The sequence below is a fragment of the Poecilia formosa genome, unplaced genomic scaffold (assembly GCF_000485575.1).
Source record: "Poecilia formosa unplaced genomic scaffold, Poecilia_formosa-5.1.2 Scaffold270, whole genome shotgun sequence".
NCBI lineage: Eukaryota > Metazoa > Chordata > Actinopteri > Cyprinodontiformes > Poeciliidae > Poecilia > Poecilia formosa.
Genome location: NW_006800209.1, coordinates 536,083 through 606,006, shown reverse-complemented (window position 1 = coordinate 606,006; position 69,924 = coordinate 536,083). Strand labels below are relative to the sequence as shown.

The following is a 69,924-nucleotide window of genomic DNA, read 5'->3' as shown; positions in this document are numbered from 1 at the left end:
TTACCTCTGGGATTTACTCCCATTTAATCCCATTGAGGATATATTTCATCCTCAAGTAGGATAAAACATATTCTTCTTCTTCTGATGATTATGATTATTAATAACATTTAGAAACGGTGACATTGTTTTCATTTTGTCACCTTCTAAAGTTAGCAGCAGATACTTTGGGGGATCTCTTACCTTGTTTGACAATATCTCTTTTAATTATGCAAAATATAATTAACCACATATTTATTGTTGTAGTTCTTTAATTTGGACGGCCTCTAATAAAATATCATGTACTGAGTTATACTGTTAGTTTGACTCAAGATTTGGCCACAACTGATGACGGTTAAGTTGGTTTAATTTACTAAAGTTAAACCTGTTATTTCCATTTTTTGTGCCAGTGTCATAAGATGGAGTGATGCAGTTTTGGTTGTTTAAAACGGACAATGTATTGTTAATTGTTCATTCTTTCTTACGATCACATGGCAAGGAAACGGGTCATCTCAATCATTCAAACATTTTTTTTCTGCATAAATATTTTACACATCATGGGGATTTTAAACATGTCGTAAAAATAATCTAATTTTAAAAGTTTTTGTAAATAAAGTGATCAATGTGAGCGTTGGGTTCAGGTAACCACAGGGCCTCAGCAGCGACACTCCTCTATAAGTCTGTAACTCTGTGACACATCCAACCTCCACCCAGCATTTCCTTTCAAGAGCAAAAGACACGTCTGCACTGACACGAACTGACACTCAGAGCCTAACCCAAACCAAGGCTCACCTACACTGGATCCCACTGCTGTCAGGCCTCAGATTGTGTCGGCTAAAAACACGGCTCCACCGTGGCAGCCGGCGGCGGCGTGCGTTTCGTTCCTCATCTCCAGCGCCGCTCTGCGCTCCTCGGTCGCACTAGTGTCAGCTCACAGAGCTCAGCAGTCATGCCTCTCTGGCTCGGTCCCTCTGTGCTCACATAATCATCTTATGGCTGACAAAGCTGTTAGTAGTTATTGTATAGGGAGGTTTCTGAATAGTAGCGAAGCTTTTAATTTATAAATTAGAGGCTGGAGGCCTTTCAATTCAGCGTAATGAGAAGCAATAAATAATAATTGCTTCTGTGCTTTGAAAAGCATTTTGTTTGTGAGTAAGCGAGTCATGGGACAGTGTGACCTCATTCATATGTAAGGTTTTCCTGGTATTATGTTAATAAAGAAAATAATAAAATATTAGCTAATTGCTTTAACTCAAAACAAAAGTACACAAGTATTACGATGGCTGCTAAATCAGCTAACATGTTGATTATTTTTGTTATTTCAACTTTTATGTCTTGACTTTAACAACAAAACCCCCTAAACATGTTAATAATTCTCTAGTGCTTATTAAGGAGAATATTATCTTTTAGTTTCCATTCTGCTCTTTAATCAGGAATGCAAGTTTAATTTGTCATGCTGGTTGGAAGACTCTTAGCTTTTAAAAATAGTTTTAAAACAGTTACCCTAAGATGAGTGATGCATTTCCAAGTACTGAAAATGAATTTTTTTTGCGACCAGAAATATTAGCCAGGAGCTGACTTTGTTCTTCTTTTCATAAGCTGGTGCAGGAGCCTGGGGGACATTGGAATAACTTTTTTTTTTACGGCTCCCGATCCTTTATCAGAGCAAACATCCGAGACCCTTTTTCAGACCTACAGTAATTATTTATTTTCTACCTCGTTTCCTGGAAATTTTGCTGATGAGTTTGTTGCTTAGTAGTTAAAAGGAAAATGATTCGTTTTTAATATATTTGCCTTTTTCATTGACGAAGTAAAATAAAATATGGCAGTCGAGTACTTTCAAGTTGCCGATTCTGTTCTGTGGAGCAGACGATTTAGACTCCATGGCACTGCACAGAAAAGTGTTGGGGGCTTTTTGCAACCAGCTGACTTTCAGTTTGCAGCAGCAGGGAGAGAGGCATTGCTGTGTAACTCTATGCTTCAACAGCCGGACACTCAGACATTTCCTCTGACTTCACAAAAAAAAGCTACTTTTAGCTGCATGATGGAAAATCAAAACCATTTGAAACCGAAGTTTAGAGACAATCTTGCCATGCTTTTGTTCTGGTAACCAGTGTGAATAAATCCCTTCTGCTTCCACAGAGAGGAGTGGGTTAATGGTCCAGTCGTCATGGTAGGCTCGTGTGAAACACACGGGTCATAGTACGCCGGACGGTGAACAGTCACCGAGGGGTTTGTGTGTTGTTCAGTTTTCAGACGTTTCAATGTGATTTCTCTGTTGAGTTTATCAATAACATGTGATGAGAGCGACAACGTGGAAAGCCCGTCCTGGTGTTATCAGCGTCTCTGTGTACACTGTAGTGCAATCTGGCAGAAGCGCTGACGACACTTCTCTTTTGAGAGCGAGAACGCTCTGAGTGTATCGTCACTCCTAAGTAGAAGCTGTAGGAAGTCGTCGTCCTCCTCCCGGCTTTGAAGAGGGGATGTTGCTAATTCCACATTTCTCTTAGTTCAGAATCCACACGGATGTTATCATGGCCCTTTGTATTTTGCCCGGCTGTCCTGTGCATTCAGCAACCTCTTCCCTAGTTACCAAGACACTTTCACAGCACCGAAAGCTGTCATTTTAAAATTAACCGTTGACATTTAAATAACTCACAACCTTGATTTAGCCTGTCTGAGGCCTTCGAGTCAGCTCTTTTTGACTTCCCTATGCTATAAAATATGAAATGCTCCACGATTAACTGGCTCTGTATACAGCAAAAGTGAACCATGTTATTGAAATAAGTTCTAACATTAAAGTCAGAAGCGATTATTCACACTCACCAGGGAATAAGGCGGCGGCGGCGCAGCTCCTCCATCCACCCAAATGTGCAGGGCGCTGCAGGGTCACTTCACACAAGGTTCCAGTTGACCACCAGCCTCTTCTCTTTCTCTGTGCCTCCTCTCTCTCTCTCTCTCTCTCTCTCTCTCTCTTTCTGTGTGTGCTTCACCCAGACAGCACAACAAGTCAAGGCATGTTCCAACACGCCACCAGCAGTCGAACCCGGTTCATGAGCCTAGACCACAGAAGGGGAGGAGCGGAGGATCAGAGAAGGGGGAAGCCCAGAAAGGACCCAGCGTGACTCAGCCTCCTCTGTTAGCTTAGCTTTCACTTTGAGACACTTAAGCAGATGATGGGGTTACTGCTCCAGCTGATGACGTGACACGGCTTTAATACGCTGGCCTGGCTTGTCTTATTATATTAATAGAAAGGGGAAAACAACTTGTGTTTGCTTTGTTGAACAGGGCAGCTCTTAAGTTGTTGTTGACAATGTGGATTTTTTTTTTACTGGTTTTAGAAAGTTGTAGTTTCAAAACGGCTCAAATTTCTCGTGCTGTTTCTGGTTTAAAGGGATTTTAATGAGACGGCAAAGGAGTGTTTTACAGTAGAGTGACTCTACACTGCCCTTAACCCCCGTGTGGCTGAGCACTGCTAGTGAGCTGGCTGAAAAAAAAAAGGCTAAAATATGAATCCTCATTTAATTATCTGTGAAACAGTGTGATGCCTGTTGCATCAAGCAGACATGTTTAGGCCTGTCACAATAATGTTGTTTTGAGACCTTTTTCGAATTATATATTGATAATGACATAATAATACATTTTCTCCCTTTCACAGGCCAATAAATTAAAATTTTGTGAAGAACACCTATCACTGGAACTGCAAGATATTTTAAATAAACACAACCAAAAACAACGAACAAAATAAAAATAAAAAGCACACACTACACCAAAACCACCAAAACCATTAATAAATCTGGGCATGAAGTCTCTGTAAACAAAATTGCCCTTCAAAAATTATTAATCATCAGAATGGAAATTATCGAGCCCGTTTTAATTTGTCATGGGATGAATTGATTAATTGCTTATTGCGCCAGACTTAGCCATGACTCCTGCCGGATCACAAAAAGAGTCTAATTTATTTTAAATATGCCCAGGGGTGTGAATAATATTCAGCTTACCTGTAGACAAGTTCATTATTAAATCAACTTTAGATATTTTTATTGCACACAGAGATCTTAAATTTAACTTTCAGATACTCTGACTTCTAATATGAGCTTTGTGTTCTTGCTTGTTATAAAGAGCAGAAGTGTAAAATGATGTAATACTCTGCACAAAAAAGCCAATAAAACTACTTTTTTATTTTTCAGCTTGAACCTAATTATCAAAATAGTGATAAATATTATTGACAACATCACTAAAACTGGAATAATCAATATTCTTATAACTTTGGCAACTATAGGAGTCATCTCTCTGTTAGGTCTTGTTGCACTTTGACATTTTTTTTTGCACCAAAAGCCACAAAAAAACTGCGGTATTTTTACTGAGGATTATTGTCCCATGAAAATGTCACACCGCCGCCAACATCCGATACTCGGCACCAAAATCTCACTCTTCATTGGTGGAAGCTGAATAACGTGAAGCGCATAACACATAAAACGCAAAATCTGAAAGATCGTAAGTTTACCTTCAGTTCTGTCTGCGGTGGTTCGGGTTTTATCTGCACCAGAAGCTGTAACTGGGCACCAGCACAGCATACTAATGAAAGCTGCTGATTCATCAGATCATATTATACAGTAGGTCACATCAATTACAGATGAAGCCCATCAGCATGAATTATAAAACCGAAAATCAGAGGGAATGCATCAGCAAAGATTTGGAATCCATGTGAAATATTAATGCTTCCTTCGCGACATTTGATGTTTGATCTGAACTTAAAAGCAATTCATTAACGTAGCGACGAACGGATCTTCCGTCAGACGGATCAGGGAGGCGAATTTGTTTGCATCGCGCTCTGCTTAGCCGCTCAGATGGTGAACCACGCTAAATGTGCCAGGTCATCAGTATCCATGAGTGCTAATTACGTTGAGTAGCCGGGTTTTTTTTATCTGGAGGAGGAGGTGATGCCAGTTCATCACTGCTGTTAGAGGAAGTTGATCACTAGGCAGATTCTGGCTTCAGCAGCAGAAGCCAGCTCAGCAAAACTCACCTGCTACAATATGGCCCGAGTTTGGCTACCTGAGCGTCTCCTAAAAGTGGCGTGCTACACATCAGCGGTGTCGCCCTCCGCTGCGGCCCGTCAACAAGGCCGATGACCTCATCAATGAGAGAGCAAAGTCACCAGGATGCCACACTCGCAGAGCTGTGAGCTGTGCCTGGAGCTTCGTCTTTGTCCCACTGCGGGCGACCAGACAGGAACTCTGTGAAGAGGGCAGGAGAGGGGGAAATTGCCTGGATGTGGTGGCGTTAATTCACTGACAGCCATGATGCAGCACTGCATTTCCCAGGGTGTTTTTTTTTTTTTTTTTTGTGATGTTGTTTTTTTGTGGTGGTGCCTGCTGTTTTTTTTTTTTTTAATTTATGCAAGAATTGACCTTCTGTTTACACAAGAGTGAAATATGGACGTCCACTGAGCGAGGCCACTCAGAGGAAATTATTTTCTGTTGTGCAAAAGTCAAATCCATGCATAAAACCTGAATTTATTGCCTGTCCTACCTGGGACTGCAGTGAGGCCTCACTTTTATTTCTGTCAGTCAGAGTTGTTGGTGAAGGGGTGGGTTGGGGGGGGGGTCGTGCAGAGGAACCCCTAGCCCAGCAAGTTCAAAGCTTGCTGCATTGATTACATCATCGGAACAGGAGTGCTGGAATGGGACAATGCACCATCGGGGGTGAGGAAGGAGGGAGGGGGGGAGCGGTTCAGAGTGGAGGGTGGTGGTGGGGGGGGATTCATCTGTTTCTGTTCTGTCTTTAAACTCGGACACGGACGTGTCACGTGAGAAGAGGACTCTCTGACGAGTAAATGATAGTTGTGAGGTGGTGTGTATCTAAATATTCCTACGTCTGTGTATGTCAGAGTGTGTGTGTGCGTGTGTGTGTGTGAGCGCGCTGCTGTGGGCCAGCACTGCAGGAGTACAGCTGCTGCAGGACACTGCAGGATCGGTGTTCTGCTGCCTCCTCACTGGCTCTTCCTCTCTTCTCTCTGTTCTCTGTCAGGCAATTTGCTCAAGGAGGATGGTGAAAGGGTGAAAGCATGTGCTGCATACTTTTCAGCGGGTGGGGGGTGTGGTGAAGTAAAGGAGAGAGAGGAGGTTGGGGGGGGGGGCGGAATCACTGAGGTGCAAAGCATGCCAGTGAGGCGCTTTGTTGGCCAACTGTACCTGCAAGCAAGATTATAGTAGGAGAAACTGGAGAGCAGGAGAAATGGAGGCGGAGGGAAGGAGAGGAGAGGAGACGGGTTGGGAGGTGGGGGGCAGGGCAAGAACAGAGGTGCAAGAAACATCAGGTGAGTGCGGCAGTTTCCTGTGCCGGCAGTGCAGCATTCAGCCCAGTGAGCCGGCGTGCAGGAGAACTGCAGATGTTCCTGTTTAATGTGACGCTCACAGCGCAGCGCCGTAGAGCCGTCCTCTGTGAGTTCTTCCACAGAGAGCCGTCTCAACGCCACGTCGTCTTAGCACCGTTACCTAAAGTGAACTCGCTGCTGACCCAAACCCGGCTGCTCTCGAAACTTGTATTTTACACCAACTCACATTTTGAACATGTACCACCTCTATAAACTTTTTTTTTCTTTTAAATCTTGTTTTTAAAAGCTCTTAAAGTTTGGTATAGAACGAGTAACGTTGACTTTTGAATTCTGACAAACTGCTGCAGTGAAATTATGGACTGCAAGAGTATTTGTGCATCCAGAGGCATCACTGTTTCTCTTCATCAGCGTGAAGTCTGTAAAAAGCATCCTCATATAGGACATCTGAGGAGTCATATTAGCACAACTTCAAGACTGCACCACAGCTTCCCTGTCCCACACAGGCCACTGTGGCCTCATTTTCATTTTCCCACTCGCTACCTACTCGACTCAGTCATTGTTGCAGATCTTCCTTACACACTTCAAGCATTTTAATCACAATAAACTCACTATTTTAAATGTAAACACAAAGCTAGCAGCAGGCAGAAAGAAAAAAAAATCAGCAAAGTCAGCAAAGATGGAAGTCTCTCCACTAGAGGAGGGGAACTCTTTGCATCCCGGTTAAGTTTTCAGTGCCCTTGTGAGAAATGGAGTCCTGTCGAGCGGCCGCTATCTGACACGCCGGCCGCTATTTCCAGCCTGTACTATGTGTTAAACATGGATGAGGGAGCAGTGGAGCCTGACTGCTAGCCGAGTGGCTCCGTCTGTCTGGCCACTGCCTGCAAGTGATGAGGCAGAGGCAGCCTGGAGCTTCGGCACTGCAGGCATGCACACCGACAGGCACGCATCAACTCATCTAGTGTAAATCCGAGGAATATGCCATTCTTTAGAAACAGGTCAGTAGCTAAAGCAGATGAGCATGCAAGGTGAAGCGGACTAGAGGAGGACGGGATATTTACCTACAGAAGAGTCAGGCACCGCATCACAGCGAAGGAGGAGAGGACGAAAACTTCTCTTCACTCTCTGCGAGCCTCCTGGTCACTGGTGATGTGCTTTCATGGCGCGGCAAAGTTGACTGCAGCACTGCCTCCTGAACAGAATGACATTGTTTGCACTCTCTCTCTCCCGTTACTCCTCCTCCTTTCTCCGGTGCACGCTTGTTCCCCCCCTCCTCTTCTTTGCACGCTCACTGGCAGCACAAACTGCACAGCTCAGCAGTGTTCCCCCACTGCCGCAGCAGATCCTGCATGAGCTCTGCGTATCTGAGAGGGATGGGACTTTTAAAGGGGAACGCAACCTCCAGGGTCAGTCGGTGTTGCACATCCTCTCCTCCCCTCTCTCCACATTCCTCAGCATCCTTCCTTCTCATCCTCTATCTCCCCTCCCCCCGCCCCTTCTTCCCAGAAGAATCATCAGTGCAAAGGACTCCTCTGAACAGAGAGACCCCCTCTGTGCAAACATAACTCACCATCCACTCATACTCATGTTAACACCAGTAGCCGTTCCTCATATGCACATCCTGTTTCTTCTGTTTATTATCATTATTACTAAAAATTTTCTAAAAGGTATGGAAATGTGTATTTTATTTAAATATTAAACAAAATATTCAATAAAGTAAAAAAAAAAAAAAAACGGAGTGGTGTGAAAGTTTTCAAATGCCTTAGAAGTCTTAAATTTCCTTTTAATAATTCTTGCGAGGATAGATGTCTCCCAACTCTTCACATGCGGTTTGCAATATTAGAAAATGTGACATTACCCATATTAATTTATTTTGGTCTTAAGGGTTGACGAAGTATATAAATTACATGAATTGATGTCACAATCGCAGCCATGCAACCCTGCAAACTGTCTCCTGAAGTCCTGTTTCAAGTTTAATTGTTCTCTGAGGTACAGAACGAAATTCCCCTCAGTGGAGCAAAATGTCCTTAATCTGCAACTGCCTACCTTTCATTACCCATGATGCAATGTTCTACTGGTGCCATTCTGCAGTGCGCTAGGAACAGAAAAATCTTGACCAACTGAATTTGTCTCGTATAGATTACAGTGAGGGTGAGATCATCCATCATTTAGTCAGGCTTTAAGCGTCACTTTCTCCCCCCACCCCCCCGATGATGTTTTTCTATAAAAAATTTCTTTCTTTTTTTTTACAGGTTCAATTCCCAGCTTTCAAGTGATGATATTTGGACACTGTGCTGATAATGGTGTCTCCATAAGAAATCCTCTGTGTTTTACCCATTAGCGTCTTGGCTGTTTTCCTGCAGCAGTGCAGTGCTCTCTTCTTCTCACTGCAGGAGTCTTTCTTTTTTCTTTTTTTTATTCATGGCTTCGTAGCGCCTTGGCCCTCAGGTAAATGCCTCGAGGCTCGATTTACTGGAAATAAAAAATAATAGCTTCATTTATCTCAAGTTAACCCTGATCCCATCTAGTCTAGGTTTATGCTCATCTCTTTCCAGCTCATTAGAGTTTGTATATTATGCAAAGGCTTTTCCCCCAATTAGCTTGCAGCTTCACTCGTGTGAGATGCAGCATTGGTGGTGCAGATTATTGAATCAGCACAAGTCCCACAATGTATTGTTGGAGATTCAGCTGTGTGAGGCTTTTCATATCAATAAATGCTCATATGAGTAATATGAGTAGTTATTGAGCTGTGATGTTATGAAAAATGTGACAATTTTGTATTATGATTATGTGCAAATTCATCATCTATCAATTTGATCTTGTTTTTTTTTTAACTGTATTCGAAATATTAAAAATGTTAATTGAATGCCCCAGCAGAATAGTGCTAGTAGCATTAATATTATTATTTTTATAGTTATTATTATAGTTATTATTGTAGTCATAGTAGTCACCGTAATAGTAGGACCAGCAGTAGTTTTAGTGCTAGTAATAATAGCAATATTTTTAAGCATTTCACTCAGTTACACTGACTTTCCCATATCTCACACAGAATTATATTTATTATATTTATATTATCTTTTATTTATCTATCTTAGAGGCCATATACTGCTATATTTCAGAGCCAGAAAATATAAGAATCTTGAAATCACCCTTTCCTTTTGGTTTTAAAGCAGATAAGTTACAGCAAAATGCACTTTTTAAAAATCAAAAATCGTGTGGCGAAAAAAATTTGAATATGTTGAATGTATGCGAATATTCGTTTTGCTATACGTAAAAACGTAAAGATTTTTTTTTTTGTGTGTGGCTTAAAACACTTTTTTCCTGAGTATTATCCCTCAATATTATCTTCAGTGTAAGGAAATCAACAACCCAAAGTGTGACAGACGTCTTTATATTTTCAACAAGGACATTATTGTTGCATATTTAAACCCTCTGAAGTAAAACATGAACTGTTTATGTGGAGAAAAGTGAGACTTGCACAATGGCGTTCTGGTGACACAGCTACATCTCTATAAATAAGAGTAAGAATCCTGGTCAGAACTGCAGTAGAAATTATGCCTACATTAATTTAGGCTGGAAGACAGTTTTGTCACAGGTTTCAGTTACAATTTATGTGACAAGTAGTAATTCATCACTGTTTTGAATTAAAGTCAGAGAACTTCTCTAAATCCAGGATGATTTCACTCTTCTCTTGACTTCCTCCTCCTTGCTGATCAAACTATCATAAAAATCTTCACTTTGTGGAATCGAAGTTGAGCTGGAGACTTTGCTATCACTACTTGGGTGTGTTTGGCATTGATGCCCATGTTTGGTGTTAACATCATAACTCTTTGGCAACTTTTGATTCAGATATATTAACTCAAATGAACTAAATGTCCTAGACTCACCAGAAGACAGACTTGTAAAGAAAATTATGTTTTCACAGAGTATTAACAAGGAGTCCAGCAGCTTGCATTAAAATAGAAAATTCAGTCTGCATTTCATCACCTTAGTACACCCCACGATTAGATAGTGTTGTTTGTTTTTACAAGCCACGATTAACAAATCTGACATTGCCTTTTATTATATTGAGTTACTAGTGGACCAAATTCATTAATATGTCATTTGAGGTTCAAAGTACAGAATATATTTATCTTAGGCTAGAGAAAAAGGTCTCAGTTTATCCACTAGATTGATGCTTTATACGAAATAGACACTGTTTCTTTGCACTAAGTCTTGTATTTTCATAATTACTGCCCTGTCTTGTACGCAAAATAATCACGTTTTTCCTGCAAATATCGTAGTACTGCTAAAATAAGACAAAACTAACTTATGAGAGACTTTTCAGCGAGATATAGGAGCTTACTTTAAGTCAGTCATTCTTGAATATTGATAGAAAATGCCTTATTCCACAGGCAGATTATTTCACTTATAACAAGACATTTTTGCCATGTTATAAGTACTATTGCCTAGGACCTAGTTCACATAACTCCTTGGTAACCTTGGTAAATGTTTGCATGGCAACCATTAAAGCTGAGAGCCGTTTCCTCCATGTCATGCAGTCAAGCTGATCAGCTGCTGCTGCTGCAGTCTTGCAGCTCCCATGCTCTCCTCTGCACTCTGTGACTCCAGGTGAAAATGCCCCCACCAGCACATCCCTCCCATAGCCCAAACCGCGCTCGGTAATGACATCCCTTGTAATGAATAAGCCATGAGGAAGGGCCCTTTTACACATCCTATTAGATTACCTGGCTGTTCTTTACCTGGCTAATCTCACTTCAACACCTCTGGTTCTTTTTGACTTAATGTTACCTATTGTTAGTGCACCAGAGGCTGCCATGTGTTGGAATAAGTGATACGGATCATAGATCATAGTGAGCAGAGTCCTCTATGTGCACTTATACAGTCATATTCAATCTTAGAGCAGGTATTAAAAACAGTTTTTACTGAGCCCACATTTTTGTATTAAATGTTTTTTATTTATAAAAAATATACATGTATTAAATGTTTATTTAATACATTTAATATTGTATTAAATGTATTAAATGTATAACTAATGCAAAAGTTAATCGGGATTAACTTTTGCATTATTTGGTAAATTTGTAGACTTTAATGCAAAGTTGGCACTTTTAGTGGACTTTTATTGCAACTTTTAGAGCAATTTTGCATTAAAAATGTCATTATTTACCAAATGACTCTTTACATCAGTCATAGACATTCATGAAGACGCCTTCATGATCATGACAGTTGTTATGTCATGTTTATGAGATTGTCATGTCAGTTTTATGCACATCCCTTCAAATAAAGTGTTACCTTGGAACCTTTTAGTGTGTGAACAATATTGTATAAAAAGGCCTAAGTGGTTAAAGGAATCCAATTAATGATCAGAATAATTGATATAATAATCGATTACTAAAATAATCAATAGTTGCAACCCTAGTGTCATGTTCTAGTATTACGCTGTGTCCTTATTATTATACATCATCATGTTTACAGAAATAATGGCTTGAAAACATCAGTCTGGGTTTAATTAGTCTAACCATTGCATAGTTTCCCCTAGTGTTTTATAAGCCTGGCCGGCCTCCAGGCTTTACTTGTGCCCCCACCAGACTTAGCATTGCTTATTTATTATTATTATTATTATTATTATTATTATTATTATTATTATTATTATTTTAATGTTTGCATTTTTTAAGACTTTATAGTTGGTGTTCAGATATTATTCTTCAAATCTTCCAATAACACGTGATTATCAAGTGATATTTGTCAAATTGTCTGTCAACTTTAAACATTTTGTAACTCACAAACACGACAGGCCGCTGGATGAATGACTGCTGAGCGCCACAACCGCCGGGCTTCGCAAGTTTTCTGTGGGAAACCTTTTATTGGGTTTCACTTAGTGAGTTGAGGTACTGAAATGAATTAACTTTTCTATGATATAAAAAATGTTTGAGCACGGCTGTGTTTGATCCTCTTTCACATGATCTGAATAAAAGCTTATAGACCTAACTCAGTGATGAGGAAGGCTCAAGCAGGGAGCAGCATAAAGGCACCTGGTGTCGTGGCATGAACCGTGACAGGATCCATTTGAGGAAGTAAAGGTTATCTGTCATGTGCGGACCTTCTTGACACATACAGATAATGGAGTTAAGCCCAACCATTGGCTGGCGAGTTAGTGTTCGTTCTTTTTTCCTCTCTCTCAGTGTTTCTCTCCTTTTTTTGTGATTCACAGCTCATTGCTCAGCTCTATTGATCTGTCCGGAAAAGATAATAGACACATTGATCCATGAGCTCAGCAGCTTGCTTGGTTTACACATCAGTTCGGACTAATTCTCAATAGTCCTCAGTCAAGATGAAAATTGCTTTGACTGACAATTGACTTCTTGGTCTTGAAACCCGGGCGTTTAAAAGTTGTTTTGGGAAGATACTCAGTTTTTTCCTGACATTTTTGTCAAAGTAAAGAAATAATTGTTCTGCGAATTTTTTTGTAATATTGTCAATGAAAAAAAAAAAAAAGATTAGTAAAAACAAAGTCCCACAAAAGGTTACAATATTAGACGGCACAACCATTTAGAAATATTTTAAAAATATAAATACAGAATTTAAATACTTCAAAGCAATTTCCGAACAGTCACCAAAAGCATTAAAAGGTAAGACGATGTGAGATTAGCTCATTTCATCCAGCAATGAAATAAGCCCAGAGATTTTAATAAAGCTTTTTTATTTGCTAGAAAGCTGTACAAATCCTACTTAATATGAAAATCAGATCAGAGCTTGATTCCCGATGGTGAGAGCCATGACACATCTTTCTACGTTTACTGTCTTAAAAACCACAAAATCTTATAAATAAAATGCCGAGAGGGCATTACAATATTCATTGATGTGAATACATTGTAAGTTAAAGAAGGAAAGAGCAAATTGTAAAAAAAAAAATACAGAATTTCAGTAACTAATTAGGCATGTGGGTTGTTTCTAAGCATGTTTGGATGCCAGCTTTGAACAGTCAGATGTATTATCTATGCACAGTTTTAAACAAGCGCATTAAAGTGTTTTTATGTTCTGTGAAGGCCTCAGATCTTTGATAGAGAACATTAACAAAACAACATCACAAAGGCCGAGGCACAAAGCAGGGTTATGCTTTGGACATGTCAGCGTAGGAAAAAAAAACTAGAGAGAAGGTGGCACATTAAGTTCAGAACGGTTGTGACGTGGCTCTCCGAATGTTTTATTTTGAAAACATTGTACTGTACCACAATGTCCATAGGATTGTTAGACATTTTGAACACTTTGCTTTTTCAGTTGTGAGCCATATATGAATGCTGCGCACTTTCCCAAAGCGCTTGTCCCTCAGTGCAAGAAATTTAACTTTACTAAATGAAAACACATATAAAAAACAACAACAACAACAAAAACATGTGTGTTAAATGGCTTAATCGAACACAAAGTGGAGAGTTTAGTTAAGGAAGACTAAAATATTTCTTCCTCAGTTGTGTCTGTCTAATAAGACAAAATGTAGCCTTGTGACATCCACGTGACAGTAGGGATTTATTTCCCAAAATAGACCTGACAGTAGATGGTCTTTTTTGGACCTGGGGCAAAGTGCATATTAAAAACCTGAACAGTTCATTTGGGTCATATTGACAACTAAAACTGTGCGTTAAATGGGAGGTTCTTAATCGGCTGCTTTGCATTTTCACAGGCTCGGCCTGCAACGCATTGAGTTTGGTCATCTGGGAACTTTTCTGTTCTGATTTTATGAAGATCTAAGAGTTTAGGGTCGGGGCGGTGGATGTTGGTGTGGAGGTTTCCACCGCTGCCTCACAGCAGCCTCCTACGTTCACATAATATCCTGTGTTTGCATGGGATTTCTGTGATGTAATGGGATTTCTCCAGAGTCCTCCTCCCATCCAAATACCTGGATTTTAGTTAGTTGATACCGTTTGACTTAGTGTGTTGTTGCTGACTGGCAGCGTGCCCCCCCCGCCCTTACACTGCTGTCCTTGGCTAACTTAAGAATACATGAGATAAATGAGGGTTGTTTTCTGGTTCTTGCGTGATGAATTATAAATTGCCTTTGTGGAAGCAGCGTTAATTTTCTCTCCTAAGTGTTCTTGAGCCGAAGCTGCGGTTTCCTCCACACAATGGAGCCCAGTTATGCTGCAGTGTTGCTCGAGGATCTGGAGATTACATCTGTTCAATATTGATTTCAGCTTGGTTTCTTCAGTGCAGGAATGCATTCAGATTCTCTGAATCCTTTACAGATATTAACTTCTTCACGTCGTAAAATCTCCACATTCCGTTTCATTTTAACGCGACGCGTGTACTTAAATTGTTCATCTATTTCACGACACCTCAGAGTGGGGAACTCGTCCCAAAGGTTTTCTAGATGCTGTTTTCACAGTTGCACCTAAATATCTTCAACCCTCATTACTGCAGATTAGGTTTATTGCTAAAAGGTTTATTTGCTCAGATAACCACAATGAACCATTTGAACAGGATACGTTTAAATAGGTAAATATAACAGGTACTTCATGAGTTTTATACAAGTTAAACACTAAATCCTTCTTTCAGTGACTTCTACAGTCTCAACAACTGCTACTTTGTGTATTTTGACAATAAGCCTAATTTTAATATATCTGTGTAACTGTGACTGTTTCCTAATTTGCCATCTAAAACTCTGTCACATTTTTAACACAATGCGTCCAGAAAGTATTTGTAGCACTTCACCTTTTCCACATTTTGTTATGTTGCAGAATTATTCCAAACTTTGTTAAATTGATGTATTTCCTTAAATTTCTACACATAAATACCCCATTTTTTGTGTGTAGAAATTTCAGGAAAGATATTAATTTCACACATGTAGGATTAACATAAGAAAATGTGGGGATAAAACTTTCATAAATGTGCTAATTGTTCGCCTACACTTTTATCTATGTGACTGTGTGAGTTCAGATAATTCTCGTGTTATTTTGTCGTTTGTTTTCTTACGCATTTAGCACAATTTACCTCTAGTTGGACTGGATGACGTGATTCTGACTTTGCAGATGAAGATCTCTATTTCTCTGGACCAATACTTCTTTGCTGACCCCATTTTTATTAAAAAGAAAAAAAAAATGAACAGATTGCTCACAGATTGTGAAGTGGAGCCGTAACAACAAACCAAAGCAGCTCTCTTTTGCTGCCAGAGGAAAGACTGCACACACACAGACACACTCAGGTTTTCACCTGCATGGAGAATCCCAGATATTTTTTTTTATTTCTCGTTTTGATTTCTTCAGAGTGACATTAAGCGTCCTGCTGTGGAGACACAAACGATACGAAGTGTGGCGTAACTTTGGGGTCTCCTTCGGCGTGAGATGGATGGCGGTGAAGGAGCGGTGATGGAGAACGTCTGACAGCTGGCAGCTCTGTTGTAGTGAGAGAGCAGATGCTCTGTCAGCCGGCCCGCTTCTACAGCAGCGCCGAACACACGCATCAGTCATAACGCATCTCTGTGGATGTGGATCGAGCCATCACAGAACTTCAGTTACATTTTTCAAGCACCCCTTCAGTCATTTTTTTAAGACTAAAACTATAATGCAGCCATAAAAGTTTTATGTTGTCTGTATTTACCCCCGCCAACTCTTTGCATACTTGAGATTAACTCGTATGCATGTTTCTGCTTCAGTCCACCAGCGCATAATTAAAAGAAACAAAGTAACTTTTACCAGAAAACCTGGGAGCCAGCTCTTTATTCTGTTATTTGTGCACTGCAAAGCTGCCGAGCTGCTTATTTTAATCCTTTTTTTTTTTTACTGCTGCATTGTGTCCAGGTTGCTTCTTGGAGGAGTGCCGCATATCCTCGACAGCAGCTCGTGTCATTTGCAGAAGTGCGCTGACTCCTGGCCTACATTCACCGCTGCCGTCATGCTACAGCCAGAAACGAGTCGAGCACGCAGGGGCAAAGACAGATAATGCACCGTTTCCTCCAGAGGTGCTTTTTCAACACCCGTGTCTTCCTGTGAAGGTATTCAGCTGCTGCAGTGTCTCTACAGGGGGAGTCCTGACTCATGCACTGCTTCCGATTAAAAAAACAAAAACAAAACAAAAACGTGCTCAGCCTCTGAAAGGGTTGAAAGCAGCTGTACACCGGCAGAGCTGATTTACAAAGAGACAGAGTAAAAAAAGATGAAAACTTTGCTTTATTTGGAGCCTTTCATCAAATATGATACTCTATTTGATAACTGTGTACAGTGCTAAAAGACAGAGCTCCTCTTACAGATTTCTGTTTTTGATTTATAGTCAGATTAATTAATTTTAAAACCAGTCAGGAATATTTTGAGCATTTACAAAATGCGTTTTTCAAACACCACCACACAAAGGTGAACACAAAAGCGTGTATTCTGTTATATCTGCGGTAAAACTAACATGCATTTTATTTAAAAAAAAAAGAACAAAAAAGAAAAGAAAGCTCTGCAAACATGTTGCTGATCCAGGATCTGGAAGATTTGCTCTCTACCAGAAAATCCTGAGGGAAAATGTCCAGCCACCAGTTTGTGATGTTGAGCTCAGGCACACTGGGGTTGTTCAGCATAACAATCATTCGAAGCTGTCCAGCAAGACCTCTGAATATAAAAAAAATAAAGGTATTGGAGCGGCCTGGTCGAAGTCTGTCTGAACTGGCTGCTCAGACTCAGAAACCCTCCTGTGTGCCTGAATTAGAGCAGTTCTGCAAAGAAATGTTTGCCAAAATTTCTAAAAACTGATTAAGAAAACTCACGACTCCTTACTGCCAAAGTTTGACGGCATTTGCCAAGAGTCGGGGAGGAAACTCCTTTCTCACATGAGGTCATTTGGACAGCTTTTTTTTTTTTCTCTCGAAATAAATTAAATTATTATTTGGAAACTGCCTTTTGTTTTCACTTTGCTTATTTCTGTTTCACATTAAAATCGTTTAATGATCTGAAACATTTAAAGGGGCAAACTGTTTGAGTCAAACTAAAAAAGTGTGGTTTTTAATTTGTAAGTCATGGCGCAAATCCAGGTGGTGCAGTTGGTGGCACTGTTGTTGCCTTGTAGCAAAAAGGTTTCGGGTCTTTCTGCGTGGAGTTTGCAGATTCTCCCTGAGCATTCACGGCTTCTCTCCAGGTACTCTGACTTTCTCTCACAGTCCAAAAACATGATCAGGTTTATTGGTTTCTCTAACTTGTCCTATTCCATGTGCATGTTCTCTGGATGGCTAATGCAACATCTAAAAAAGGATGGTATATATACATATATATTGCCTTGTTTTGTATAAAAACTGTCTGTGGCTAAAACGGAAATAACTAGGATCGCATAGTCATGCGGCTCAAATAGGAATACTTCACACGAGGATTGCAAACTTACACCCACAGAGACGCACTAGAAAGGATTTCCGGCCAGAGAACACTGCACACACCGCAAGGTTTAAATAAACATCTCATCATGTGAGCTGTTTTGTACTGAGGAGACTGTGTTGCCCATGATGTGTTTTAAAAATTCAGTAGAACAAAGGGAGGAATACAATTATTTTTTTCTCATATTAAGTCTGTTTTTTTTTTTCTTTATTATTTTTCCCCTAAGACAAATATGTAATTTTACAAGACTATATGTCAAGTGAAATAATAATGCATTGAGAACGTATTATTTAGCCAAGCATAAAACCCCCTCTCCCCAAAAAACAGGCTCTTCATAACTAAATTAGTCAAGACAATGCAGCAATTGAAACAGCGAATACATAATACCCAACAGAGAGGCACCAGGAAATTGGCTGGTCAACGGAAATGACTGATTTTCAGCTTAGTGTTTAATTTTTTTAAAATTTTTTGCTTAGTGACGGCCAGCGGGTCAGAACCTCCTTTTTTTTTTTTTCCAAATCGGTGAATGCGCCACATCTAAGTGCTACAAGGTCACGCGAACACCACCCTTTTGCGTGGATGTGGTTAGCTACGCACATCAAAACTGGGTTTGGAAAACATTTAATAAGCTTTCTAAAAAGCCTCCACAAAAGCCCTGACCTCAGCACCAGCCGGAGCTGTAAGCCTTTTAAGGGCTGCAAAAAGCATCTGGTTTCGTTCAAACTTGTGAGGACGAAACCAAATATTAGCAGGAGTCAAAGTATATATGTCTGAGATTGTGTGGATAATTTGTGTGGGGGAGCAGGAACTTGTGCACCAAGCTGCTTCAAACACGTGCTGAATGTGTATTATCAAGTCTACCCGGGACCGAGAAAGAATGACTCAAAAGAAATTCTGGAAATTTCCAAAGTAACATTTCCCCGTGATGCGTGTGTTTAACCCTGCAGGCTTGAGGATGACCAGTGGACTGGTCGACATCGACCAGCAGAAGCGGTTCATTTTACCGCTGCGCCGTAATTCAAAGCGTTAGCCTGGATTCGAATTAAAAGCCTTACCTTGTCACTGTAAAGGCTGTTAAATGTGAGACAATTCTGATCTGTTAGCATGTGTGTGTGTATGGAAAGACCGCTCTGCCCATGGCCCAGTGAGGCGCCTCGTCCACCTGGGAGCCATCCCGGTTGGATGAGGTGTGCTTGTTCCACTGCTGATTGCCTCGCCGTGTTACAGCAGCAATGCACCATTCAAGTATGCGGGCAACTTGACAAACGAGCAGCGATCTGAGCAGTGGGGGGATGCTTGTACTGCACCACATCCTGTCCCGTCCACATCCCCCTGCCCTGCAGTGGTTCACCTCCCTTAACAGATGCGTTTTTTACTCCGAACCGGCAAAAACACCAATAAAAGTCACATAGGAGGAATACGTGTTCGCTGCACGCCTTCTGACACATGTGGAGAGTGGGAAGGAAGCTGCAGAGTAATTTCATTTGTATTTATTTATTTTTGTAAAATATTACTTGTTTTTGCACGTTTCAGATTGATTGTATTGTGGAATTAATAATGTTGTTAAATATTCAAATTATAGTCATGTTTAGGTATTTAAAATTATGTTAAGTGAAATAATAATCTTTAAAAAAGTCTTTCTGGCTTTCAATAGTATGGACACCCCTGTAAAAAAAAAAACACACTTTAAAATAATTTGCTTTTTCATCTTTAATATATTTATTATATACAATATAAATGATAAAACAACAACAAAAAAACTAATGTTTGTAGGAATGATATATTAAAAAAACAAACAAACAAAAAACACATTTTTAATTAATTTCAGCATCCAGTGCCTGCCATCAACTATGGTGAATATGATCAACCTGAAATAAAACCCAGCTGTCCCAGTAGGATTTTCCTCATATTTGTTCTCGTCTATCCTTTAGCCAGAGCTTTAGTATGCAGCTCAAAATGATCACTTTGTACAAAGGTACAGATGTACTCTATAAAGTAACACACCTTTTTCCCCTTTAGTCAGGCAGATTTTTATCTGCAAAATGAGAAAAAGTATTTTTGACTTCCTGATATCTTGTGAGGCTGATTCAAAATTTCATCCTATTCTTTCCACTTTTTGCTACTTGCTTTGAGATGTAGTCCTTCCTGCAGCAAAACAGCCCCACAACATAACACTGCCACCACCGTAATTCACAGTAATGGCGGTTTCTTTGGCTTGCACGCTTCTGCCTTTTTTCCACCAAATGTAAGTTCATCTGTAAGTTGTGCCTTTTTAGTGCAAGTTTCGACTGACTGCAAAGCTGCTTTGTGCAGAATTTCTGTCTCTTTGAAGGGGACAAAAGTTTTAAAATGATGATTTGTCTCAATTTCAAAGTCTAAAAACCTGCTATTTTAACAGTAGTGTTTACACTTTTAGTGAGCCTCTATGTTTTCATCTAGGACTAGTTGAGCTGGAACATGGGAAATATTTTTTGTTGTCTTATGGCAATTATTTTACACTAATAATCATCACTTATAGCATTATACGTTTAGATTATTATTCGTATTACTGGTTTATAAAAATGTATTAAGTTTGTGCATGTTCAGTATTGTAGCAGCTGTTCTAAATCTGAAATTAAGTGTGTTGAAGTTAAGTGTATCAAGTTTCTCAAACAGTTGTAATCGTTCACCTTTTTTTCTCTACATGCTGCTGACTAGAACAATATAAATAAGATGCAGTATAAAATAACCATACTAAATGTTCTTTTTTTAAAAATCCTTCCAGACACAACAGAAATGAAAGATTTTCTCATTCATGCCCACCGTGCTAAGAAAAGACAACGATTATTGTTATCGCTGTGTAAGGATTTCTCCTTTGACCTGAACTCTGGAGGTCTTATATTGCAAGCGATACTTTGAAACACAAGATGTCTTCTCACCTATAAGCATCAATCTATTTGAGTTCTCCAACAGAGTCGAAGGGTTGCGGAAAACCAAGGTAAGGCACTTGAAGATATTCACAAAAAGGAGCATCGGTTGGCGACTTTTGCATCAGCTGTCAAGCTGAAAGTCAGAACCACGAAGCGCTTAGCAGCTGAACTAGTTCATCAGCTCCACCGCCACGTTGGCTGCAACTGCATCCACCCACCGGCCTTTTTCAGAAACTGCAGTTGGGAGCAAGCGAGCGGCAGTGTCTGACGCAGCATGCGATCATTCACCTTGACTGCGTGCCGCCGCTCGAACTTGCCTCCGTTGCAGCTGTCAATGCATACCTCCACTCGCCCCCCCCCACCACCTCCACCTCCACCCCAGGCCTCCATCCTCTCTGGAGGCAGCACACTCTGCCAGCCGTGGAGTGGGATGTACTATCGATCCTGCTGAAGTGATGGTTTCTAAAAGGGAGCCAGTAAGCATGTCTGCTTGCCCCTCCTCCACCGTGGAGCGGCCCTGAGATATCACCCAGCTCAGCACATTGCACCATCTCCGCATGGGAAAATGGGATTTTTACCGGGAGATGAGCTGAGTGGAAGGTAATTCAAGTCGTCGAGCTATGTTCCTCATGGAGGATGTAAAATGAGCCAAGTTACCTTCAGAAGCCTCACACGTTGGACAAATAAGGTCACATTCAAAGGTCTCTCCTACTCCGGTCCACGTCAAGGAGAATTCACACGATGCGTGAAAAACTAAGCACGAGGATTGAGTGATTAGTCTGTGACTGGAGAAACTCATCAGTGAGGTTTTCAGTTTTTGACCAGGATGAGTGTGTGTGTGCGCCAACTCTATGTTGGGAGGAATAAATATCCTGAATGTGTTCAGACTCTGGTGGCCTTCAGACAGAAGGAGGCGTACGCCTCAGAGCAGCCGCTAGATGGCAACAGAGTACTCAGTTTTCACAAAACTCACCTCAATTCTGCTGCATTTACTTTGACTCACAAATGCCTCCGGATTTGAAACCTAGCAGTCATTTACAAATCTGTTCCTGAATCATTTACCTGAGCCACTGTTGTAGCTGATGATTATAATCATCCTTGAAAGATTGGAAATGACTGGACTGGCTGTCCAGATCATGAAGATTATGTGAAGAGTGGATCATTCTGTGCACTGACAGGTAATTTCACAAGCTGTGGGAGATTGAGTTATTAGGATTTTGCTGGGAAAAAAACAAACAAATCTTCTTTTCATGTATGAAACAAAATATTAGGTAACCATTTGCATCACATCTTTTAGTCTTCATTGCATTCTCAATGGGGCAAAAAGTTGCCTATAGGAAGTAGAGAGGTGCTGCAGCATTGAAACGGCACGAAAGGATATTTTCATCTAAAAGGAAAACTGGACTTCAGTTAAGTTTTTATAGAAAATCTCTTGTTTGTTTCTGGAGTTTTAAGTGTGCTGATCTTATTGAAAATGAGGCCATCGCTGAAATCCATCTGTGCTCTGGGAGGAAGGAGCTGAGGAAGTCAACGGGAGGCATGGAGATGACTGCAGGTTTCAGCGCCTCCCGTAGAGCTGTGGGGATAGATGGGGGGCCTCAGGGCTCAGAGGATGGCAAGTTGATTCCTGAATAGAAAATTTGGAAGATGCGGTGTGGAATATTGTGGCAGTATTTTGAGTTGGCGTGCTCTTTAGTTTCTTGATGGGGTAAGGTCTGCATTCTTTTTTTTGGAGGAAAAAGTATGACTTTAGATTTCTGTGAGGGAAAGAAATAAAACGTCAAGTCAAGTTTGTAATATGTATACAATTTTTATAACAACTGAATGAGCCTGGAAAATGCATAAAGCGGTCCCTTTAAAGGGGCAGTATTATGCAAAATTGACATTTTTGAGCTTTACATCTTGTTATAATGTTATTTCCTCAAAAATCTACCTGGAGTGCTGTTTGAGAAATTCTTTAACCTCCCATAGCAGCCATTCAGCGGTGCAAAACGCATGGTGGGACAAAGCGCCACCTTCAAGGATGAAGCTCCTAATCGGAGCTGCAGCATTCCAGCTTCTGCGCCTCAGCTCCTTAAGACTAGCCAGCTGGTGGAATCTGCTGAGCTCATTATAGGAGCTACTTCCCAGCGCAATGCTGGTAAAAATTTTTTTAAAGAGTTAATAGAGGAGTGTTGTGATTATTTCCTGAATATGGAGTGTCAGAAAGAGTAGGAGTTTCTTGAAGAGAAGCTCTTCAAGAGAATGGCGCTCTCATGTAAATGAGAGGTCCAATTTCAAGGCATAAAATTACAAAGTCGAATCATATTTGATATATGCAGCATTTTTATAACAACTGAAGGTAACTTTATTGTTGCTCGATTGTGCTATAAAAGGGCATTACGTAACTGGAAAACTCATAATACTGCACCTTTAATGAAAAGAAATGCCACTCACAATATGGCGGAGATTAGTTGCTTCCGTCCGACCTCCGGAGCTCTACTGGATTGAGTGTCTGCAGGCAGAACCTCTCGTTTTACTGCAGATCGTCACGGGGAGGTCCTAATCTGCTGGTGCAGCTGGGAGCATTTTACCACGTGATTCGAGCGATGTCAGAGCAGTCATCACCATTTCACCTAATTCATGTCGGGGGCTCAAATGGTAAAAGGTGAAACAGCAAGGAAAACTGCTATGAAGTAGACGGAGAAACCCGACCCCGTTTTCCTGCTACTAATCGCCGCCTCGCAACTTAAACAAGGTCGGTTTTCTCTGTTCATTTAAGCGTCTGTTTTCCTTTCGGTGTTCCTCTGTTCACGTCCTAAATACATATTTGGTGTCGGGGAAACAACGGCTGGCCGTTAAGGACTCCCGGTTCCCTAACGTTCAGTGTAGCTCCGTTAAATATCCGTGTTTTGTCTTTGTAGCTTCTTGGTACCATTAGCCGTGTTATGTTGCTAATCATAGCAGGTCTGTGTCGCTGTCTCTTCAATTTATTTAATAAAGAACGCGACTCGATTTAAGGTAAACTGTTACAAAGTAACAAGGCTTTAAACTAATGATCTCCAATGTTCTGGTTTACTCCCTTGGAAACCCGTCGAACAACGAGTGCTTGTGTGGCGATTAGCCTGCGTTAACAACGGCTAACATGGCAAGCTCAGCGGTTAGTAGGCCCACCGATGGTCATTTTCTCTATTTGAACGAATACGCTTAATCAAAACAAGCCGGAACATTTTAAATCACATTTAACACTTCAAGGACTTGCTTTAGTCCTTTTCAGCTAGTAGTACTGACGAAGAGTAACTAGCTTTTTTTGTGAAGAGGTGAGTGTCTTAACCTGTTTTAAACGGAAGTGTCGTTATTTACAGAGTTGAAGTTAAAGAAGGAAGGTAAAAGTAGCTAACCGGGAACCTTATGAACAGCTTTCAGAATGTTAGCTTGTTAAACACACAACGTTCAGGTAAGACATTAATAGTTCATAGCTGTATTTCAGGTTTTGTCGAGCCGTAAAACGCTGTTCTTCTGGGTAACTCTCAACCTACAAGTAACGCATGTAATTTTCTTTTTAAGATTAAACACGTCTAAAAGAAACAGGGAAAAAAAGCTACCTCATTCTGTTGAACCTGCATTGTCTTATCAGTATAATCAGTGCAAGTCTTTGATGTAAGCTGTCCTGAGGGCTTGGTATAAACATCCCTAAACTTGGACAATAGGGAACACTAAGGAAGTCAGTATGTGCCACAATAGGGTGACCTGGGAAATTAAAGTATCTTTCCAAAACGAATTGAGATAGGGGTATGGTACAATTTAAAAGTAAAAATTCTTACCTTTCATAAAAATCTTTTTTTTCTTTTTTTTTTTTTCTTTAGCCTTATCAAGATAAAACATTGTGTGTCCTGAAAGCTAAATAGCATGCAAGAGTTTTGTTCTCCTCACTGATGAAAGGATAATGACTTTGGTAAACTTTTACCCAAATGTGCCAATCAACAATCTGCCTAATTTAAACTGGGCACAGTTTAAATTGAGCCTTACATGCAAAACAAGTGTTTTCTTGGCTCAGCAAATTCAATGAGCCCTTCCTCTTGCATTGCAATCAACTCTAACCCAAACCAGGGGCCCAGGAGCCCCAGTCAGCCCAGGCCTTTAGCTAAAACAAAGCGAGCCACAAGCCAGCTTTTACTACTTGCAGTGTTTTATATTTATAAAAATTTACAACGCAAGAAGTAGAGACATTTTATGTGCTCTGTTTAGGTATTTTGGTTGGTGAGAGGAATAATGGTAAAGTCCTTGCCCCAAAGGTTGCGAAAATTAACATGTTTCATTCTTTGTGAGTGCTGGACAGCCAGTGAAAAAAAGATGGTTTACATTCAAATGCAGGCCACCCGTTGCCTGCTTTTTCTTCCCCCCTGTTTTCCAATCAGTGAGGAGACATGACCCATTTAAATGGTTGTTTACTTGCATTAGAAGAAGAGCCAAGGCGGTGCTCAATGAACTCTTGTCTACAATTTAATTAGAGTGGGCTTCCCAGCAGCATAATTTTCCACATTACAAAACGCTCTGTACTGTGGCAGTGCTGTACAGTCAGGCACAGATTGACCTTCACCTGCATAAAAATCTCCTTTGAATACTCTTGTATGGGTAATTTGTTGTAAAGCAAAAAAGAGTTAGAACTGTAAAGTGAGATTTCGATCCAAAGGCGTCCATGTATGTTGCGTTGTCTATAATCTTTTCGTAAAACGTACGCATGATGTGTGTTGACACCTCGGTCATGAGCTGGTGTCCTGTCGCATCTGAGCTGCTCTTGGTATTTGGTGGTAAAATGAAAAGCCATATATTTGCCGGAGAGTGTTTTTGTACTTTATCTAGATGTGTTTACGAAGCCACTTTTTATTATTGGAGAATGTTTAACTTTCATTTCAGCAGAATATTGCTGCCTTATAAGGATAATGTACCCCAACATTTCTACTATTAATCTTTCTCAGTTTGGAATATATTACATGTACTGGTCTTTTCTGTTGTTGTTGCATTCATATCCTCAAAGTCCTCGGATTATGTTAAGCGTTGTGTCGGTGCTATTTGATTATTAGGTAAGACTAACTTCATTATGTTGCCTTATTTATCAAGAGAATAAATAAGAAAACTCTGTGATCTGAGACAACTAATCAAATTAGGTTTAGATGTTTCTCACCATGTCTGTGCAACCCAATTTAATCTTTATTTACATAAAACAATTTAAAAATCGCAAGCCTTCATAGACGGTGTTATTCCTCATAGACATGTAAATTCACAAAAAAATGTATTCCTTTTTTTTTTTTCCCAAGTTCTATAAAAGCTGTAGAGTTTAACAGTAGAACTCATAAATCTGGCTGTGAATCAAGTTCCAGCAATTAAAATATATATATTTTGTGACGTTTGCCTTTTTAAAATACTAATAATCATCTTATGTTTTTTATTTTTGTTTTTGTTGTACGATCTGGTCTCGTCTCTTAGAATTGAAGAACTCTGTGTCTATTGTGGCATATGATTCAAATTGCCTTGCCAGCTCAAATTCTTTAAAAAACACACAAAGAAGTTGGCGTGTTGGAGCTTGTTGTGTACAATACATAGCTCCAGTTTCTTCTTTCTAAAGACCGTGTTCACATCAGCTGGAAAACTCAATTAATGTTTAAAATTTAAACGGCTTCCTCTGTTTGGGTAATAATTCAGTCTATTACAGTTAATCTCTAACAGACGTTAGACTGTTGAATAACAGAAACTTGTTGGTCTTGTTCCTCTGGGTTGGCTTCAGGTTGTGGTGAGCTGATAAAAGGGGAAAAAAACAATGTCAAACAACCCAAGATATTAAGCGAAACGGAGAAAGTTATTCATAAATGCATCATGCCGTCAGTTGTACAGCTCTCTAACAGCTGTAAGACAGCAGACGCAAGTTTTCTGGTTGTGTCTCAGGATTTCTTGGGACACTGTTGTCCTAACATGTTTTTCCCTCTCTCCAAGAATCACATGAGAACAAAGACACTTTTGAGGCTACTTTGCAGCCCTGCAGTTCTCGGGCTTTTGCCCGCTTTTAACTAGATTCAGTTGAAACATACCGTTTCTTAGTAGATGTAAACATTAGATCTAATTCTTTGTTTTTGGAATTACATGACTGATGCAAAAAGAAATCTGCTGGGGACTGGAGTCAGATGATTTTAGTTTGATCTGCCCTTTGTAGCCAGTAAACACCCAGTAAACACTGGGATTCGATGGCAACACTGCAGTGTATTAGTTGTTAATGACAGAAGAAGACACAGTTAACTATTTCAAGTATTCATGATGTGTTTAATAATAATTTGACTGAGATAACTTAAACATAGACATTGTGGTGCTTCATAAAGCAGCAGCAGCAAACAAACTTTAACTCATTAAACTGCACTGCAGTAAAACAGTTCATGGCTTGCTTGCACACCTTTATTAATTTACTCACCCACTGCATCTAGGCCTGTCGCGATAAACGATAAATCAATTAATCACACGATAAATTAAACCTATCGACCTCATTTTAATTATCGGCTTTATCGTCTCTTCCTGTCTTTTTTTCTTTCTGTGATGACACTGAATGAAAAAAGGCTCAGCTCCGGTGCTCTCCACTGACCCTCCCTTCCTCATTTTCTTAGTATAATGTCCAGCTCACACTACACGGGCCGATTGTCGGCCCATTTTCAAAACATGAGAGACACATTAGCCGACAGAAATCCTAGGTATAACGGTTCGATCGGTTTCGATCGTGTCGTGGGGTGTCCAGCCACATGGGCACAAAATAATGGCTACAAGTCCAGTTAACTAATTTTAAAACCAGGCATTAATCAATGCTTTACTAGAATCTACCTGCGATGCATGTGGCTAGAGTCAGCGTAAAATCCTGACTGAATGAAAATCATTATAACCTATTTATGTCATGTTAACGAAGAACAGCTGAAAAGTTACCGGGTTTATCAACTGCGGTAGCAATTTGGCTCCGACTCCTCTCCTTGTCATTTCTATGTTCTTTGCACGAAATGTTGAACATTAATGTTGTTTCCACATATCATCTCCGATGTCCACTGGATTTTGGGTTGCGCCATGTCAGCTGTTTGGGATTCCCCTCAGTAATTTCCCCTCAGTAAGCGCAGAGGAGAATCCGAGCTTTCTGATTGGCTACCTGTCACATTCAGCGTTAAGCTCCCAGTCGAGGAAATCCCCCGATTTAGATCGGAGCGGCCACGACGATCTATCATAACACACCATACACTGCAGGATGATCGGTTACGAAATCACCAGCGATAATCTTTGGGATTATAATAAGGGGAAAATTGGGGCAAAAAATCATGTAGTGTGAACTACTACTGCATTAGGTAGTCGGATGTGCCCGTCTTCTCTACTTAAATCTCGTGATTACTGAAGGGCAATATAGTATACAGACTTCATAATCTGCACTCTTTTGATTGAATGCAGTATTTATTTCCACTTTGGCTTTATGTTGTTTAGTTTTTTATTCAAGTACATTTTTTGTTGATGGAGACTGAGAATCCATTTTATTTTTGTTTTTGGTTGTTTTGTTTATTTAGTTGATCAGTTCCAGTGTTGTGTTCTTTTGAAAATAAAGTGCATCTATCTATGGCAGGAAATGGCATGGATTATTACGTCATTTCCATTAAATCAGTGTCAGAAGGTCTTGAAACAACATTATCGTATATTGCAATAATTTTTTAGACAATGACTCAGCAAAATTTGTTATCGTGACAGGCGTAATTGCATCATAAATATGACTGGATATTCCACATACAGAGATTTTGTGCATTGTATGAAATGTCTTTCAAAGAAAAGGCCTCCGCTGAAATGACCAGTACCAAAAATGAAATTCACCGATTCCATCCACTGATTGATATAATCCCAGCTTTCTAAGAAAATATTCTTTATATTTACAGTATTCTAGCTAGTGAGCTTTATACATTTTAGATAAGCTAACTGCAGTGATGATGCATAGCTATTTCCCTTTTTTTTTCTTTTTTTTCATATGAAATAACTATTTAACCATTTATAAGTGTGATTAAGTATCTAAGGTCTCAATGAATCAACAGTAATGAAAATAAAAGTAAAAATTAAGTCAATTTGGGGGTGTTTTTCAAATATTACTAATCAGAATTTATCATTGTCACTATAAATCTTGTCACATTTTCCTGTCACACTTGGCTAGTTCAAGGTGTGAATGGGGCTTGTTTGAATCTTTGTCTTGTGAAATTTGCTGGGATTGGAGTAACTTGATGTTTCCAAGAAACATCAGTTACTGCAAAGCGAATACATTCAGACTGGTGTTTGTAAGTAATACTAACCATGCTAATTGAGAAAATGATATGCTAAGGACAAAACAAATCTTAATTCCATAATTTCTACTGTTTTGAAATAATAGTAAACCCCTTGTACAAATGACCACTCACACTAAGAGGGTTAGAAAAACATTTGACTGTTCGTAGTTTTTAAAACACTCCAGTTTGGAAATTGGCCACAAAATGTTGATCGGTTCACCTCTCTACTCTTAATGTTCACATTTAAAGTCTACACACAAGAAAAACAAACTTCCTGACTTGTTTTCTGTACTTTCATCTCTCAACTGTCCAGACTGGTCTTTAACATCTCGTCTTGGTGGTCCACATCAGACGCGTCCCAGGTTGCAGGAGCACGGCGGAGGAGAGGCTCTGAGGCTGACCACTCCCCCCATTAGTCTTTGAGGCGGGGGGAGGAGAAAGAGGCGGGGATCGAGGAGCTGCTATACCCACCTGGAGCATGGGGCAGAAAGTCCCAGGTGGCATTAAAACTATTGACATGCGGGATCCGGCGTTCAGTCCCCTAACATTGGAGTTGCAGGCCCTGAGTCACACCAAGCCATCTCGTCTAGACCTTCTGCTGGACATGCCGCCCGCCAGCCTGGACACTCAGATCCAGCATTCGTGGAACAACGACGACCGCTCCCTCAACGTTTTTGTGAAGGACGACAACAAGCTGGTGTTCCATAGGCACCCTGTGGCGCAGAGCACGGACGCCATCCGCGGGCGTGTTGGCTACACGAGGGGACTTCATGTATGGGAGATCAACTGGGCCATGCGTCAGAGGGGCACGCACGCGGTGGTTGGCGTTGGGACGAGCGACGCCCCTCTCCATTCTGTGGGCTACACGGCATTGGTGGGGAGCAACTCTGAATCCTGGGGCTGGGACCTGTGCAGAAGTAAGCTCTACCACGATGGCAAGAACCTTCCAGGAAAAACCTACCCGGCCTTCCTGGAGCCAGACGACACCTTCATTATACCAGACTCGCTCCTGGTGGTCTTGGACATGGACGAGGGCACTCTGGGTTACATAGTGGATGGACATTATCTCGGAGTGGCTTTTAGAGGACTCAAAGGCAAGAAGCTGTACCCAATAGTGAGCGCCGTGTGGGGACACTGTGAAATACGAATCCGGTACATAAATGGACTTGATCGTAAGTATGAATTGTAAATGTTTCAACATATTATGTTGCCATGAGCGACTCTGTGGCTGTATATAGAGATTTTATAACCAGAGGATTTATTGATGCTGTAAACTAAGGTCGAACAGTCCATGCCTTGTCCTCACATCAAAACAGGCTTCCTTCAAAGCATAGCAGGACTTTTATTTGTAACCCTTTTTATGCACTGGTTATAGCTCAAAATTATCTGCAGTGTGCTTTGCAGTTTGATCAGATTAATTATTTATGTGATGCTTTCAGCGACTTGCTGTTTCATCATGTCAGGGATTTGTGTCCTTATGAAGAAGGATTTTTCACTGTAAAGATTGGTCTTCAAGGGAACTGCCCTACTTTGTCACAAACTGTACTTTGGCTCCAGTAGTTGGTTGGAAAGCCTCCTGACTAGATGTTTGTGAAATATCAAGAGGTTCCTGGTTGTTCAGGATCAAAAACTGATGCTGCTCAGTATCACAGAGACTAAAGCAAACAAACTGCGACTGGATTAATCCCATTTTGCCCAGCTTTTTGGTCTGGAAACATTGGTGCACATCAGACCGTGTATTACCCATCTATCCCAAGTGCTTTGTGCTCATTAGATTTTTATGTTTGACTCAGATCCTTTGACCTAGTTTTGTGCCTGTGCAAGAAAAGCGCCACAGATAATCTCTTATTCACAAAAAGCAGTCTACAGTTTGAAGTGACGATCTCTCTTTTAGCTGAAGAGCAGAGCTGATTCCACGCCTTAAGATGGAAGCCATTTTCAGACTTGGCAATGCTCCCTATGCAGAGGTAGACATGTAGCCGATGTTTTACAAGTGTGGCTCCAACACGGGCCTGCTTGAACTCTGATAAAAACCCACACCCTCTTAGCTGCAGTTAGTTTCTTCCTCCTCATCAGAACAATGGTTGCCAAGTCTTTTATCTGACAGCTTGACTGATGTGTTCTACAGAAAGGTTGCAGTTGGAAAATCTACCTACTTCCTGGATAGATTTGGCAACTGGTGCCAAACGTGGGGCACAATTTGCCTGTGTGGGCCCGACTCCTGCAGTGGGTATACACTGCATCCTTCCAATACGTTGTGTGTTTTGCCTCCTTGATGTTCATCTGACTGTATGTTAACCGTTTTTAAAAAAAAAAAAACTGTTTAGATTACCAATGAGCAAAGGAGATTCACATTTCTAACCACTGACTGCCGTTTAAGCTTAGAGTTCCTCCTTGGGATTTTGTACATTTGTTACTCCTATCAATTTATAATATAATTGTACATCAAATAGTCTTGATTTTATTTGCAAGCAGGCATGGGGCAGGACAACAAGTACTACAATATAATCTAATTTTATTTATAATTAAAACAATTATTCCCACGTAAACATATCAGTGTTCACAACTGGTGAGCAACTGATGGTGTGCAGAATTATTGTAAAACTAAAAGTATTGTACCAGGCCTTTATTTTATGTTTTTTGTTAACCTATTTTTAATCCATTTACCTAAGAATAAACAAATGGAATCAAAATTTCAACCCTTTTGGACATGAGATCAAAATGTGTTTTGGACCTTGTGTTTATTTTTAGTTGGATGCTGAGTCTACATGCCGCTAATTCCAACTAAACGACCCAACTTCAACCAGATCTTCCCCTTCCTGGTTCAGCTGCTTCAAACCTGAACTATTTTGATCAGCTGAATTTAAGTTGCTCATGAGGAATGAAACGATGTCTTTTTTTTTTTTTTTCAGCACGCTGAGTTTTTTTTTTTATTTGAAACCTTGATAATGTGCTTACAAAGCCAAGCAGGTTTGCAGTTTAATGTTCATACTGTAACTATTCTCATTGATTCTTATGTAGGTCACAGAACGTATCGGTTGCTGACCAATTAAACGACACAGTCCCTGCAAGCCGATCCTGTACCTCACCCTTCTGCCTCTTTTGTCTTCTCCTAGCTGAACCTCTTTCGCTGATGGACCTATGCAGGCGTTCGGTGAGGGTGGCGTTAGGAAGAGACCGGCTGAGTGAAATCCACAGACTTCCCCTGCCAGCCTCTCTCAAGAACTACCTGCTCTACCAATGACGAAGTTGACTGACGAAACACATTCTGCACTCCCTCGTTTCTTTCTCTGGGATCGTCCTTGGGTTCAACCCGTTTGGCAGCATTACTGAAGCCTCCAGGACTGATATAGGCACCTGCGTGAATCAGCAAGTACGCTTCTCTGTCAGTTGCAAAACTCCTCTGGAGTTTCTTATCCTGTTTTTATGACTCTTTTCAATTGTAATCTTTAACTTTGTAAAATCAGGAATCACTGAGTACTATGCACACACTGATCCAACTGATGCCCTGACAGTCACCGCGCTGGTGAACCACTTCTAGCTTGTAGGGTAATGTGGCATCTGCTGTGACCTCCAAGCTTGAGTTATGCATTCCTGTCTTTGTAGCCTTGGAAATCTGAATGAAATTGTGCTGAGACGACACTGAGGTGAACACTGAGCCAAAAAAAACACAGCAAACACAGCAGTGCTCTGTTGTTATCTGACCACAAGATGGCAGTACACTCGCATCAGTCTCAAATTAAGCGTTATGAAATTCTGGGTTTTAGAGCTGGTTTTTAAATACATTTGCTGTTCACATGACACAGGAAAGAGCTGATGACCATTTTATAGAGTTACTGGTGCTCTGAGTCCGTTTATGAGCAGCACAGGCCACTCACTGCGTCCAGGTCTCTCTGTAACATGGACATATCTGCTCAGCTGCTGCTGCAATGCAGGAATATCATCAGCAGTCTTCTACAGAAAGATAATGTCACTGTGATTCTTTGTAGCATGCACCTGCAGGAAACTCTTTTCAACAAACTATTTTTTTTTTTATCATTTTTTTGTCACTCCTTGTTTTTATTAGTGCAGTAGTTCTTGACCATGTGCTGTTGAGGCCCAAGAGCATTTTTTTTAAACTCATAATCTCCATGTTTGAGCACTGATTTGCACATATTAAAACAAAGAGAGGAGGAAAACAGAGCATTTAAATGTTTGACTCTTGGGTCCCACTGGCAGAAAACCATGAACCATTATGTCTTGTTTGTCTATGAAGTGTAAAGCTGGGGGTCAGGGGTTTTTGGATGCTGACTTTGTAGGTGCCTGACTTGATAAACTTTGGTTTTAAAGCACCATATTAACAGAAAGCGACAATCTACACAGTGCTGCACAAAATGTAATGGAAGTAGGTCAAATTGCCAACAGTTTGTCAAATGCCATATCATAAACTTATGTTTTTAAATGTGTATAAGTGGTACACCCTACTTTTCCTTGCTTGCTTCCACTTGATTTGTATTACTTGGTGTAAATTTGTTTGTAAGTATCTATTAAAGATTATTTCACATTATCTGTGGTGTTCAATCTCTTATTGGATCAGACTTGTCATTCTGCTTGCTCAGGCTGTTCTGTCGAATACAGCAAATCCTATCTAAAAGTGATTTCTGGTATTTGGCTACAGGCGACAGTGGTGCAGTGAGCAGCACTTTTCTTCCGGCCCATGTTCGTCCCACAGCCCAAAAACATGGCTGTTGGGTGAATTTTTCTCTCTAAATTGTTCTTTAGGTGTGTGTGTGTGTGTGTGTGTGTGTGTGTGTGTGTGTGTGTGTGTGCGCGCGCGCACATGGTGGCCTGTCTCTCCATGTTTTCCTGCAATAGACTTGCAACCTGTCCAAGGCGAACCCCGCCTCTCGCCCAGGGACCACTGGAGAGATGGGTACCTGACCCATCGCCACTGTGACCCTGCAAGGATAAACGGGTAAAGACAATGAGTGAGTTATGGGATTCTCCTCCTATTTGTGATTTCACCATGTGGATTTAAAAACTAAAAATGCAGTCAAAAAATATTCTGCACCAATTTCAAAGGCCTACAGTTTTGTTAAGCTATAATGACTATCTTTTTATTTTTTCTTTCCCTTGGATGAAAGTTATTGGCCGGATTTCTTACTAGTAAAAAGATGCCTATCAACTTCTAAATTTGCTTATGCCTTAGGTTGGCTTTTTGTTTTTTTCCAGTAAGTTGTATGAGTTGTGTTAGGCTTTGTCTAGTGGAAGAGCTGTGGTGTGATATCGACGGTGACGATAAACTCTGGGTTATTCGTGTGTTCTGTTTTGCATCCATTGTGCTGTGTGAAAAGAATCGGCCCTCGTTAAGTTCTGCAGTTCTCATCCGAGTTGAATTGTGTTGTGAACAAGCTGTGCTGCATCATCAGGCTCCTCCCACACAAGGTGCGTTTTCAATCTTTCCGCCCCATTAGCCTGTGTCAACGTCATGCTGGTGGTTACTTCAGGTTCAGTTTTCTTTTTTTTTTTTCCTCTCACCACTGAACAAACAGAGACGGTAAGTGGAATGGCTAAATATAAATGTACCGCATATGTTTCTGCTTAGCAGCTTTGTCTCTCCAGTGTTTTAATCCTGGATCAAAACTACAATGAATCTGAAAGTTGAAAACATCCCTGTGAAGATCTATAGAAAATAAGGCCAAGCGCATCACTTACGATGCACATTTCTGAAACCAGTCCTGTACTTCTGCCCTCTGGTGGCGGACTTGGATATTACAAGTTCCTGGCTTTTACAAGTTGAGACTTTTAAAATGGTTGCAGGAAATGTCGTTATCATGGCACACAAAGGCCTTGTGAGACTGTTTTATTGAGTTCAATGTAAAAAAAAAAAAGTAATTATTTTGTAAACCCATTAGAATAATAAAACTGTTATATTAAAAAGCCTACTGTGAAAATGTATGAATTGTTTTAGTGGTTTTCTAGATTTAATCAGTACTATGTTGAAAGAATAGTTTATAAATAAAGATGGATGGTTTTTTTCCCTTGTGTATTAAAAGTAAATGGAAAACCCCAGCATCAAAAGAATTGATAATTTCTTTTGTCCATCCATGTTACCAAGTATATTTCAAGTAATTATTAAAATGCATTGAAAATTATTTGTGAACATTTTTTAACGTGTCGTTCTTAAGTAATATTTTACGTATATTTTTTAGTTGAGCAATAAACTTTTGTTAAAAGCGTCAAATTAACAATTCAGTTTTAGAAAAGAAAAATGTTCCGACTTGTATTCCTCACCTGGCTTTTAACAAATAACTTGATTGATCTTGGATGTCTTGCATAAGTGGACATTTAGACCAGATGGGTTTTCTGAAATTGGAAAAGGTAAACTAAATAATGTAGAAGGACGTAAATTCAGATCACCAAAAAATAATTGTTAAATCTTTTGTTACTACATGTTGCCAGTTTTAGGAGCCACAGTCTTGCTGTTCGTGATGACTCCAAGCAGCGGCAGGTTTCAAATATACTCTTCGAAGGAAGCTGTGGGAAGGAAAAGAGAATGACTTTAAAGTCTCCATCTGTCCAACATCTGCTGCAAAGTGAAACATTCATGGATGTGCATGCAAAAATGGTACATCATCTCTTGAGCACCAGCAAGTGAAATCATTTTTCCTGCGTAATTAGAACAACCAAACAATTCAGAGACTGTTGAGAAAACGAATCACTAAACGCCAAGCAATCTGTCCGCAAATAGCGCAGAGCAGAGCTGCGCGAGTGTCGGCGAGATATGACGCCTCAGTTTGTGGCAGAAGGGAACTCTGCTGGACACCAAAGCACGTCACTGGCCTGGAGACATAACCGTTATGCAACTACATGTGATTCACTATCTCTGCGGTGTGGTTTATGGGACTACTTTGTTTGCAAGTTCAAACNGATATGCTAAGGACAAAACAAATCTTAATTCCATAATTTCTACTGTTTTGAAATAATAGTAAACCCCTTGTACAAATGACCACTCGCACTAAGAGGGTTAGAAAAACATTTGACTGTTCGTAGTTTTTAAAACACTCCAGTTTGGAAATTGGCCACAAAATGTTGATTGGTTCACCTCTCTACTCTTAATGTTCACATTTAAAGTCTACACACAAGAAAAACAAACTTCCTGACTTGTTTTCTGTACTTTCATCTCTCAACTGTCCAGACTGGTCTTTAACATCTCGTCTTGGTGGTCCACATAAGACGCGTCCCAGGTTGCAGGAGCACGGCGGAGGAGAGGCTCTGAGGCTGACCACTCCCCCCATTAGTCTTTGAGGCGGGGGGAGGAGAAAGAGGCGGGGATCGAGGAGCTGCTATACCCACCTGGAGCATGGGGCAGAAAGTCCCAGGTGGCATTAAAACTATTGACATGCGGGATCCGGCGTTCAGTCCCCTAACATTGGAGTTGCAGGCCCTGAGTCACACCAAGCCATCTCGTCTAGACCTTCTGCTGGACATGCCGCCCGCCAGCCTGGACACTCAGATCCAGCATTCGTGGAACAACGACGACCGCTCCCTCAACGTTTTTGTGAAGGACGACAACAAGCTGGTGTTCCATAGGCACCCTGTGGCGCAGAGCACGGACGCCATCCGCGGGCGTGTTGGCTACACGAGGGGACTTCATGTATGGGAGATCAACTGGGCCATGCGTCAGAGGGGCACGCACGCGGTGGTTGGCGTTGGGACGAGCGACGCCCCTCTCCATTCTGTGGGCTACACGGCATTGGTGGGGAGCAACTCTGAATCCTGGGGCTGGGACCTGTGCAGAAGTAAGCTCTACCACGATGGCAAGAACCTTCCAGGAAAAACCTACCCGGCCTTCCTGGAGCCAGACGACACCTTCATTATACCAGACTCGCTCCTGGTGGTCTTGGACATGGACGAGGGCACTCTGGGTTACATAGTGGATGGACATTATCTCGGAGTGGCTTTTAGAGGACTCAAAGGCAAGAAGCTGTACCCAATAGTGAGCGCCGTGTGGGGACACTGTGAAATACGAATCCGGTACATAAATGGACTTGATCGTAAGTATGAATTGTAAATGTTTCAACATATTATGTTGCCATGAGCGACTCTGTGGCTGTATATAGAGATTTTATAACCAGAGGATTTATTGATGCTGTAAACTAAGGTCGAACAGTCCATGCCTTGTCCTCACATCAAAACAGGCTTCCTTCAAAGCATAGCAGGACTTTTATTTGTAACCCTTTTTATGCACTGGTTATAGCTCAAAATTATCTGCAGTGTGCTTTGCAGTTTGATCAGATTAATTATTTATGTGATGCTTTCAGCGACTTGCTGTTTCATCATGTCAGGGATTTGTGTCCTTATGAAGAAGGATTTTTCACTGTAAAGATTGGTCTTCAAGGGAACTGCCCTACTTTGTCACAAACTGTACTTTGGCTCCAGTAGTTGGTTGGAAAGCCTCCTGACTAGATGTTTGTGAAATATCAAGAAGTTCCTGGTTGTTCAGGATCAAAAACTGATGCTGCTCAGTATCACAGAGACTAAAGCAAACAAACTAAGACTGGATTAATCCCATTTTGCCCAGCTTTTTGGTCTGAAAACATTGGTGCACATCAGACCGTGTATTACCCATCTATCCCAAGTGCTTTGTGCTCATTAGATTTTTATGTTTGACTCAGATCCCTTGACCTAGTTTTTTGCCTGTGCAAGAAAAGCGCCACAGATAATCTCTTATTCACAAAAAGCAATCTACAGTTTGAAGTGACGATCTCTCTTTTAGCTGAAGAGCAGAGCTGATTCCACGCCTTAAGATGGAAGCCATTTTCAGACTTGGCAATGCTCCCTATGCAGAGGTAGACATGTAGCCGATGTTTTACAAGTGTGGCTCCAACACGGGCCTGCTTGAACTCTGATAAAAACCCACACCCTCTTAGCTGCAGTTAGTTTCTTCCTCCTCATCAGAACAATGGTTGCCAAGTCTTTTATCTGACAGCTTGACTGATGTGTTCTACAGAAAGGTTGCAGTTGGAAAATCTACCTACTTCCTGGATAGATTTGGCAACTGGTGCCAAACGTGGGGCACAATTTGCCTGTGTGGGCCCGACTCCTGCAGTGGGTATACACTGCATCCTTCCAATACGTTGTGTGTTTTGCCTCCTTGATGTTCATCTGACTGTATGTTAACCGTTTTTAAAAAAAAAAAAACTGTTTAGATTACCAATGAGCAAAGGAGATTCACATTTCTAACCACTGACTGCCGTTTAAGCTTAGAGTTCCTCCTTGGGATTTTGTACATTTGTTACTCCTATCAATTTATAATATAATTGTACATCAAATAGTCTTGATTTTATTTGCAAGCAGGCATGGGGCAGGACAACAAGTACTACAATATAATCTAATTTTATTTATAATTAAAACAATTATTCCCACGTAAACATATCAGTGTTCACAACTGGTGAGCAACTGATGGTGTGCAGAATTATTGTAAAACTAAAAGTATTGTACCAGGCCTTTATTTTATGTTTTTTGTTAACCTATTTTTAATCCATTTACCTAAGAATAAACAAATGGAATCAAAATTTCAACCCTTTTGGACATGAGATCAAAATGTGTTTTGGACCTTGTGTTTATTTTTAGTTGGATGCTGAGTCTACATGCCGCTAATTCCAACTAAACGACCCAACTTCAACCAGATCTTCCCCTTCCTGGTTCAGCTGCTTCAAACCTGAACTATTTTGATCAGCTGAATTTAAGTTGCTCATGAGGAATGAAACGATGTCTTTTTTTTTTTTTTTCAGCACGCTGAGTTTTTTTTTTTATTTGAAACCTTGATAATGTGCTTACAAAGCCAAGCAGGTTTGCAGTTTAATGTTCATACTGTAACTATTCTCATTGATTCTTATGTAGGTCACAGAACGTATCGGTTGCTGACCAATTAAACGACACAGTCCCTGCAAGCCGATCCTGTACCTCACCCTTCTGCCTCTTTTGTCTTCTCCTAGCTGAACCTCTTTCGCTGATGGACCTATGCAGGCGTTCGGTGAGGGTGGCGTTAGGAAGAGACCGGCTGAGTGAAATCCACAGACTTCCCCTGCCAGCCTCTCTCAAGAACTACCTGCTCTACCAATGACGAAGTTGACTGACGAAACACATTCTGCACTCCCTCGTTTCTTTCTCTGGGATCGTCCTTGGGTTCAACCCGTTTGGCAGCATTACTGAAGCCTCCAGGACTGATATAGGCACCTGCGTGAATCAGCAAGTACGCTTCTCTGTCAGTTGCAAAACTCCTCTGGAGTTTCTTATCCTGTTTTTATGACTCTTTTCAATTGTAATCTTTAACTTTGTAAAATCAGGAATCACTGAGTACTATGCACACACTGATCCAACTGATGCCCTGACAGTCACCGCGCTGGTGAACCACTTCTAGCTTGTAGGGTAATGTGGCATCTGCTGTGACCTCCAAGCTTGAGTTATGCATTCCTGTCTTTGTAGCCTTGGAAATCTGAATGAAATTGTGCTGAGACGACACTGAGGTGAACACTGAGCCAAAAAAAACACAGCAAACACAGCAGTGCTCTGTTGTTATCTGACCACAAGATGGCAGTACACTCGCATCAGTCTCAAATTAAGCGTTATGAAATTCTGGGTTTTAGAGCTGGTTTTTAAATACATTTGCTGTTCACATGACACAGGAAAGAGCTGATGACCATTTTATAGAGTTACTGGTGCTCTGAGTCCGTTTATGAGCAGCACAGGCCACTCACTGCGTCCAGGTCTCTCTGTAACATGGACATATCTGCTCAGCTGCTGCTGCAATGCAGGAATATCATCAGCAGTCTTCTACAGAAAGATAATGTCACTGTGATTCTTTGTAGCATGCACCTGCAGGAAACTCTTTTCAACAAACTATTTTTTTTTTTATCATTTTTTTGTCACTCCTTGTTTTTATTAGTGCAGTAGTTCTTGACCATGTGCTGTTGAGGCCCAAGAGCATTTTTTTTAAACTCATAATCTCCATGTTTGAGCACTGATTTGCACATATTAAAACAAAGAGAGGAGGAAAACAGAGCATTTAAATGTTTGACTCTTGGGTCCCACTGGCAGAAAACCATGAACCATTATGTCTTGTTTGTCTATGAAGTGTAAAGCTGGGGGTCAGGGGTTTTTGGATGCTGACTTTGTAGGTGCCTGACTTGATAAACTTTGGTTTTAAAGCACCATATTAACAGAAAGCGACAATCTACACAGTGCTGCACAAAATGTAATGGAAGTAGGTCAAATTGCCAACAGTTTGTCAAATGCCATATCATAAACTTATGTTTTTAAATGTGTATAAGTGGTACACCCTACTTTTCCTTGCTTGCTTCCACTTGATTTGTATTACTTGGTGTAAATTTGTTTGTAAGTATCTATTAAAGATTATTTCACATTATCTGTGGTGTTCAATCTCTTATTGGATCAGACTTGTCATTCTGCTTGCTCAGGCTGTTCTGTCGAATACAGCAAATCCTATCTAAAAGTGATTTCTGGTATTTGGCTACAGGCGACAGTGGTGCAGTGAGCAGCACTTTTCTTCCGGCCCATGTTCGTCCCACAGCCCAAAAACATGGCTGTTGGGTGAATTTTTCTCTCTAAATTGTTCTTTAGGTGTGTGTGTGTGTGTGTGTGTGTGTGTGTGTGTGTGTGTGTGTGTGCGCGCGCGCACATGGTGGCCTGTCTCTCCATGTTTTCCTGCAATAGACTTGCAACCTGTCCAAGGCGAACCCCGCCTCTCGCCCAGGGACCACTGGAGAGATGGGTACCTGACCCATCGCCACTGTGACCCTGCAAGGATAAACGGGTAAAGACAATGAGTGAGTTATGGGATTCTCCTCCTATTTGTGATTTCACCATGTGGATTTAAAAACTAAAAATGCAGTCAAAAAATATTCTGCACCAATTTCAAAGGCCTACAGTTTTGTTAAGCTATAATGACTATCTTTTTATTTTTTCTTTCCCTTGGATGAAAGTTATTGGCCGGATTTCTTACTAGTAAAAAGATGCCTATCAACTTCTAAATTTGCTTATGCCTTAGGTTGGCTTTTTGTTTTTTTCCAGTAAGTTGTATGAGTTGTGTTAGGCTTTGTCTAGTGGAAGAGCTGTGGTGTGATATCGACGGTGACGATAAACTCTGGGTTATTCGTGTGTTCTGTTTTGCATCCATTGTGCTGTGTGAAAAGAATCGGCCCTCGTTAAGTTCTGCAGTTCTCATCCGAGTTAAATTGTGTTGTGAACAAGCTGTGCTGCATCATCAGGCTCCTCCCACACAAGGTGCGTTTTCAATCTTTCCGCCCCATTAGCCTGTGTCAACGTCATGCTGGTGGTTACTTCAGGTTCAGTTTTCTTTTTTTCCTCTCGCCACTGAACAAACAGAGACGGTAAGTGGAATGGCTAAATATAAATGTACCGCATATGTTTCTGCTTAGCAGCTTTGTCTCTCCAGTGTTTTAATCCTGGATCAAAACTACAATGAATCTGAAAGTTGAAAACATCCCTGTGAAGATCTATAGAAAATAAGGCCAAGCGCATCACTTACGATGCACATTTCTGAAACCAGTCCTGTACTTCTGCCCTCTGGTGGCGGACTTGGATATTACAAGTTCCTGGCTTTTACAAGTTGAGACTTTTAAAATGGTTGCAGGAAATGTCGTTATCATGGCACACAAAGGCCTTGTGAGACTGTTTTATTGAGTTCAATGTAAAAAAAAAAAAGTAATTATTTTGTAAACCCATTAGAATAATAAAACTGTTATATTAAAAAGCCTACTGTGAAAATGTATGAATTGTTTTAGTGGTTTTCTAGATTTAATCAGTACTATGTTGAAAGAATAGTTTATAAATAAAGACGGATGTTTTTCCCCCCCTGTGTATTAAAAGTAAATAGAAAACCTCAGCATTAAAAGAATTGATAATTTCTTTTGTCCATCCATGTTACCAAGTATATTTCAAGTAATTATTAAAACGCATTGAAAATTATTTGTGAACATTTTTTAACGTGTCGTTCTTAAGTAATATTTTATGTATATTTTTTAGTTGAGCAATAAACTTTTGTTAAAAGCGTCAAATTAACAATTCAGTTTTAGAAAAGAAAAATGTTCCGACTTGTATTCCTCACCTGGCTTTTAACAAATAACTTGATTGATCTTGGATGTCTTGCATAAGTGGACATTTCGACCAGATGGTTTTCTGAAATTGGAAAAGGTAAACTAAATAATGTAGAAGGACGTAAATTCAGATCTCCAAAAAATAATTGTTAAATCTTTTGTTACTACATGTTGCCAGTTTTAGGAGCCACAGTCTTGCTGTTCGTGATGACTCCAAGCAGCGGCAGGTTTCAAATATACTCTTCGAAGGAAGCTGTGGGAAGGAAAAGAGAATGACTTTAAAGTCTCCATCTGTCCAACATCTGCTGCAAAGTGAAACATTCATGGATGTGCATGCAAAAATGGTACATCATCTCTTGAGCACCAGCAAGTGAAATCATTTTTCCTGCGTAATTAGAACAACCAAACAATTCAGAGACTGTTGAGAAAACGAATCACTAAACGCCAAGCAATCTGTCCGCAAATAGAGCAGAGCTGCTTGAGTGTCAGCGAGATGTGACGCCTCAGTTTATGGCAGAAGGGAGCTCTGCTGGACACCAACGCACGTCACTGGCCTGGAGACATAACCGTTATGCAACTACATGTGATTCACTATCTCTGCGGTGTGGTTTATGGGACTACTTTGTTTGCAAGTTCAAACGCACAGAAAACAGCAGATTATCAAAAGTGGGACAAGTTTAAACCTGTGAAATTTTGATACTGATTGGTATGAGCACATTATGTTTTTTGTTTTATTTGATATATTTATTTTGGATTTTTAACTCACTGGATTTTTATTTTTTGTATTTATAATGTAAAGTACTTTGAACTGCCTTGTTGCTGGAATGTGCTAAACAAATAATGTCCTGTTTGAAATAATCCAAGCATGAGATACGAGTGATGCTGGACACTAGCAGATGATATGAGCTTCTTCCCACAGAGGTGGCCGAGTTCAGTCTTATAAATGAGGAGGAATGCCATCGATCAAGTCCAGGTCGGAGTAGATCTGCGGAGTCAAGTTTGGGAATATGATCCTACGTCGCAGAAATGTTTGATCAGCGTCTGGGTTTCTCTGTTGGATCGGTGACCCGTGCAACCTGATCCCAGATAAGCGGAAGACGATGGATCAAGAAATGTGTGCCGATTTTGGAATAAAAGATGTATGATTCCATAAAAGAGATTTTGAATACATGGGTCAATAGGTACCACTGGAGGCCCGGAGCAGTCAGCTGTTCCCGGTTTCTGTTCCATCATTGTGTGATGGTTTTACACAAAGATTTTAATCCGCGCATTTGTTCATCTTTTTACATAAGGCTCGGGATTAGGAACGGCAGCTGGCAACAAAAAAATTAAAAGCTGGCAGATTTCACAAAGCTGGATGCAACTGAAATTATCAACAGCAAAAGTTGTGACGCGAAACCAAAATAAAGTTTGGGTTTAACTTTAAAGCAGATGCGCATTGGACATCTGGTCACTTGGTGTCAGTATTTCCAAAACCTGAAAACCTTTACATTCTCTCAGCTCACGGACAAAATGGATGTTTGGCATTTTATGACTGTATCTGATTTCAAACATAGCAAATACTTGGCCTGGCTTCTGCTTTTGTTGACAGAAACTGGTGGGGCTTCTCAATGTAAACATATGAAACAAACAGGAGGAAGAAGTCGCCTCTTCTGCTCATCTCTGTCGAATCAGAACACAGTATAAACACACACCCCTGAGCACACACCCCTATCACATTTATTCTGCAGAACTAGAGCTACGTGCTTCTTAAATGTGGCACATCAGAGATATAAATACAAAAACAGAGCAGCTGTATCTAATGTCAGAGGTGCAACAATTTACACAAGTTTAAATTAGATCTGATGGCATGACTGCAGGAAAGTACACCCGATGTTACATAATGTAAGACGCTACACTGCTACTCCTAATAAAATAATATGCAAATACAATCCAGCACTACCTCACTAAGCAAAATAAACCATGTTTTTCATGTCAACACCATGTTATTGGCTGCCAACAAAAACACTGTCATAATTTTAAACGGCTCAACATGCAAGTGCGTCTTGTTTGACGAGATGTTTTGGAAGAAGAACCAGGATGTTGTTGTGACAAACACTGAAGGTTTTATCAAGGTGACTTCATAGCTTTCCTATCAGCAAATATCCTTCATTGTTTTAGTGCATACACTGTAGGAGAAAATGGACTATAATGCAAGATTTTGCACACACACATGCAACATTTCATGGTCTGCGTTCATATGCTGACCTTCTGGAGGGGTTGTTTTGCCTTTTCTTCTTATCTCCCGACTAATTCCAGGCAAACAGGTTAATGGAAGATTTCTAGAAGCTATTATGTCAACAGGAAGTAAGGGTACAAGATAAGCATATAGTTCAGCATGTCCTGCATTGTTGTTGTTGTTGTTCTAGTAGCTTATTTTATATCTCAGGGTATTGCATATAAATTTACATTAGAGCACTGTTTTTGCGGCACATCTCTCCATGTATTTATGGGAACGGCCCAGCGTTACGTTCAGCGCAGAAGCTTAAGCATCGCATAAGAATCACAAATCTTCATTCCTCAATCATCTCCTGATATGATGAATTTAGTTTCCAATTGCGCTTTCAAAATATTCTGGTTTGATTAATTTTTTTCAAGATGTCGAATTTGAATGATGATTTATTTAATATCCGATACTAATAGGTCGTATAGGAAAATAGCCATTTAAAGAACAGGTAAATTGGGACTAGAACAAGCTCCATTTGAAATCCTCGTTTTCTTTTTCTTTGTCAAATTAGTCTTTGAAATACCAGAATTTGCACATAAATGTGTATTTCTGATTGTCTTAGTAGCCTTTTCTACAAAGTGTATATGTATATATATTACTTTTGCTTAATTTAAGCTTAAGTAATTTCTTGGGAGGTTAATTTTTAGTTCTACTTAAGTAAAAATGTGTTGAAGTACTGTTCTTACTGGAGTGTAACTTTTGAGTACTACTCTAACCAACCTCTGTGTATGAGTGACTGCTTTCTTGTTCACTCTTTTACAAAACTGTCAGCATAAAGCAAACTGACACCTCGCTGTATTAGAGATGGCTGTAATGGAAAATTTTATAATGTGCTCCTCACCCCTTTTGTGCTTTAGATTGTGTCTAATGATGAGATCATGTCTGCATGATCTTATCATGAGATTGGTCAAGCTGCTCTCCTATAGACTTCTACAGTGCCATAACAGCAGGGGATGCCCTTGATCCTGGCTAGTGTTACTTCCCCAACCAGACTCGTTAAAGTAATTTTTTTCCACGACAATGGCCGACATGGCCATGGTGGTCGTCCTTTTCATTTGTGAAAGACGGCTGGGCCGGTAGTATCCCAGGGTCCAACACTGTGCTTAAAAACATGCACTGTAATGAATGCATATTTTACAAACACTGTAGTTATGAAACTCATAGGGCCGTATGAAGTGTGGCGCTTTAATATTGTCACATCTTTATTAATGTATACAATACTCAAATATTTTTAAATTCTGCAGCTACAGTGTATTTTTATTTGGGGGGGGGCAACATGGAGCCATCTCACATCTTCTTCTTCTTCTTTTTTCTTTTTTTTTTTTTTTTTTTTTAGGAAATGGCACCAAAAATGGCTCTAGCCCAGGGGCCCTTATCTTTCTAAATCCGGCCCTGAAGGTGGCAACACTAATTATAAGTACAATGCTTATATTGAGCCTGCTTTATTTTGTTCTAAAGCTGCTCAAGGTCAGCAGTTCAAAGTATTGCCCGGTTGTTGTTTTTTTGGAAGTTGTGTTGGTGTTTGTGGTCTAATTGTGCAACATTTTTGAAAAAAGTCAAGGAGACACTGAGGAGCACATGTGTCAACGTCAGAGCCGACACCCCCGTCCGTCCCTCTTACGTAAATGGGACGGAACCGGGCAGCACGGCTGTTCGCTGACAGATCGAAAAAAGCCGGCGACGGGGTTGGACACGCAGATACAAATGACCTGCTGAGCACCGGTGACTTAAACTCTGTCCCCGTCTTTCTTTCTGCGGCTCAACGCGGTTTCTACTAGAACCCCAGTGACAACATGGTGGCTATTTGAACAAACGTGAAAGATGCCACAGAAGGACACTCTGCTGCATCTCTTCGCCGGGGGGTAAGTCAGTTCAAGATTATGTAAACCTAAAATGTGTGAACGTTATTTTAAATATTATACTTGTTTGGATCCGACATGTTTTTTTTTTTATTTAATGGTTTGTACTTGCCTATGATAGTGTTAAATCCAGCTAGCTCCTGTTAGCGCCGCGCAACCTCTCGTGTGCCGTCAACGTCTTTCTTTATTTTATCCTTTAATTCAGTGACCGACTGATTATTTAGTCATGTAAATGGTTTAAAGGGCGATTAAGTTATATGGGAAAGCTGTGAACTTTAGTTTTAGGACTTTATTAAGGTTGTGGTGGACAATGACCGGCCGGCGTAATCTCCCCAGAAACCTTCTCCATGCGGAAGTTTGCTAATCTTCTGCCGCTAAGGTTGCCTGAGATGCGCCAGCTAGTGTCTCGTCGAACGACATTCTTATTTAAAAAATTTACTGTCAGTTTAGAGATTAAACATCAGCTTAACGGGTTTCATAATGACGTGGTTTGGTTGACTGTTTTACCCTCGTTGTCAATGTGGCTGTATTTACCGCGGTCGCATTTGTAGCTAGCTTTTAGCATCAACATGTCCTTCACTGCATTATGTAAGGGGCAGCAACCGCTCCTGTGACATGACGGTGACGACAATCCCAACACGCAATGTTTGCATTTCAAAACTGCACATTATCTCGCAATAAGCAGCTTGGATTGCATAATAAAAGCCATAGTTGAAGGAGGAATTATTTTTAATCCTGTCTTGCTAATGGCGTCATTTAACGTTTCAGTTTTAGCTCCGCATATGAAATTTACAGTAAAAAATCAGGCTTGTTGGTGTAATGGGTAGCTACTATAATAAGTCTGAATCTATTGTCTAAGTTAATATTACAAAAATTTAAACAGAATAAAAAAACATTTAGTCTAGTTTAGACATCAATTTCTTCTGTCAATGTATTTCATGTTTTTTTTTTTTTTTAAAGTTATAACCTCAAAATCCTGGAATCATGTCTGTCATGCTGTTATTGTGGTTTAAAGCTTTTCTGTGTGATGTTAGACCTCTTTTTCTCTGAGCAGAGTCATTTTACACTCCTATGCTAGAAGGCTGAGGAGAAGAAAATGACTAAAAAGCAGGAGCACAGGGATTTGTCACCAGGATATTACTGCATTCTTGTCACTGGGAGAGAAAATGATTCACTCCAGGAAATGACACATTTTTAATGCTCATAATCGTGAACTTGATTCTAAACTCTGACCGAAAACAAAATTGTTTCGTGGTCATAAAAATCGTAGCTGCTTGTTGATGTCCAAAGAGACGGCTCGCAGACACATGCGGGTGGGTAAAGGTGATGAAATTTGTACCATATATACTTTTTTGTCAGACGGTAGCGTGGACTTGAAGGTTTAAAAAAAAAAAAAAAAAAACCTGGCCATACTCTTATTAGCAAAGAAAAACATGTTTTTAATTTTTGAAACGGTCTGTTTTGAAAATTTAAGTAGTCTAGGTGTTGGAACCGTCCATCGCTCTCAGTGAGGTAATGCTCCATTTTAAAACTATCACAGGTGTACCATAGGGTTGTTGGCCAGAGGACGATACCCAAACTGGTTAACTATCTAAAACCAGCACGTTATACCAGTACCCTACAAGGAACAGGACAGCAAAGCAGTGTAAGATTACGTAGACTTAAAAGGTTTGCTTGACATCTGCCACTGCTTCTTTTTAAGCTCATGTGAAACTAGTAATGAATGAATGGTATAGATAATATTATTATTATTTTTTTTATTATAGTACTGTGCTTTGTCCGGATCTGAAGGACACAAAATGATTACACTGTGCTTTCAAACCGTTTAATTTTCACCTTGAAGGAGCTGGTTTGAAATCCTTTGGTTTCTTATCTAAATAATATTTTTGACTTGAAGCCCGGTGTTATTGCCCTGGCTCGACTTGTCAGCTGCATGCATAGCAACAATTCAGCATACCTGCTAGTGTTTGGTTTTGTCAGGATTGCAAGAAGGTGAGGGAAATGTGCACGGTTTCTGGTAGTTAAAGACGGAAAGTCAGGGCGTTATGTCGAACTTCTTCTTGTTGAACCCGTGTTGTTTCGTGAGGACCAACATGTCAGAAAAGATCTAATATTCTGCACAGTCAGCAATCCTTGGTTCTAAATGTATTATTCTTTTGCTAAAGTAAGTTTGAAAAGTATCAAAAGCAGTAGGAAAATGAATTTTTATTAGTTTTTTTTTATTTTTATTTTACGTGAACACTGTAGGAAATCTCTGTACTTGGTGCTAGGAAATCTACTGCATCTCTCATACCAGCCTACGCCTTGTGAAAAATGTAATGAGTTTTAATTTCTCCTTGAAGGATTAATAACTGGATTCCAGGTAATCAGTGATGAGATAATTGGGTGAGTTGTTACTTTTGCCAAGATATTTGACTTTGTCCTTCAGACGTGACGCAGCAGAGAGGCTTAGTGTAATCAGCTCTGGTCTGCTAAGCTTGCTGCTGGTGAGGTTATGCTGTTTGTTAAAGACGTTCTGCTTTATTAACCACTTGAATAACTTTGAAAGAGTTGCCCTGAAAAGGCCTTCCCTCAGGAAGAAGCTCCTTTTTTTTATGTGCAATTAGGATGTCTGAGTTGAAGAACCGTGTCGGCCAGATGTGTTGGGTCCGCTCGAACAATTTCCACTGCGGAGTGAGGAAACTGCTTTAGACCATAATTGTTCACTGGTCTCCTGGCCTGTAGCTCTTCAGCTGCGCGTTGATGGAAAAACACTCCTCAGTGGAAGCTAATAAGTTGCATCCAACGGCAACAGATGATTCTGTGGCTGCGTACTTGGGTTTTCATATTCGCGTCTCAAAGCTTGCCGAGTTCCTAACGCTCCCGATTCGTCTCGTAGATGCAGCGGCACGGTGGGAGCCATCGTCACCTGCCCACTGGAGGTGTTGAAGACACGGTTGCAGTCGTCCGGCCTCACCCTGCGGCCCGTGTTCCAGGTCCATCTGGGAACCCTCAGCGGCGCCGGGGTCATCCGACCCGGGACGGTTACACCGGGGCTGCTGCAGGTCCTCCGGTAAGACGTTTGTTTATGTTGTCAGCCAAACGGTGATGCAACGCGGCGCACCGTGCAATCTGCCTCTGGAGATGTTTTATTGTTCCAACTACAAACGGAGGGACGACTTGTTCCTTCCCAGCAGCTGGTGAAACCTGATGTTTATCTGCACAACATTTAGAGCGACGACTGGAAATGGTGTGTAATAATTAAAAAAACATAAAAAATTCAAATTATCTCAAAAGTAAAAAGCTTTATTACGTTTCTTTTTAAATTCCTGGAAGCATTTCCAGAGTCCTGCTACTTTTATAATCTTTAAATCAAAACGCTTTTTAATCTAGTCTTACATAAAGCGAGGATTAAGTACACTGTGTCCTGCTCTTGTTTAGAGGCTTTAACCCGCTGCTTGTTCAAGTGCAAACTCCCTCTTTTCTTCTTGTCCCGTGATTTGACTAAAACCGATTTCTGTGATGTCTGTGGAAGTGGTCCATCTTCATGTCTGCAGAGATTGGTTGAGAAGAAATAGACTTTACCCCAGTTGGCTGAGAGAGAACGAAGGAGGGGCATTAGTCAGGCGCGGTGCTGGGTCAGTGTTGTATTACGCTCGGACGACTAGGTTTGCAAACTCAACTGGTTTAAACTGGCGCCGGCTGCTTTTGTAGGCTGTAAATCTTGGAGATGGTCCTCCAGGACTGCCAAACAAATAAATCATCAAGTCAAGTCTAGAGCTGACATTTATTTAATTTGATTTTGTATTTACTGACTCAGTTATAGCGATTAATTAAATGTAGACTCCCTCAGCCACTGATCAGTGCTCGCTTTGCTCTGCTTTAATTTTATAAAGTTCTGTATCTAATTATGCAACATTGTTGTTTTATAGAAAAAAAAAACCCTGCATTTTAATGGAAAAAGAGATTAAACAAAATGAATTTAATTTGACCCAACAGCAAAAGCTTGACTGGACATCACTTTGATCTAAAAGATGAGTCATGATGTTTCAGTGTCTATTTGTTCAAAATGTATCTTTATATTTACATAATTATGCTGATTTCTAGAAGAAATCGAATTGAACGTGTTTTTTCATGCAGCCACTGATGGAGAGCTATAAATGGCTTGTTGAAGAAATGTTATTGTCTACTTTTATTTTACTTTAAGCTTCTGTGTTTGAAGATGCAGCAACATTTGTTTCCTAAGAGTGGGACAGAAGCAGCGCACAATAAAAAGGATTATAACAGATTTCATGGACAATGAAACCTTGTCACTGAACATTGCTTCGACCTAAAAAGTGGTCAGTTTGTCATTGTTTGAGAAGAGGCGTCAGGTGTCGGTGACAGAAGGGAGTGGAGTTCACGAACCCTGCATGACCAACAGTGTGCGCATTACAGAAACACTCCCCTCTTCTCAGTTCCAGTCAGGCCAGAGCGAGCTGTCACATGGCTAAGATGGGTCACTTCCCTCAAAGGGTTAAAACGTCTCTGAGGACGCGCCTGGCGTGACTCACCAGACACCAACCAGGGCACGAAGTTCAGAGCAGAATCCACTGAACTGAGCTGATGCAACTATAAGGGGGATTGCAGCAGAGTCCTCGCATCCATTCCCCTGATTTAAAAAAAAAACATGAACAAAAGTTGGTTTAATTCATGTTTGTGTATTAAATGTTTCTGCTTTGTGTCCATTACAGATCGATTCTTGAAAAAGAGGGACCGAGTTCTCTCTTCCGAGGACTGGGGCCGAATCTCGTGGGTGTTGCCCCTTCAAGGTACAGCAGACTCACTGTGCACACTTCTCAGTTCCTCAGGCTTTGCTGTGCATCTTTGCTCCAAGTGTATTACAAACATGGCGGCCTGTCGGTGCAGATGAAAAATCACACATACAAACGACTCAGTGGATTCAAAAACAATAAACAAAGCACATTCAAAATAAAGCGTTTTAACTTTGACTCTCCAGAGGTTTAAACTGAATCTACGGGGTAAACAATAAAACACAAAACGGTTTATTTGTCTTTTTTTTTTTTTTTTAACGGCTAACAAAACCGGACTTGTTACATAAACAGGAAGCCGTTGTTATGGCAGCGACTTCCGAGTCCCATACAGTTTGCGTGTGATGCAGCTGTCGACACGAGACTGCTGTTTTTCATAAACCTCGGGGCACGTTTGTGTGCGCGTGTGTGTGACAGAATAACAAACAAAATACCGGGAATAGGTGGCGATTAATCTACAGGGAAAGTTTGGACAGGAGAACGTACTATGACGTCTCAACTTCACCTTTATTCTATGTTTAGTGTCAACAAAGTTGTGCACTTTGCACCGTTTCCCTTCGGCTGATAGCCTTGCCGTACCAAATACCTTCTGATTCACCTTGCATTAAATGTTGTTCGGACTTTAACACCGAAAGGGAGTTATGTGTTACTCATAAGCTTCGTCTGTGGTTGAATAGTAGCCACAGCATTATTATGCGCTGCTGTTAGACCGGCGAGCGTTTGACAGATTTCAATGCAGAGCGTCCCAGTGGGCATCTCTGGCTTGGCCGGTGCTTATTCAGCGTGTTCTCGTGCAGCGACAGTCTGTTCCAGAAGCAGAACAGAGAGAGCTGGCGCTAGGAAAGAGATTCCTCTAGGCACACCATCAAAACTTTCACACAGTCCTGTTCCGCTTTCATTTATAGCTTCGCTTTCACATTCGCACCGAGTGGCCGAAAGCACTTTTACTGTAAAACTGTGAGCTAATCTGCAGCTGCTTCTGATTAGAGTCCTTATCAGCGTCTCTCTCTTTCTCTCTCTTTCAGAGCCATTTACTTTGCTGCATATTCAAAATCAAAGGAGCTGTTCAACGGGCTGTTTGTCCCCAACAGTGGACTGGTGCACATGTCCTCAGCTGGTACTGCAGGTGAGCAGCCCAGGCGTCTCTAATCGATAAACGAAACAGAAATATTGTGCAATTCGGTGCCATATAAACCATTTATTAAACCTGATAACATGAACTATTAATTAACCTCATCATCTCCAACTTCATTGTCTCCAACATTACTATGGCATGCTTGAATGGTTGAGTCTTATACTGTAAGATTAAAATGTAAATGTTCATTGTTTTCAGCTTTTGTTACCAATTCTCTGATGAACCCCATCTGGATGGTCAAGACAAGGATGCAGCTGGAGAAAAAGTATGTTCTGTTTCCTGTTGGTATTTTCTATAGTTGTTTATCTTCTTAGGCGCATAGTGTTGTTGAGTGAAACGCCTATATTAGGGGGTTGACAGGTGCTAAAGTATAATTGACCTTCAAGCGAAGGCATGTGGGGGGGGCCTGAGTTCACAGCCCCACTGCTCTGCAGTGCGAGGCCGAGCGTGTGACCTGCCTTTATAAATACGCACCACTGACGCACTGTCCTTCATCCAGTTGGCCATATTTACGTTGCCAAGCTTGAAGCAGTAGTAAGGTCACAGAAAACAAGTCTGCTCTCTCTGCCCCCTAAAAAGACGGGTTCTTTCCTGCTGCGCAAGCAGGTGAATTTAGAAGGATAAAGAACTCTGTGAGCAACAGAAGAAGCTGAGTTAGACTGGTTAATAAGTGACCAAAATAAGGAAAACATTGAATTGATCTTTCTTCCTTATGTAGGGTAAAGGTGACAAATCACTTAAAGAGTGAATCGTATCCATGCCTTCTCCTGTCCAGGGCTTTTTGCTTGTAGTCTGGTGTTTTAAACCAAATTGTCAGGTTCCACTGAAATTTTGTGAGCATTCTGAAAATAATCCATCTAAAAAAATTAGACACACCAAACGAGCAGAAACAGCATTGATGTTCAAAAGCAGCTCAAAGGCTTCATATCAAGAGTAGAAGGACTAGTTTTGGTGCTTTTATTGAAAACAAAACAATCTATTCTTTGTTTGATCTACCAGTTGCTACAGCCAATGGTGCATCTCTAGCTTTAAGATGGACTTGTGATTAAGGTTGTGTGCATATGGATTTCTTTTGAGGGACTTTTGTTTTCTTTATTAGGTGGGTTACTGACAATGAGAAAGATGAATCTTAATTCAGACCTTTATTATGATGCATATTCAAAATGACCCACTAAATAGAAATGGTCTGGATCTTTGTACCAATCAAAGCTCTTTACACTAAAGCCACAATTGATAGGCAATGCATTTATTAACCACTTTATGGATTGGCAACACATGCCTTGTCCTTGTGACAGAGGAGGAAGCTGGAGTCTAACCCACAACTTTCAATATTGCACAGACTGTTATACTTTTCCCAGTAAGCCATAATCAGCTCTATTAAACAATAAAAGCAAGACGATGTGGCCGTTTGAGAGCCGACCTACTTACAACAACCACAAATTGCTTGTTTTCCTTAAACGTCTGTCTTGAATTGGTTGTCATTGCCTGTGGCGTCTTCTACCTCATGGAAAATAAGACCATTAAAAACCACACGTGACCTCTTGTCACTAACGATCCCTATCGGTTTGACTTTCAGAGCCAGAGGAGAGAAGAAGATGAACGCGCTGCAGTGCGCTCGCTACGTTTACAGGACGGAGGGAGTGCGGGGTTTCTACCGCGGCCTGACTGCGTCCTACGCCGGAATCTCCGAAACCATGATCTGCTTCCTCATCTACGAGACGCTGAAGAAGCACCTCGCCAAGAGCCAGTTCGCCTCGCCGAACGGAGACAACGAGAAAGGAGCGTCAGACTTCCTGCGGCTGATGATGGCGGCAGCTTTTTCGAAGGGCTGCGCTTCCTGCATAGCTTACCCACATGGTAAGTTCGCTGCATTTACAACTCAGAGTCCTGACACACTTCTGTTTGTCTAACTGTTTATTCATTGTGTCCACACAGAGGTCATCAGGACCAGGCTCAGAGAAGAGGGCAGCAAGTACAAATACTTCTTCCAGACGGGGAGGTTGATAGCTGTGGAAGAAGGCTACGCAGCTTTTTACAGAGGACTCGTTCCACAGCTAATCAGACAAATCCCCAACACAGCCATCGTCCTGTCCACCTACGAACTTATTGTCCACCTGCTGGGAGATTCCAAGTGACGTCGTGTTTGAAAGCTGGGACTTTCCTCGCACACAATGGATTCCAGAGTAATCCCAAGAGACTAAAGAAAACGTAGCATATACATGCATACATACTTAACTTTCAAAGCGGACCTGCACAGACCGCTGCGAAGAAACGGTAGCAGCTTGTACTGACATCCAAAGAGTTCGACACATTATTTAATTCAGAGCTTGTTAGTTTATCAACACAAAAGCCTCGGTACTGAAACTGCTTACCTGCGGAAGGTCATGTTTTTAGATGACTAGATTTAAGTTAACTAAATTATTTTTGTTTTGTAATTTTGAAGATATTTGTTTATCACCGTATCATAACGAATGATGTGGGGAGGTTGACGCGATTAGCTAACAATATCATTCAGGAGAAGTTGTAATACTAGAGCTGTTCTTTTAGTCGTCGTAACACGGACTACTTGGATTTCTGTTTTGCAATCTGTTTGAAGTTGTTTGATCTGCAAAGAGATTTATCGTATTTTTCCATAAATGCACAACTCTACAGAGACACGTGTGTTTCCTTCGTGAAGACGTTGACATTTTGCCCAAAAAAAAAAATCAAATTGGAGGTTCACTTGATCACTGTGAATCAAAAATGATCACTTTACTTTTAGATATTTCACGTTAAGATACCGTTTTATTTTTTCCCAAGACCCGTCTCCACATAAACCATTAAAAACACACTAAGACAGTTATGTGGTTTTAAGATTTATAAAGATGTCAAAATGTTTTTTTGCTCTCATTCTTGAATGACTGTCATAGTTTTCTCAAACCTCTAAACCGGTTTGAGAAAACTGGTTTAGAGGTTTTCTCAAACCGGCAAATACATTTTACCCCCTGAAATATATTTGCACCTACCCCTCGATAAATTAGAACAATACATTTATTTCCACAATTCAAAGTGAAACATCAGATTGATAAAAACACACATGCTCAGTTTATTTTGAAAGTTTTGGTTTACCTCCCCAATTGAACTCTGTCAAGGTCAACTAACTGCAGTAACAGCCAAAATAAATGAATTTAGATTTGACTCCCTGAAGGCAGGCAAGGCTGTTTTAGAGAGAACAAATGGCTCCCTTATTATACAAGGTTTCATTGTTGGCTCTATTGTTTATATTTTGCCTTGTCTACATCAGCAAGTTGATGGGAAACAGGGGGAAACAGGACTTCCTGAAGCAGTTTTTTTTTTTTTTTAGTCATGCCATTTGAAAGCCCCATGATGACTCAGACATGACTCAGCAGAACACGTCCTCTTCCTTCTGTTTTGGGTTGATTTAGTTACAGCGTCCGTCTCCTCCAGCCGGTTGGAACCGACTCGTGAGCAAGTGGGAGGACTGAGGTGGGAGCTGTCATGAGGAGCTGAGTGAAACTGCCTGTTCCCACCAGAAAATGTTCACACAGTATGAATCTGATAGGTCAGCCTAAAAAAAAAAAGGAGCTTTCACATTTTTACTAATGTCTCTTACTGGAAGAGTCGCTTAACTTTTGTTTTTATCTTGTATTTTATTAGGTGACACAGAGGTTGGAAAAACATTTGAATAAATTAATCTACTGCAAAACTTGATTGCATACTGAGGAAGTGATGTACCTGAAAGTTGCAGGACTTTGTTCTATTGAGTCTGACTGAAAATGTAGTAAAATCAGATCAAATGAATATACAGTGGGGGAAATTATCCCACATTAAAAAATTAGTTTTTAATAACAGCATTGGTGGTACCCTTCTAAAATAAATGGCTTTTTTTTCTTATTAATTCTTTTATCTTTAAAATTGATCAGTTTCAGGAACTTCTAAACCATGGCTTATGTTTCTCTGGGGTGTAAATATGGTGCGACAATACCTTACCAGTGGAAATATGCCTAATAAAAATGGGCTGATTACCATGATACCATCATTGAGAGGGATAAATCATTTTTGACAAAACATGAAAACAGTGTTCTATATCCATGTCGTCTTAATCTCTACATGGAACACAAAATGTTCAAAATAGTCTGTGCTAAATGTATGTAAAAGTGAACAAAAACACTAAGTATGTTGATGAGCACCAGCACTGATCAAAAACAAGGACTCCATAGGAGTTTGACTTTTTACATAACAGAGTAGTGAGACAGGTATGCTTATAATAACACATCTCTGGTGGTGTGCCATGAGGCGATCAACAGTCCTATAATAAGTAATGTGCTTATAACTCACAACGGGGCGTTGCAGTTCACAGATGACAGGTTTGAGCAAAACCGAACGGATGCCGAGGTATAAACATAAATTAGGAGAAAGCAGGTTCATCTCTGCGGCAGCCTTGAGAAGAACACACCCTGTTTTATCTGGCTGCTTGATGAGAACAAATTGTTCCGTTTTTGTCTGTGCTGACCGATCAAAACATGCAGTTTTGATCGTTTTCCCAAGAGATGTCCAAAAGTGTTCATACGCTTTTCAACATTTAGTCGCATCATAAGCAGAAGTTTTAGCGCATTTGAATTGGATTTCAGGTGCTAGACCAGCACAAAGCGGTGGATGATTGTGAAATGAAGAAAATAAGATTCCCTAAATTTAAAAAAAAATAAAATATGAAAGGTTCAGCATGCAGCTGCAAATCTTTTGAGGCATGTCTCCACTTTAGTACACTTGGAGGCTAATTTAGCTAAATCAAATGGGAAGGAGACTGTCTATGATAATCAGTATTCAGGTCTTGCCACATTTTCTTAATGCAACCCAAGTCCAGACTTTGACTGGTTCAATCTAATACATGAACAAACTTTGATGCAAACCGTTCCTCTGTAGCTGTGTGGTTAGAGGTGAATCTCCCCTTCAGTCTCAAATCTTTTTTTAGTCAGTCCTAATTTTAGCTTTCCTGCACGGGTCAAAGATGACTTTATCCATTTTATCAACCATATCTTTTAATTTGTGTTAAATTTGCATTTTAATGATTCATTCCTTTTATGTGCTCCTATATGTTAAAGTCTTATTTTGTAATGGGGTTGTAATATGATTGCATGCTTTTGAGACGCAAAAGCGTCTCAAAAGCTCAAATAATACCTGATTTATGACCAGCCAGCAATTTAAAGAGGAATAGCAAAAGCAACCGAGGTGGATAAGCAGTGGTTTCCAACACAGTAAGAATATGTTACTGTGAGATATGTTTTCCACTTCCTGGTTGTTGGAATGTAAGCATGACATTCATTTATTACAGTCATGAGACAGCAGCAGTGTCTTCAGTCAGAGGCTTCTTTGCAGTCGTTGTAAGATTGACTGCAGAGATCCTTCCTCACAGCAATGACAATGACTGTTCAAGATACTTGAATGAAATGAGTTAAATTTAAATAATTTTTTGAATTGAATTGCAAGTCACTATTTTCTTGCAGACTTTATGTAATTCTAAGTGGACAAGTACCTGATTTAGTCTTAAGATCCAATAACATTATGTTTCCATATTCAAATTGCTCATGTCTTGAACAATTGAGTGTTTTTACATGTATTATAAGAATGTTGTTATTTTAATCACTTGGAATTTGAAGCCACGCCTCTTTGCGTGCCGAGCCTCCGGAAGCGGGAGCAAACATTGTGGTGTACTTGGCTTATGCTGACCTCTGTCTGCCGCAGGGAAAAGGGCTCTGCCTTCGGCTCGGAGCTAACTCAGCTGCACAAGTGTGAAAGCCACCCGGGTTCACTAGAAAACTCCTCCAACTCCACTTTAGCGCAGAGGTTTAAATGTGAATAAAATGTATTAATTAGCCGGACAATGCCTCCAAGCTTGCTCGCGCTTCGTGTGTATCCGTTGGTCACCGTTGGCTAGCTGTTAGCTCCTCATCCCGCCGTGTCCTTTGTTGCTCCGGTTAGCGGATGTTTTCCAGCATCTGTCAGCGGCTCCGTCACTAGGACAACACCCGGACGTCTGATGGGAGGCTGAGGGAACAATGTTGAGATTCCTCCGTGTCATTTTAACAGGTACAGCATCAGCGATTAGCCAAGCTTGTTGGCTAGTTAGCACAGTGTCGCTTCTTTTCTACGTGATTATGCAACGTGATTACCAGCGAACATTTGAGCTATGTTGTTAAACAAACCGAGAGGGAAGCTTACGTGCGTGTTTTATTTTTAAGAATTATTTAATAAATATTTTATTGGTAGATGTTGACAAACACTAAGTTAGTTAGTACTTGATTAATTCGAGTTTTTGGGAAATCACTGTAGCTGCAATGAAGTATGTCTTGGTTTTTATTTATGTTATTATTACTTTTGGTATTTTACTGCCAATTTTATTGTTATTGTCATTATTTTTTAATCAAACTTAATTTTATTTCTTGCTTCATCATTTATCTGTGATGTTGTGAAGCACTTGGTCAGCTGAGGTCGAGGTTGATGTAAATCTGCTATTGTATAAATAAACTTCCACTTGACTTCACTTTAACATGTGAGGACGTCATAAGTGGGTATTGGCAGTGTAAGGTTTAGCATTCCAGCTGGTAAACAAGCTATCTATTTAAAGAAAGTCAGAAGATTGACTTATTGAAACTCCCCAAAGAGCTAAATTAGTAATTTGCTTTGCATCAATCCTTCATACTGAGTATGCATATAGCAACAGTGGAAAGGAACATCAAAAGTTAACCATGTTAATGTAAATAGATGTTTTCTATGGCTTTGAATTTGTAACTCTGATTACTTTCTCTTCATTCGTAGGCCTGTTGGGTTTTCTGTTTGATGGAGTAGGAGCTTTTGGTGTCGGGGCGTATGGTGAGTCTGGGATTACTGCTATGAATCTTCATTAATTGCAGCTCATGTCTCTTAAGTGAATTTTCTCCGATCCCGCAGGTGGGGTGAGAGTAGTGAACGGGGATCACCACTGTTCCGGCAGAGTCGAAGTAAACCTTCACGATAAGTGGGGGACTATTTGCGACCATGACTGGGATATGCAGGCAGCTACTGTGGTGTGCGCGGAGCTGGGTTGCGGCATCGCTGAATCCGCTTCACGTGGCGCCGAATTTGGCCCGGGCAGTGGAGAGATTGCTTTGCGCTCCATCCATTGCAAAGGGCACGAGTCCAGCTTGATCCACTGTGATGCCTTCATTAGCAGGAACTACTTTTGCAGTCATCAGAATGATGCTGGTGTGAAATGCTCAGGTGAGACCTTGATCCGTTGTTGTCATAGTGTTGATTTGGTATGGGAGCAGTTTAATGGGGTGTAAGCACATTAGAAGACATGGCTGGGAATTTAAAAAATATATAGGTCAAAGTAACAACGTTCTGTTCAAAAATGCTAAGGACATCTGCAGTTGAAACCAGATGTTTACACATGCTGTGTGAAAAGGACTTGTAACCTTGTTTCCCTCACAATCTAATTTTAAATCAGACTAAAGTTTCCCTGTTTTAGGTTAGTTAGGAATACCAAAGTTATTTCTGTTTGCTTGACATTAGAAAAAAGAGAGGGTGAGTTTATTTTACTTTGTTCAAATTCAGAAGTATGCACACACTTTTGTTACTTGGTAGACTTAACTAAATAAGTTGGGTCTTTTAGAGTTGCAGAAGCTTCTCACAACAGTTTCCTGGAATATCTGAACAGAGCTAGTGTAACAGAGTCTGGTTTGTAGGCTGCCCGGCTCACACACACTTTTGATCTTTGCCAACAAATTTCTTGAGAATGAGATAAGGGCTTTGGGATGGCAAAGAAAAAAACCCCAATATAGTCTGTTACCTTTTTGCAACTTTCTTACTATTTTTTGTGTAGCTTTAGCAGGGTTTCCCCCAGAAAACTTGCTAAGCCTGGTGGTTGAGGCGGTAAGCAGTAATTCATCTGTGTTTTTGAGAAGTTTTTTAAAGTTGGCAGGAATTTGAAAATATGACTTGATAATTATGTGTTATTGGAAGACTAATACTTGAACACCAACTATAAAGTTCCTAAAAAATGCAAACATAAAAAAATTTAATTAAATAAACAATGCTTAGCCTGGTGGGGGCACAAGTAAAGCTTGGTGGCCCGCCAGGCTTACAATACAGTGGTGGAAACCCTGGCTTTAGGATCAGTGTTGAGTAAAAAAAAAAAAAACATTAGACTTCTTGGCTTTTGTCTTGAGATGCTGATTTTTTATTCCCTAATTATGTGCTTGCCTGTGAAATATTGAGAGGTTTAGCTTCATCTCATTTAATGTCAGACAGTGAGGATTCAAATGATCAGGCATCTTTTTACGCCACGTAGACAAACATCGTGTTTTAATTTGTAATCAATGAAGTACGTTGTTGCTTTTCCTCACAGGTACTCTAATGGAGCCCAGGCTTTCAGTGCTGTCACCTCACTTCGTGTTTTCTGCTGGAGAGTCTGTTCACTTCTACTGCAACATTCAACCACGTGACCGCGTCAGCAACGTCCACCTGTACAGGCACGGAGTCGAGACGCCGCTGGTCACACAGAGCGCAGACCCGACCCAGATCGGAGTCAGCCTGGTTCTGTCTGATGTAGAATCGTTTCAGCAAGGCAGCTACAGCTGCCAGTACAACATACGGGGTGGTTTCCCTCCCCACCGGATCACATCTCCAACCAGTCATCCTGTTAATATTACTGTGGGTGAGTATTAATCTCTGTCGTGCTTTTATACAAAATATTTTAATCCTCATTTTTGTTTTGTTTTTTTCTGTGATGCACTGCCCTGAAAGTTTTTCCAGTTTATGTTACAACTCCAAATTTGATTGCATTTTTAGGATTTTATGTTCTTGGACAAAGTCAGATTTATAACATGCAAGGAAACGATATACGTTTTCAGACTTTAAAAAGTAAAAATCTGACAAGAAGCTTATATTTGTAATGAAATGCATTTATGCTGACATGCTTGAATAAAATCCAGTGCAATTATTTTTGCTTCTGAAATTAGACTTTGTTGAATTTAGTGTCAATATAAATACGGATGTTTCCTTAAAGGCAACATCATCTTGTGTTTTATTAACTAAGCTATTTAAAAGTAGTTCAACTTGTATATTTGTCCACAGAAATGAACCTTCTGGCGCAATGTTGGTTGTTTTGACGCGATCTGATTGGACGACATAGGTTTCAGTTTTGTGCAACGCTATGCGTTTATCATGTTAAAAACAATGCAAGCAATTTGCATTGTTGTTTGCATTTTCTTAACACAATAAGGCGGAGATATTTATTTTTTTTTAAAGACTGTGTACAAGGCCTTAGCATGCTAAGCCATTAGCTTTTGCTTTCGCTCAGCTGAGAGGAATACTTTTACAGAATATTGTTTGGTATTTTGTTGTGCAGTTTAACGTACTGTTTGCGTGAGAAACAATTTACCGATTTGTAATGCCAACTACTCATATGCTCAAAAACGTTTGTACCTCATCTGTAATTCATTTTCCCTATTTTACTGGCAGTTGACCTTTTAACTCCCCATCACTGGTACAACACGTCCTCTGAGGCCCCGACCGGCTCCGTCATCAAAGGCGAGGGTTTTAACATCACCTGCTCCACCCCGCGCCCGTACCCCGGCGCCTCCTTCCAGCTGCGCCTGGTCCGCTCCAACGGCACGTTGCGCCAGTCGCTCCCGGCCGTCTCCAAGTCTGTCACTTTCACCTTCCCCAACGCCCAGAGCTCCAACGAGGGATACTATTACTGCCTGTATCGGGTCCAGCTGGGCGGACGCACGTTTGTCTCCAGAGAGAGCCAGCCGCTACCTATAGCCATTAAAGGTAAGGCGCAAAGACGGGGAATCTTGAGTTTTCTGAGTGAAACTTAGGGACTGACTCCGCCCACTTTCAGATCCTGACCCGCTACTGAGCCCCATGGTGATCAGCTGGCTGGTGTCCGGGGTGACATTCGTCATAGCCGTCATCATTATTTTTACTGTGGCGAAGGTATTGTGCAACAAGGAGAAGCAGCCCTCTGAATTAGAGCGGGAGACCAGAACCTGTGAGTCAGCTTCACCGTCAAAAGACTAAAAATATATCTAAGTCCTCGTGTGATTTAGAGTGAAAGATGTTCTTCTCTTCACAGGTGTGGACAACACATATGTTGCCTTATCAGTCCACAAGCTATGATGGAGTCCTCAGATGACAGGTGCTTGTGCACAAAGTTTAGCATGTTTTAGAAATGTTTACCACTTGGAAATTTGTAAATGTCTGGATTCTACCTCATTATTTTTTAAAATAAATTTAAATAAATACACCTTATACCTGAAAAATTGAACCTAAAACATCTTAACCACACTACCTGACTGAAAAGTGCTTCATTGTTTCATTTTAACCAAAGCCTTTTAACATGCTGCAGCTTTAAGTTAAACAATTAGCTAATGGTAGCTATCAGGCGGCTCTGTGCAGGATAATCCCAAGAGTTGGGGTGGATGTGAATGTAGCGGCTAGTCCTTCAGTACGACCTTTGACACGTTTCCATTTTAAATCAGCTGTCGTTCTGTTCCTGTGACTGGTTTGAGCAGGAGCTCCATGTTTCTGATTATTTGACTACAGCTCAGCTTAACACAGGTGATTTCCTGATCCTAATAATCACGAGTTACAAAGACTACCTGTGAATCTAGTAGTAATTTCCTGGTATTTCTATTAAACGGAGGAAAATATAGGTAAATATATTTATAAACTGTCATAATATGGTCCTTCATTTGATTTTAATTTGGATTCTGCTTAATTTGGACCAAAAACTGTTGAAATATTCTTTGATTTAATGTAGTTAAACTGGTTTAGCTCTTATTGTGTCTCGTACCGCACATAAAATTGAGGGGGAACGAAGGTTATTCATGCGTCGGAAAGACACAGACCTAAATTCAGCTTAAACCTGAAGTAATTTGTAAAGAATCATTTTCAAAATGTCTGTAGATGTGAAAGACGAGTAGACGCGTAACAAAATAATTACAACAGTAGTCTCAGTACAAGGTGATTCTATAAATTATTAATTTTACAGATAGCCGACAAAATGTGAGAATGTTGAACAAATACATTTGGTAATTTATTTATTTATTTATTTTTGCTTATTAGATTAAATGTATAAATTTCTGTCCTTATTTTATCAGGTTTAACCTTTAGACATCCAGATGGCTCAAGTCGTCTTCATCCGAACTGCAGAAGACCGGGGAGACAGCAGCAACTGGATACTTGCTGCTCGCCACCTGCTGGTGACTGCTGGAACCAGTTTACAGCTGAGACTTCTATTCAGCACTTCCATTGGGACGCAGTTTGAGACTGCACTGGCTTCTTTACTCTTACTGGAAGACAATGAATAAGATTAATGTTCAGCACCATGTTATTGTAACGTGCAGTCCGGCAGCCATGTTGGAGCAGCAGTAGCATGTTTGTTTCTACGCTCCTGTTTAAGCCAGGTGTAAAGTATGCTTAGAGCGTCACTGTCTCAGATGTACACTAAACCTTAAATCTGTGAATCTGTGAAATGAGCGACTACGTTTCTGTGTTCTATACAGAGTTCAGCAGCTTTTTGTTCCAGATAACACTAATAACAGACTGCTTAATGATTAGATACCTGCCCTCAGAACAATGATCCTTAAAGGATTATACGATGTAATGTACTTAAAGACTAACACTACTATGCATCTTCATCAGTTGTTTTTTTTTGCACTTGTTTTTGTAAATAGTAGCTGTAGTTGGTTAAAATGCTGAAGTTTTGTGTGCAAACTGTTAGACAATCTAAACATGTTGCTGATGGTACTTTTCTTTAGAGCAAACTACAACATAGCTTTTTTTTTTTTAGCCACCTTGCAGTATGCGGTTCATTTGTTTTTGTATACGTTATTTATCTTGACACTTTTGTTCCTGAATAAACGACTTGAAACTCTAAAATGCTTACATATGCAAGCTCTTTATTATATTATGAAAACCAATTACAAAACAAATTACAAACTCTGGATAGATGGATGATGTGGTACAAAAGTGCTGCACACTTGAGCAAAGCATAAACTTGTAACACTATAGCTTGTATTGAGCAATTTTACATTTTTACTTTGGAGAAATCTTCATGTACTTATTGGACGCAATTTACAGTTTTATCAGAATTGATTGTAAAACACAGGCACTTGAATTTAAGTCTGTCCAAAGTATGCATAAATGGCTGTGAGCAAAATGGAAGCATCAGTACTTGTTTGACAAACATTATTCAATTCAGCCACGCTGAAAAATGAGTTAAATCAAAATTATGTACAATAAACAAACGTGTGTCGTCGTCAGTAATATTTGCTCTGCAGCGTTTAAATATGCACACATTAAACCGGGAACTTCAGGTGTAAGTTTCTGATTTTTATTACAAAACCGATTTTTATTTTTAAAAGCGAGAGCTGAAATGACAATTTAGATCGCATAGCTACACTTTAAAAACCCGATATTTACCCTACTTTCCCTAAATCCATAAGATTGGTAAAAATATTTCTTTACTATGCTCTACCTTTAGACCAAAATGATCAACAGGAGCTTTGAAGGATCATACAACCCAGAAATTATAGGATCAGCAAAGAGCCGCCACCTGTATTCGACAAAATTGTTTGTTCTGCAGTTTGACTCAAAGAGGTGTTGTAGTGAAACTTGGTGAACAAGAATGTATTTTACCCTTACCTGTACAGTCATGCAAAAAAACAAGACATTCCTTTTAAATCCAAAGTTTAACGGGGGTCTAGCTCACATTTTTTCCCCCCCACTTTGGTGTCAGTTTTCGCTTAATAATAATAAAACGGTGCCGCTTGTGGTTTACATGCAGTTTTCTACTCTTCAGTTTAGATTTAAGTTGTTTTAGAAGTATAAGGGAGGACCAGAAGGTGCAAACTCTTTTCTTTTTTGCTAGCCACAGCCACAGCAGGTAGGTGCAAACAAATTTCAGCATAAGAAAAAAACAAAGAAAAAAAAAAGCACAAATATTGCATCAACCACAAAGGCAGCAAAGTCTAAAATCCCCAAAAGACATCAATCAACTGTAGATGTAAAATAAAGTATCTCATCCCTCGACATCAAATCAATTTGAATAAAATCACACTATTCCTTTGATGGCCTCGTTTGCCTCCATGTTGGAGAAGACCAAGTAGAGGAAGGCTGCCAGAAGCAGGAAGAAGACGAACTGGAGCCACAGGGGGATCAGGCGGGACGACTTCTGTGCCTTTGGTTTCTCTGGTTCCGACTTCATGGGTTTGGCGTACGAGTTGCTGCTGTAGGTGGACGGAGTGTCGTACATGTAGGGCCTGAAACAATAAGTCAGGGTGCGGCTGAGGATCCGTCATGCGTTGAATTAAATCTCCAGAGCTACCGTGAATGTACCTGATCAAAAGCTGGTTAGACTAATTCAGATTACAATTTAGCTTCTGTGCACTGATGTTCCTCACTGATCAGTTCAATTAAGTTAGGCAATTCATAAATGTGAAATCTGGGTTGGAGTTGAGAGTCACAAAAACACAAACTTTGGCAATGAATACAATTTATAAATGGTTTGCACTTGCATATTTTTTCTTTTTTGTATAAATGTAAGAAAATTTGTTTCCACAATTTCCAGAAACATGTCAGCAGATCATTCAGCTTGTAGGCGAGCGAGACTTTGCAGAGTTGCTGCCATCTGGGGTTTCTATGCAATTTTGAAAATGTATGAAATTCACTCCAATCAATTTTCAGGTCTAGATAAGTATTGTGATCCATTGCCTTTCATTTTCATAATTAAAATAGTCTGTTAATGTTTAATAAATGCTGTAGTTTTAATTTAGTCAATATAGCATTGATGTTTATTTAATGTTTTTCATTTAACATTTTTTCCCCCCCACATACAGACTAGATTAAAAAATAAAATGCCAAATTACTACTACTTTGGAAATTTTGGTTGAAAACAAATGGTCATTTTTGGGAGTTTTTACCAAAAGTATAAAGACAAATTTCACAAACAATGTTTAAAAAAAAAAAAGAAGAAGAAGGAAAATCAGCTTTTAGTCCAGGAGATAAAGACTCTGCAATGAAGCTGATTTATCTGTAACATTTAAAAAAATAAAATAAAACTTGCTTAAAAGTAGTGCATCCAAATGGCACAAAGTATAAAATGACTGGACATTTTTCTGATATTTTTTAAAAAATTTCAGAATAACTGATAAGGTGTTGAAAGAGTGCAGCTGAGGTTTGCAGAAGAAAAAAATGGCTACGTTACAGCAGCTGAGGTCAGGGTAGGATATTTCACAGATGTACTTACTCATCAACCAAATCCCTTCCTTTGTATTCAGGCCTTGAACTTGAGTAGCTCGAGTAGGAAGTGCTGCAGAAAGTCATATAAAAGTAGAAGATTTAAAGGGCTTTTGAAAAAAGAAAAAAAAAAATCCAATTTCAGGAACCGCTGATTCTGACTTACTCATGTCCATATTCCCCCTCAGCCCATTCTCGTCTGGATCTCATGTAAGACCCCCTGTAGCAACAAGACAGACTGGTTTGTGATCGCTATCCCGATTTAGTGACATAAATACAGTTCAAGAAATAAAACAGAGAAACTGACCCGTCTCCAGAGGTCTCACTTTTGCTCTGAAAGAAGATGGAAACAAACTGTAAGCACTGACGTTATACCCAAATGTGGGTGTGAAGGCAGCAAATCTACGCTATGAGCAGCTTCCACCGTTAAGCTACATGCAGAGCTGTTGTTCAGGGTGCTTGGCTCAAATTTTCAAAAATAATCGCATCGCCAACTTTTATTTGAAACGAATGTTAGTTTCGACTGTAGAGAGTGAAAAAAAGTGTACATCCAGAGACCTGGAAGTGCACTTTGCACCTTGTAAGTAAGCAATTCCACAAACACCTGAGCAGAGGGCGAGGAGAGATACTTACTGGTGTCCTGTAAACATAAGTGACTTCCTCCTCTGTAAGAAAACACAAATATCACATTGAATAGAAGGTTTTCTCACAAATATACGGTCCAGAAGTATCAGACACTTTGCTGTCTTGAATTTTCTAATGGAAAATCATTTGGTGATGCTTAATATATGCTGCAGTTTTTACACCTATTGGTAGGTAGACATAAACACAACACTTTTGTTTTTGCACCCATTGTGCACGAGCCCAAAGACTTCTTCCACGTACACAAAAGGCCTCGTTCTCTCAAATATGGTTCACCAATTTGTCTTAATCTGGATTAGTGAGCACTTCTTCCCTTGTTGACATAATCTGTCACACTCGCATATAAAGACGAGGATTAGACGGTGTGATTACTACACGGGAGTGCCTTAGGCTGGCCACAATAAAAGGCCACTCCAACCTGCAGTTTCACTGCATTGGGGCTTTCGAAAGCCATTCAGTATCTGGCGTGACTTAAATTTGACTCTGGTCAATAAACCAATCAGTCATCAATCGGGTTGATGATTGTGGCCTGTGGAATGTTGGTGCCCTCCTCTTCAATGTAAAGTTCTTGGATATTTGCAGGACCTGGAACATAATGTTGCATACGCCGATCCAGAGCATGGTGACAAGTCTGGTGAGTCTGCTGGTTGTAGAAGAACTGGGACCTTTTCAGCTTCAAGGGATTGTGTACAGATCCTTGCAACATGGGGTCATCAATTACCATCTCCAACATGAGGTTGTGGATGCATGGTACGACAACTGGATCTTGATATTATATCTCTGTGTGTTCAAAATGCCATCTTAATAAAATGCACCTGTGTTCGTTGTGCATAACATAACCCATAACCCTATCATCACCATGGGCCACTCCATCAGCTCAGCTCAAAACATCTCTTCCATTGATTATAATAGGCATGTATCAGATTTCCAACTCCAACAGCTCTCTGTATGGCCAGCCAAAGATTTAAAGAGGAGATGCAAAAGCAAATGGGGTGGATTAGCAGCTATTGCCAACAACCTAAAGTGTTATTTAGGACATGTTGATATGAAATATCAATACATTTTATTTCCTTTTCGTGGTAAATACAGACATTTTAATTGAACTGAACTTAGTGAGAGAGATCGATAATTGGATGGCATCCTGTGTGCATTTGGATACATTGTGCAGCCCTAAAAAGTACCAAGGAAAACCTGTGATAAGAGAATTAAACTTTTACTACGTCAACCTTATGAGCCCAGCGTATGTATAAAACTAAATGAGTCTATAAGGACTGTTTACCTTCCTCTCTGTAATAGGTTTTATCAGATGATGGTTTAGCTTTCTTCCCCTTGGCCATGGCTTCCTTCAGCTTCTTCACATACAGACTCTTGGTAGTTCCTGAGCACGAACAGACATCACACACAAACCAACATTAGGAATGATGAACAGCCTGCAAATCACACCAAACACTTCACAGGTAGAAACTTCACACAGACAGACAGAGGGACGGACGGACGGACAGGGGGCCCGCCGAGGTCCACTGACGGTGATTCACTCACCAACCACAGGTCCATGTTTAATCCCGTACTCATCCAGCAGATCGCTGATTTCCTGTGGAGACTTATTGTCCAGCGAAGCCATTTCAATCTATTCTATACGGTTTCTGTCTTTGGTTAAAACTGGCTATTTTTTTCGAATTTATTGGCGGTTAAGAGTAGTTTAGTTTCTTTTGGCGTCAAAAGAAAACCAAGTCGACTCCTCCTACACATGGGAGCTCGATTTCTATGCCGACGAGCCGCGGTGAAGCCGTGTGCGTTCACAGCCCTAACCCCGCCCTTTCAAAATTGATCTCAGACACAAAACAAACGCTCTCCTACACAAATTGCGCACAACTTCCGTTTCTCCTGGCTTTTTCTTTGTTGGAATTGTTTTCAGTGTCTCATGGAAGCAGCGCCACCAGCAGGCAAGTATGAGTATTTAACCCTTTATACGGTAAAACCAGAGAGGCGGTTTGACTGAATATTTTTAAGAGGTAATACTGTAAGGCCATAAATACAGTATTATATGTAAAATTATGATTGTACCAATAGGACAGGCTTTTACTTTTCTGTAAAAGCTTTCAATCTAACTTTGGCTATAGTTTATCACCTATGGCATGTAGGCTATTTTTTATTTATTTATTTTGTGATATAGTTTATCACCTATGCCTATTTTTTAAATTTATTTTTTAATTATTACATTTTAAATCTACCTTCACAATTTTATGCTGCACATAAAGAAAACCTTTTCATTCAGTGTTTGGTTTAGTCAGATTATTCTCACACAAGAATGCAGTGCAGTGCCAGAAGCAATAGGTGTGGCTACATTGCCTTCAGGTAGAAAGGTTTGATTAGTGAGCTTTTCTTTGCCCCTGTTTGCTCAATGTGTGGCTGGCAACCACAGAGATGCTTGTGTTATGTAAGATTAACTTCCTTTTTATTGTTATTTAACAAGAGAAATTTGTATTTTTTGCCAGTCTTCCTGACATGCCAAAGAGTAATTCAGTCTTTTAAATGAGGTCTGTTGGCACAAGCATGTATAAAAACGTTGCAGGACACCGCCCCTCAACCAGAAAGCCTGGTTTGTTTTGTGCTTTTGAATCATATTTGTATTTGGTTTAAAATGTTAAGCTCAGTAAATGAGATTCATAAATTTGGTTAACATTTCAACATTTTAATTCACAAAATCATTACCACAAAATTCATTAAAAAACTTTTTTTTTTAGTTGTATTTTACATTTATATATTTTCAAAGTAAAGATCTCCATTGTAAACAAAAAAATAGTATTAAAGGTAGAAATGCATATGTGTACAGAGCTTTTTTTTCTTCATCCTTTATAACCAAAATGAGCTGCAGCTCTAAAAGAAGAGAAACTGTGTGAGCCAGTCGGGCTGGTCTGTGGTCAGGCTGAACATCATCAGCCCCGTCGCCGTCAGCACTCCCAGCGTCAC

The 69,924-nt window shown here is 40.3% G+C and overlaps 5 protein-coding genes and 2 long non-coding RNA genes across 10 annotated transcripts in view; 5 read left to right on the top strand and 2 right to left on the bottom strand.

Annotated features, from left to right (window-relative positions):
• Positions 1 to 7,805, bottom strand: part of LOC107838519 (uncharacterized) — a 10,825-nt gene extending 3,020 nt beyond the window's left edge. The window contains exons 1-4 of one of the 2 annotated variants that reach the window (XR_001664604.1): positions 7,375 to 7,805; positions 6,174 to 6,200; positions 5,006 to 5,216; positions 2,803 to 3,035 (exon numbers count right to left, since the gene is read on the bottom strand). This is a non-coding gene — a long non-coding RNA (uncharacterized LOC107838519). The remainder of the gene's footprint in view (positions 1 to 2,802; positions 3,036 to 5,005; positions 5,217 to 6,173; positions 6,201 to 7,374) is intronic. The other variant, XR_001664603.1, reaches the window with a different exon arrangement.
• Positions 1 to 16,912, top strand: part of LOC103151084 (uncharacterized) — a 22,954-nt gene extending 6,042 nt beyond the window's left edge. Inside the window, exons 2-3 of the long non-coding RNA XR_001664605.1 lie at positions 15,571 to 15,707; positions 16,105 to 16,912. This is a non-coding gene — a long non-coding RNA (uncharacterized LOC103151084). The remainder of the gene's footprint in view (positions 1 to 15,570; positions 15,708 to 16,104) is intronic.
• Positions 16,913 to 23,205: 6,293 nt separating this feature from the next.
• LOC103151081 (SPRY domain-containing SOCS box protein 1-like) lies at positions 23,206 to 33,401 on the top strand. 3 transcript variants are annotated; one of them, XM_007570925.2, is made up of 3 exons: positions 23,206 to 23,295; positions 29,169 to 30,027; positions 31,972 to 33,401. In XM_007570925.2, exons 2-3 carry the CDS (start codon positions 29,334 to 29,336, stop codon positions 32,097 to 32,099), a joined length of 822 nt encoding a protein of 273 aa, XP_007570987.1. In that variant the 5' UTR covers positions 23,206 to 23,295; positions 29,169 to 29,333; the 3' UTR covers positions 32,100 to 33,401. The 3 variants fall into 3 exon arrangements, with proteins under 3 accessions (XP_007570987.1, XP_016536622.1, XP_016536623.1); XM_016681136.1 differs by lacking the exon at positions 23,206 to 23,295 and adding an exon at positions 23,559 to 23,697; XM_016681137.1 differs by lacking the exon at positions 23,206 to 23,295 and adding an exon at positions 23,758 to 23,857.
• LOC103151082 (SPRY domain-containing SOCS box protein 1-like) lies at positions 23,231 to 40,265 on the top strand. Its single transcript, XM_007570926.2, has 3 exons — positions 23,231 to 23,295; positions 36,033 to 36,891; positions 38,836 to 40,265. The coding sequence occupies exons 2-3, from the start codon at positions 36,198 to 36,200 to the stop codon at positions 38,961 to 38,963; spliced, it is 822 nt and encodes a 273-aa protein (XP_007570988.1). The 5' UTR covers positions 23,231 to 23,295; positions 36,033 to 36,197; the 3' UTR covers positions 38,964 to 40,265.
• A 5,594-nt stretch (positions 40,266 to 45,859) lies between these two features.
• On the top strand, positions 45,860 to 54,719 carry LOC103151079 (solute carrier family 25 member 33-like). The gene is made up of 7 exons (XM_007570924.2): positions 45,860 to 46,104; positions 48,980 to 49,153; positions 50,814 to 50,891; positions 51,917 to 52,017; positions 52,225 to 52,291; positions 53,603 to 53,883; positions 53,962 to 54,719. Exons 1-7 carry the CDS (start codon positions 46,064 to 46,066, stop codon positions 54,159 to 54,161), a joined length of 942 nt encoding a protein of 313 aa, XP_007570986.1. The 5' UTR covers positions 45,860 to 46,063; the 3' UTR covers positions 54,162 to 54,719.
• Positions 54,720 to 57,698: 2,979 nt separating this feature from the next.
• LOC103151078 (protein bark beetle-like) lies at positions 57,699 to 64,429 on the top strand. The gene is made up of 8 exons (XM_007570923.2): positions 57,699 to 58,113; positions 58,843 to 58,896; positions 58,975 to 59,283; positions 60,413 to 60,721; positions 61,528 to 61,842; positions 61,913 to 62,062; positions 62,147 to 62,209; positions 63,174 to 64,429. The coding sequence occupies exons 1-7, from the start codon at positions 58,083 to 58,085 to the stop codon at positions 62,188 to 62,190; spliced, it is 1,212 nt and encodes a 403-aa protein (XP_007570985.1). The 5' UTR covers positions 57,699 to 58,082; the 3' UTR covers positions 62,191 to 62,209; positions 63,174 to 64,429.
• On the bottom strand, positions 64,395 to 68,725 carry LOC103151077 (emerin-like). The gene is made up of 7 exons (XM_007570921.2): positions 68,494 to 68,725; positions 68,234 to 68,332; positions 66,946 to 66,977; positions 66,620 to 66,645; positions 66,479 to 66,532; positions 66,323 to 66,385; positions 64,395 to 65,336 (listed from the first exon to the last, which is right to left on the bottom strand). Exons 1-7 carry the CDS (start codon positions 68,573 to 68,575, stop codon positions 65,129 to 65,131), a joined length of 564 nt encoding a protein of 187 aa, XP_007570983.1. The 5' UTR covers positions 68,576 to 68,725; the 3' UTR covers positions 64,395 to 65,128.
• Positions 68,726 to 69,924: the final 1,199 nt, after the last annotated feature.

Coding starts and splice junctions, on each gene's coding strand:
- LOC103151081 (XM_007570925.2), top strand. CDS start 29,334: ATGGGGCAGAAAGTCCCAGGTGGCATTAAAACTATTGACATGCGGGAT. Junction 30,028..31,971: donor GTACATAAATGGACTTGATC/GTAAGTATGAAT, acceptor GTCTTCTCCTAG/CTGAACCTCTTTCGCTGATG.
- LOC103151082 (XM_007570926.2), top strand. CDS start 36,198: ATGGGGCAGAAAGTCCCAGGTGGCATTAAAACTATTGACATGCGGGAT. Junction 36,892..38,835: donor GTACATAAATGGACTTGATC/GTAAGTATGAAT, acceptor GTCTTCTCCTAG/CTGAACCTCTTTCGCTGATG.
- LOC103151079 (XM_007570924.2), top strand. CDS start 46,064: ATGCCACAGAAGGACACTCTGCTGCATCTCTTCGCCGGGGG. Junction 52,292..53,602: donor AGGATGCAGCTGGAGAAAAA/GTATGTTCTGTT, acceptor TTTGACTTTCAG/AGCCAGAGGAGAGAAGAAGA. Junction 53,884..53,961: donor CTGCATAGCTTACCCACATG/GTAAGTTCGCTG, acceptor GTGTCCACACAG/AGGTCATCAGGACCAGGCTC.
- LOC103151078 (XM_007570923.2), top strand. CDS start 58,083: ATGTTGAGATTCCTCCGTGTCATTTTAACAG. Junction 58,897..58,974: donor TTTTGGTGTCGGGGCGTATG/GTGAGTCTGGGA, acceptor CCGATCCCGCAG/GTGGGGTGAGAGTAGTGAAC. Junction 60,722..61,527: donor TCCTGTTAATATTACTGTGG/GTGAGTATTAAT, acceptor TTTTACTGGCAG/TTGACCTTTTAACTCCCCAT.
- LOC103151077 (XM_007570921.2), bottom strand. CDS start 68,575: ATGGCTTCGCTGGACAATAAGTCTCCACAGGAAATCAGCGATCTGCTG. Junction 68,333..68,493: donor TAAACATGGACCTGTGGTTG/GTGAGTGAATCA, acceptor GTTCGTGCTCAG/GAACTACCAAGAGTCTGTAT. Junction 65,337..66,322: donor GGAAGGGATTTGGTTGATGA/GTAAGTACATCT, acceptor TTATTGTTTCAG/GCCCTACATGTACGACACTC.